We start from the raw sequence: 72,089 nt of genomic DNA, 5'->3' as shown, positions 1-72,089 counted from the left end.
TGAGGGATGATAAAGTTGTGCCGGTTTCGGTTGAGAACGTCTCGAGGAAGCGATCCCAAAGTTTGCTTGATGTGAGGATTTATAGTCCAAGCTCTCATTTGCACTAAAAGCCTGTTTGTTTCTTCTTTTTCTTGTTTTTCGATTCTAATGACATTGTGGTAATGAAGGTTGAAAAGATGAAAAGGAGCGTGAGGGCGCGGAAGAGCTCGAAGATCGCTTCGGCTAGCTGCAATGAAGACGATCATCACATTGTTAGTCCAAATGGGCAATGCACAAGCAGCTTCAGCTCTGAGGATGACTGTAATGAACCTCAAGAAATCAATGGTGGAATCACTTCTAGCTCAACCTCAAATGGAAAGCCAAGAGCCAGTAGAGGCTCAGCCACAGACCCTCAAAGCCTCTATGCCAGGGTAAGCCTCTATAAGCCTCTAAACACGTTGAATCGGGTAATTGTAATGAGAAGTACTTTTAGAACTAATAATTAAGTGTATAGCAAAATCTATCAGTAATAGTACTTTAAACTTGGATTTAAATTTTGTTAAATCTACAAATTCTTTTGGATTATACTATATATGCTAATACTTTGAGCATGATTGATATATTTACAACTGCCCCAAATCAAAAATTAGTTGGAACTCAGTCAATTGACAATCTTTTCAATTTTCCTTTAGAAAAGAAGAGAAAGAATCAATGAAAGGTTGAGAATCTTACAAAGCCTTGTCCCGAACGGCACAAAGGTAAGGCTGATTCCAAACGATCATACATATATATCGAATGATTTGAGTTTCATATCGTATCTATATGTTTACCTGACAGGTTGATATCAGTACAATGCTTGAAGAAGCAGTTCAATATGTGAAGTTTTTGCAACTTCAAATCAAGGTAATTGTTGAATTAATCATTCAGAGAGGGTTTTTTTTTTTTTAAAAAAAAAAAAAAAGAATGTTCTTAATTTTTGTGTTGAATGTAATGTGCAGTTGTTGAGTTCTGATGAGTTATGGATGTATGCACCTATTGCTTACAATGGAATGGACATTGGACTTAACTTGAAATTGATGAAGCAAGACAATGCATCACAATAGATATTAGTTAAATTGTTATTTCTTTGTTGTAGATCAATCATAAATTATAGAGATACCATTTTACAAGCTTTTCAAAATTTAACCTTTTTTGTGAAAGAAAAAGGAAGATGGTAATGGAAAGTTGAAGACTTTGATCATTCATTTTGGACTCCAAGAAGGTTTAATCATGAGAAGGAATTAATATTGTGTAATTTTTGTTCCTTCTTTTTATGCTATATTTGGAAGCCCAATTTATTTTGTTTGATCTTGAGCTTGGACAAAATATGCTGTAAAATTATTGTCATACATTACATTGGCTGAGTAATTTGACTTTCTAATGCTAATTATCCAAATTCAAAAGTTTATCATTTTTTGTTTAGACTTTTTTAAAAATTGCTTCTTTGAATTCCTTTGAGTTTCTGCTTTTTGTTTTTTCAATATTTAAAAATATTAAGATTGTTTTTTTAAAAAAAAAGTGGCAATAGTTTAAATTCATTAGGCTCCAATTGCACTAATTAAAAATTGTCTAAAAATGTTTTTTTTAGAGAAAGAGAAAATATGGGACGTAAATACAATCTAGGCCGCATTTAAGTATTGCTCTTTGCTAAGTACTTCACAATCTAAGCTTCAACTCTCATAGATCTTAGTATTCATATTTATTTCTTTTTCATTTCTCTTCCTATTTTCATATAAGATTGAAGGGTAAATGATGTCTGCAATATTTCCATGTTTTACACTTTTGTCTTAACTTGTTTTTGAACCATTCAAACTTTGAAATTATAATGGTTAGAAAATATGAATAAAATTAATATATGTTTTTTCAAAAGCGAATATTAGAAAACCACAACATTTGTGTTTATCTTTGGATAAAAACACGAACTCAATAAAAGGACGTGATTATTTGAATTACAAAAAATAATAAAAAATAAAGAGAAATTTACAATAGATGACAAATTCAAAATGTATAATTAGAGATGTACTTTCAATATATGAAAAATTGTAAATATGTCAAAATTCTTAAATTTAAATTTTCATTTATTCCGTATTCCAGTTTTGCATTTTTAACAAACCTATGTTTCTGGTATATCAATCAACTAATATACTATATTTAAAATATATCAATTGTGTATTTTTTTTTCCTTTGATCTATATACTTTTTGTATTTTTTATTTGTAGCAATATGAGTCATTACTCACTTTAACTTTTGTATTTGCTATCCTTATTTTTATTTTTTTTTATCTTTTTTGTAGATTTGTTTTCCTTTTTAAATGATGTTATTTCTTTTATTTTTAAGTACAAATGTACAAAAGGTCGGGGAGATTCAACCTAAAGCTCACTAACACTTAGAAGTATACTCAGTTTGACAATTTGACCGTGTTTGGAATAACCAGAGAAAAATTGTTTTTCAGAAAATCATTTTTTTGATATCTAGTCATTTTCAACCGTGCATCTATATCACTTAAATATCTAGTCATTTTCAACCGTGCATCTATATCAAGTGTCTATCGATAGTATCAAATGTATCGGGCATATACTAGTAGTGTATCAAGTGTATATCAATAGTGTATCGAGTGTATCAAATGCATCAGGTGGATTGAGCTTTTTTTTTTACTATTTTTGCAAAAATAATAAGTCTAGACTATGGATCTAATTTTTTAAACTTATTTTGCCAATTCTACAAGAGAGCACAAGAAAAAATATATAGAAAATTATTCCCCAATTCTTAATCTAGCATACAATTGCTCACACGCTATAGTGTTTGATGGTTGAAGATTTACATTCACAAATCATTAACATATCTTATCTTGGAAGATAATGTTCCTAACAATTTGAGTACCAAAGAAAGAACAAAATTGTCTTGAGTAAATAATTTGAATTTGTTGTGTTTTAATTAATTATTTGGTTAAAATTTCATTTTTGTCCTTATACTTTGAAGTTTATTGGATTTTAGTCCCTATACTTTCAATTGTCCAAGTTTAGTCTCTATACTTTCAATAAATCTTAAATTTAGTCCTCAATGTTAACTTATTGTTCATTTAAAAAAAAGTTATCTATAGCATTTTTACTATAAATTTTGAAAATATATTCACATATTGTATTTTCTTACATGAAATTTATTATTATTATATAATCAACTTCTGTAAAAAATAACTTTTAGAGACTAAATTTAAGATATATTGAAAATATCAGGATTAAAATTGGACAATTAAAATGATAGAGAACAAACTTCAAAAGTTTGGTCTTTCTTCTATAATGAAACTTTTTTTTAAAAAAATTGTCAATATATTTATTTTTGTTTTTTTTTTTCATTTGATTTTTTATATTGATATTGTTTTATCAATATGAAATCCTTTAAAAAGTTAAAAATAAAAATATAATAGGTTAAAAATCACTTTTAGTCTCTAAATTTTCATAAAAGTAACACAGTCCCTGAACTTTGGTTTGTAACGATTTAGTTCCTGAACTTTCAATTTTATAACAATTTAGTCTCTATTATAGAAATTATTATTAAGACTTAATGAGATTTCTTGCATAAATAAATCGATAAATTAATTATGGATTCAATATTTTAATAAAATACGAAGTCTACATATAAAATAATAAAAATTGACATCAGACTTTGATAAATTTTCTTACATTAGGAACTAAGTTGTTACAAATTTCAATGTACGAATACAAAATTATTATATACTAAAGTTTATGGACTGAATTGTTACAAAACTGAAAATACATGAACTAAATCGTTACTAACTAAAGTTTAGAGATTAAATTGTTATTTTCATAAAAGTTTAGAAAGCAAAAATATTTTTTAACCAACATTAATTTTGTTTATAAGATGGAAAATAATTGTACAAATAGTTTATTTATTTTTATTAAAAAAATTAAAAGCCATCAAAACTTCTTTTATAAAAAAAAAAAACACAATTATCAAACAATTTTTTTCTTTTCGGTTTTTGAAAAATAGAAAACTAAAAACAATTATTATTATTATTATTATTATTATTTTACTTTTAAATTTGAAACCAATTATAAAAATTCAAAATTCAAAATAAATAATCAGCTCCGTCGGTGTGCCTTGTGAGGTAGCCCCTTCCCCTTGGGTTCCAGCCCATGGGCTTTAGTGGTTACCTTATTAGATGCTGACGTGATCAGCTCCTTAGGCTTCGGCTCATGTTTTTTATTATTTTATTTTTTTTGCAAAAGAAATTTCATAGAGTAAACAAACGTACAAGCATAATCCTCATTAAGAGCAAAAGGCACTCAATTAGAGCAAGATCAAAACCAACAAGCCTCTTAATTTTCTAAACTAGAAGAAGATTTAGAAACAAAATTAATTACCACACGTGCCAAGGTGTGAACAACAAAATTAGACGAATGATTACACTTAACAAAAGAGTGAACACCATTCCGATGAACGAGAATCAATGACGCAACAACCACACTTTGATCTGTTTCTCATATATCAACAGATTACCTTCGATATACTATTTTTATAATATTAAATTCTACATATACAAAACTTACGATATGTTTAAGTTTGACTTCACAAAAAATCACTCCAAAGTAAGTTCTTAATAATTCAAAATCAATTTAATTATTTAATTTTATACTTTTAAACATGATTTTCATACCATCAATTGACTTTGAATCATTAAAAGTATGTCAGAGTGATTTTGAAAATAATAAAAATAATTCAAATCATTTTAAAATCACTCTAAAAATACATTTTTTTAAAAAAACCCAAAGTTCAAGTAGATTTGTATTTGAAATTTACCCCAAATGTATTTCTTATATAAATTGTTAACCAATAACTATAGACTTTATGAAGAAGAATTGAACTAGACTTTCATAATATTAACAGATATCTTATTCACTAAACTATGCTCTAATTGACATTTTTTGTAAGTATATTACTTTTGTTTTGATAAAGCTTAACTATCTCGATTATAATGTAAGGTGTAATTTACTACTTTTATTCGATATTCAAGCAAACTAGTGGATATAATCTTATACTCATCTCAAGAACGAGCGGAAAAATAAGAAGAAGAGGACGAGAAAATGGCACCCCAAAAAGTAACTTGGTGAAAATGCGATTAGAATCCTACCTTTAAGATGAATAGAAAAACATGAAGAAATATTTTATGTAAGTTAACAATCTCTATTGTATGAAACCTTTTGGATGAAACTAAAATCAAAATTATGAAAGTCTATACCTAAAGTGAAGAGTATCATATAGTCGTAGGAATACTGATTTTTTTTTTTTTTTTAATAATAGTACTTTCATTATGTAATATTTTCTAATCTTATCTAAGCAATTACTCTCTCTATAATAGTTATTTCTGTATTGATATTGCATAACAAATTTTATAAAATCAATTTAAGTATAGTTCATAAAACATTGAAAATGAATTATTTCTACCTACTATTTAACATACTCAATTGAAAAAAAGAAAAAATTAATAATAACACAATAGATAAATTCCAATGATTTTTTTTTAAAAAAAAATTATCAGTCAAGTCCATACTAATCACACATTAATTTAGAGAACTAACTTCACATTGATTAATCAATTTCATTTTTATATTTGAATTTTGACTTTGGGTTCTTTATTGTCACATCAAATGAGAATGTCAAGATAATATATCAACCAATAAATTAAACTGGACTCCTTCCAATAATAATAATAATAATAATAATAATAAAATTGGACAGTCAAGTGTCAACCAATAGAAAATTGCCATGATTGCAATATATAAGTCAAACCTGTCTAATTTTAAAGTCAGTTCACACAAAGGTTGTCTTTTGACAAAACAAAACATTCTAGTATTTATTCATTTGTTGCCCTAGCAATATATCATAATTAATATTAATAAGTTAATCTTCAAATTAAGAATAATATTATATATATAATTAAATGTTTTATGAAGCTCATCACCCAATCTATTTTGACCAGGAAAAAAAAGGATAAGGTAACACATACGAGAGAAACAAAAATATTATACATATATAAAAACTAATGAGAATTACAGAAAAACAAAAAGAAAACATTACTATTATAATATTAAGTATTATAATACGAAGTATTTCTAAAAATATATATATATAATACAAAGTGTTACAGATGGATTCTAGAATCAAAGGCAAAAGCGCCATAATTGGGAAAAATAGATCATTATGCCAAGAGAGTTATAACAAATAGATAAGCAACTAGCCTTAGAGGATAAAATCGACTTAAGGAATAGGGCTAATTGGACTTTGAGCCAAAATAGCCTGGAGGAGGCGGAGGCCGACCTTCTTAGTTTGATGATTGGAGCGTGTTGACTCACTTTTGGATAGGTAGGGATGTATGATGTTCTATGCTCATGATGATGCGATACTACTTCTAAATATGCATTAATTATGGATGTTCATGTAGTATGCCATGCGCTGTCACAAGTTTCCTTACGATGGAACCAAGTGTAATTCCATCGCAAGTTTCTCGGTGTGATCCGAGGTCGAACCGGGGACTGGTTTAGGTTATTGTGGTACGTTCATGATATATGCGACTAGGTTTTCAATCTTTAAAAATGTGTGTGTACAGGTATATAAATTGCAATAAAATAAAGTAAAGTAGTAAAGATGCGATAATAAAATAAAAATACAGTAAACCTAAGCTAGATGATACAAGATACAGGCTTCATGTACAAGATGCTGGGGTCAAGATTGGCTGTGAAAGTTGTGCAAAGACGTGGGATGCGGCGACAAGTATTATGAATAGAATAGAAAGAGAAAGACAAATAATATAAACAACGCAAGTTCTTTATCGCATTGAAGCTACAAATACTGTTCCGCTCTTCTCTTGGTTTACACCTCTCGGTGATCGGCCTTGCTCCCACATGTCTGTGGTGAAACAGAGACTAACGTAATGAACGCAAGCTTGCTTCCGTGTCTGGAAGTACTACTTGCTTTAGTTAACGCATTCTTCTAACCCTCTCTCGATAGATCAGAATGACATCTTCACTTCTGCTCTCACAGGTGAAGATGTTGTCTAGCATGCCTTAGCTAAACGCATTTTATATCTTTAACATAAATTAAGTACTTGGTTAATTCATATTGCTTATCGGGGAATTAAGAAAACATCATGAAAAAAGTGATTGATGGGTGAACGAAAATAGATAGAAAATGGTAAATAGAAGCTATCGAAACATTTAATATCTCTATTAAGTGTGTTGATACATGGTGTGTGAATGAAGAAATAAAGAACAGTGAAGTACAACGATAAAAGAGATAGACAGAAACAAACAAGTGCCAATGTCTTGGCACTGATTCGATGAAGATCTGCTTGCCGGATAGGATGGTTTTGATGGCAGGAAGAGCTTCCCTCTCAAGCTTGCTCCACTAGTAGTAGGGATCTTTGCACAGAGCTTTCAATCAGATGTTTGGCAGATTAGATCTGAGATTCACCTCTCGGCTTTATCTCGTCTTCTTCTCGGATTTCGTCTCTTAAACACTCAGCTCAGTCTTTTCTCTCAACAATTTTGCAGCATTGACCCCGTATCTAGTAGCATATTTTTTCCTCTAAAATCAATGGGGTATTTATAGGTGCAGATCTTTAACTACGGCCTTGTGGTCCACACTTGATCATTATGGTAATTCCGAAGATGGAGGGATATTATTTCTTCTGTTATGCAATCAGATCGTCAATTCTGCACAACCGTTAGTTGTACACGTGTCTCAATCCTCCGCTTTTGCGTTGCTCAGCTGCATCTTCTGATCATGGGTTCGCATGCGGTGTTGTTTTTATTACCGCATATGGTTGAAACACAGGTCTGGATCGACTGTCGCATTGCGCCGTCATTGCGGTAATCATCTCTTCATTGTTGATTGACGGGCGCATTGTGACAGAGATGCGTTGATTAGTTTCTCATGAGCCTTTAGCGCAAGCGGTGACTTGGTCTCCTGCAAAACAAAGTAAAATTTGGCTTGTCTTCCATCTTTATGGTGTTAGTGGGTGTAATTGCGATCATTTATAATTATTGTAATACTAGGCTTATTTTCATACAATCGGCGCATATTTGCTAACTTTTGGCCGCAATATCTAGATAATGTGGCATAAATAACTTGTATTTCTACAAGTTATCACACCCCTAAATTTAGATATATGCTTGTCCTCAAGCATATCTTCTACTAAGGCAATCATGCTCAATTCTTATCCTCTATTTTTGCGACGATTGGTTGCTCCGAATGCTGCACTTAGGCACATTACTTGACATCGCAATTTCCTTCTATCCTTGCTAATTTTTAGCAAGCCCTACTTTATTCTTCTATATGGCTAAGGACGGACAAAGGATACATGCGAGCGCAACACACCCCTCAACTCAATCCAGTTGAGTTAGGTGAGTGCAAAGCATTCTTAATTGGCTTGGGATGCGTCCATTGTCATCTTGCTTTCTTGTTGTTAATTGTTTTATTATTTTTATTTTACAATTTTCATCAGCGCAAGTGCTGTGTCTTGCAGCAATAGATTTTCCTTTATTACTCAATCATTCACCATTTAAAGTACAACGCATTGATTAAAAAAAAAGTCAGAGAATTAAAGATGAGACAAAATTAAATGTAGAGAAGTGAATGAGGAAATAAATTCATAGAGTCAAAATTGAATTAAATGAAGAATTTAAGACAACATTCAGAATTTAAAGAGACAGAAATTTAATAAAGCATTAAACATAGTATTGAGATATGGACCGAAAATTTCGTTGTTCTGGGTGACCGCAATCCACATCTCCGCAGGCGGTCAGGCTTGCCTGCTCAATGTCTTAAGGACGTTGCTCTTTCCCTGTAGATCCCGGGGCTTCTGAATTGTTGGGCAATATTCCCGGTGTTTGACTTCTTAGCTTAGAGGCCAGCTGGCCCACTTGGATCCCCAGATTCCTTATAGAAAACGCTTGTGCTTGCATCACTGCATCATTTTTATCCATATACTGCTTGACGCATCGTCTCTAACGAGCCTCCCAAGGTGTTAGACGATGATGGTTGCTGGTTCTGCGGTCTTGATTGCCCTTGATTGTGGTGAAAAAGGGGATTCCCTCTACTACCTCTTGATGGTTCACTAGCCCCCCTAGGTTGGGATTGCCTCCCCAACCGAAGTTAGGATGGCTCCTCCAGCTCGGATTATAGGTGTTGCTGAAGGGGTTGTTTTGGATAGCACACACTTGCTGAAGATTCAATGGACACCCATCAGCTCTGTGAGCCCCTCCACAATTGATGCAGTTGATTGCGGCCATTTGAGCCGGTGCAGCGGGTTGCGCTGATTGTGGGGTAATAGCTCCTTGGTTAATTGCCATTGATTGGAGGATCAAGGTCACCGTGGCCATTTGTGCGACCAACATGGTCATGTCTCCGCAGGGACAATGGCTGTTTAATTTTTCCTTCTATCGGTGCCTCAACCTCCATATCCATCGTCAATCCAGTCATCCATATTCCGTGAGATGCGATCGAGGATGAATTTGGCCTCTGTATATGTCTTATCCATAAAACCTCCTGCCGTAGAGGCATCAGCAACAGCCTGCGTTGCTCTGTTCAGGCCATTCTAAAATGTTTCCATCAAGATGCAATCGGGAATCTCGATATACGGGCAGTTTTTTACCAGTCTCCTGAATCGCACCCAGTCGGTGCTCAGGGTTTCATTCTTCTTCTGTTCAAAGTTCAACACATCCTTTCGTCGTCTTGCGTTGACAGTGGGTGGGAAGAACTTCTTCATGAACCGCTCCACCAATTGCTCCCATGAAGTGATCTCATTTGGCTCCAGTGAGTAAGCCTACCTCTTAGCCTCGTCCCTCAAGGTGTAAGGGAACAAATACAATCTTATATTTTCTAGGGTGACGGCAGGTAAGGAAAAATTGCCGCACATCTCGACAAAGCTGGTCAGATGGGCATGTGGGTCTTCACCTTCCAGACCCCCGAACTGCTCGGCATTTTGAATCATCTGCAACATGACCAGCTTAATCTCAAAGCACGCATTCTCCTCCACAGTCGACCTTGAGATTCCAGGTGAAAGATCATACAAACTAGGTGTCGCATAATTACGCATCGGGATGTTGCGGTCAGCCGCCAAGAAAACAGGATCCTGAGCCGGTCGAAAATCCCCTTGGTTTGCAACTGGCACCGTGTTATTGTTGTTGTCTGCCATGTTGGCCGCCTTTTTTCGTTAAATTCGGTTCTGACATACTCTTGCGCGAAAATTTCGCTTGATCTTAGGGTTAGCTACGAATTCCAGCTCAGCACCATGACTCATAAACCGTCAGGCTGCTCTCCACGTTGAACAGTCAGTACAATGAGATCCGTCCTGCAAAATACCAAAAACACACTCAAACAATAAACCATTAACCACGTCCCCGGCAACGGCACCATAAACTTGTTGACTCACTTTTGGATAGGTAGGGATGTATGATGTTCTATGCTCATGATGATGCGATACTACTTCTGAATATGTGTTAATTATGGATGTTCATATAGTATGTCATGCGCTGTCACAAGTTTTCTTACGATGGAACCAAGTGTAATTCCACCGCAAGTTTCTTGGTGTGATCCGAGGTCGAACACGGGGATTGGTTTAGGTTATTGTGGTATGTTCATGATATATGCGACCAGGTTTTCAATCTTTAAAAGTGTGTGTGTAGGTATATAAATTTCAATAAAATAAAGTAAAGCAGTAAAGATACGATAATAAAATAAAAATACAGTAAACCTAAGCTAGATGATACAAGATACAGGCTTCATGTACAAGATGCTGGGGTCAAAGTTAGCTGTGAAAGTTGTGCAAAGATGTGGGATGTAGTGGCAAGTCTTATGAATAGAATAGAAAGAGAAAGACAAATAATATAAACAATGCAAGTTCTTAATCGCATTGAAGCTACAAATACTGTTTTGCTCTTCTCTTGGCATACACCTCTCCGTGATCGACCGCGCTCCCACATGTCTGTGGTGAAACAGAGACTAACGTAATATCTGGATGTACTACTTGCTTTAGTTAACGCATTCTTCTAACCCTCTCTCGATAGATTAGAATGGCATCTTCACTTCTGCTCTCACAGGTGAAGATGTCGTCTAGCATGCCTTAGCTAAATGCATTTTATATCTTTAACATAAATTAAGTACTTGGTTAATTCATATTGCTTATCAGGGAATTAAGAAAACATCATGAAGAAAGTAATTGACGGGTGAACGAAAATAGACAGAAAATGGTAAATGGAAGCTATCGAAACATTTAATATCTCTATTAAGCGTTTGATACATGGTGTGTGAATGAAGAGATAAAGAACAGTGAAGTACAATGATAAAAGAGATAGAAAAAAACAAACAAGTGCCAATGTCTTGGCACTGATTCGATGAAGATCCGCTTGCTGGATAGGATGGTTTTGATGGTAGGAAGAGCTTCCTTCTCAGGATTGCTCCACCAGTAGTAGGGATCTCTACACAGAGCTTTCAATCGGGTGTTGGCAGATTAGATCTGAGATTCACCTCTCGGCCTTATCTCGTCTTCTTCCCGGATTTCATCTCTTAATCACCCAGCTCAACCTTTTCTCTCAACAATTTTGCAGCACTTATCCCGTATCCAGTAGCATATTTTTCCTCTGAAATCAATGGGGTATTTATAGGTGCAGATCTTTGACTCCGGCCTTGTGGTCCCCACTTGATCGTTATGGTAATTCCGAAGATGGAGGGATATTATTCCTCTGTTATGCAATCAAACCGTCAATTTTGCACAACCGTTAGTTGTACACGTGTCTCAATCCTCCGCTTTTGCGTTGCTCAGCTGTACTTTCGATCATGGATTCGCATGCGGAGTTGTTTTTGTTACCGCATGCGGTTGAAACACAGCTCTGGATCGACTGTCGCATTACGATGTCATTGCGGTAATCGTCTCTTCATTGTTGATTGACGAGCGCATTGTGACAGAGATGCGTTGATTAGTTTCTCATGAGCTTTTAGCACAAGCGGTGACTTGGTCTCCTGCAAAACAGAGTAAAATTCGACTTGTCTTCCATCTTTATGGTGTTAATGGGTGTAATTGGGATCATTTATAATTATTGTAATACTAGGCTAATTTTCATACAATCGACACATATTTGCTAACTTTTGGCCGCAATATCTAGATAAGGTGGCATAAATAACTTGTATTTCTACAAGTTATCAGAGCGTACTATGACCTATTTGGGACTTGGAAAGATGATGGTTTGGGTTGAAAGCCCAAACCAACCTCTTCAACCTCGGCCTCAGCCATGATGAGGTCGAGGTCAGCCTTCTCAAAAGCTTATTATGGCCTGTTTGGGCCTTGAAAAGATAATGGTTTTGGTCAAAAGCCCAAACCAACCTCCTTGACTCATCCTTGGTTGAGGTCGAGCCTTGAAATTTGATGAACAAAGCATGCCAAATGAACATCCTCACCCTTTTAGTTTGAAAGGTAACCAATCTTATTTGGGATTAGGAAGCTCATATCCTAATCCTAGTTGGACTAGGACAAACCCTATATCAAATCCCCTATAAATACACCATTATAGTTTTATATGAGATATCTAAGAATTTCTGACTTCTTCTCAACTATTCAATTCTCTTATTGACTTAGTGACTTAGGTATCGAAGTCCTATTCTTTTGTTTTGCAAATCCTCTCTTCCCCAAATTATAAATTTATCATGAATGCAAAGTAAATTGGCAAAAAGAAAATAAAAAGATGAAATAATAGAAGAAAAAAGGACAAAAACAATTTTTTTTCTTTTTTTCGACAAAAAAAAAAAACAAAAAACAAAAAAAACCATTATCTTCATGTTTCCCATTTTCCTGCGTCATGGGCTCCTTGGATAAGAAAATAAATTTGGAGATTTCGTTTTCCTTTTTTTGATTTCGCATTCTGTACTTTCCTTTTTCTTGTCAGGATGGATAAAATAATTTGAATTTTAATTTCAAAATATTTTACTAGCTTGTTACTATATATATATATGTGTGTGTGTGTAAAGTTACACATTGAAATTCTTATTCCACAATTTGATTAAATTTAATGATTTCACTTGTAATTGAAATCATGGTTTTGTAATATATATTTGAAAAAAACTCATTTATTAAAAAAGTACATTTAACTAAGACCCCAATGGCTATGAATATCAAATAAATAATGAATAATAATTTTCTTTCTTCTATTAAAAAAATTAAAATTAGAACAAAATTCCAACTTTAAATATCAATAGTTTTGGTATGTCGGCTCAGTTACATTTTAAGAACAAATTAAAAGAGACTTCTAATTTGATATTTTTATCATTATATTTGACTTTGACCTTTTTTTTTTATTTTTATTTTTGTTATCACCTCAATTTAGATGGAAATGTCAAATAATATTTAAATCACAAATCTTGAATATATTATAACATCACTAACAAAAAAAATTATATCAAACAACATAAAGTCAGCTTGTGAATGACATTCTCCAACCTCCCCTAACTTATATATATACACTTAATAAGAATATGCTCATAAACCCAAATCAAAATCATCATGTACATGATAATAACTTTATTTATCATATAAGTATATGATGTACTGTAAAGATGTTATGAATTATGGTTCAATCATAAATTTTACTAGTTATTGGAGCGTAACGTCTATTTAGTTTCTAAATTAAAAAATAAACAATAACAATAATGTTAGTATGTTTCCATTTAGTATGTGCTACTGATATCACGAGTCAAACATTAATACAATATGTTGATAAAATTAGGTTTAAATTGATTGAGATGATATATAAACAAGTAGGATAGATTGATGACAAGTCATATTAGCATTTTGGTAATAATGTTATTGGCAATGATTATAAGGAAGGTTAAAAATTAAATCTATAACGTAATCTAAAATTATTTTTGGTAATAATAGTTGACATTTCACAAACTCAAACATGAAATCAAATGATGAAGTCTGGCATCAAACCAAACATAGTTCAATTGACATATGAATGTGTGTTAGTAATCACAGGATCTATGATTCAAATTCTTCTATCCCCAATTATATTAAAACGATGAAGTCTGACTTCTCTTCTTTAATTATCATACAATAATTGGGTAGCTATTTGAATATTAATTAATTTGGATTGTTTTTTTTTTTTTTGTCCAATTTGTATAAGTGGTATGTTAGACATATTTAAATAATAATATGTTTAATTAAAGTATGGGCTATATATGTGGATTAATAATTTATCATATTGGGTTATTTTATTAGATTGGGCCCTATTATGTGATCTAATTAATTAAGACCCTAGATTCCTAATTGAGTATGGACTTAATGGGTAAAAGCCATTCCTAGTTAATTAGGGTTTAATGGGAACTCTAATTGAACTAGTATATAAAGAGACGTTAGGGCTATGGTCCCCAATATACCAAAACAATAAGCATTCAGTCTTTCTTGAATCTCATCTAGAGAGAGATCCCACTAAGGGCATTCAAAATTTTGGTTGAGGAAGATCATAGTCATCCATCATCATCTTGAAGCTATCATCAATTTTGCAATGGAATCCGGTATGTTATTCTTGACAATTTGACATGAATGATCCTAGGGTTTATCTATTCAATATAGATATAAAGAATTTATGCTAACAAGTGGTATCAAAGCATGAATTTCATGTTGGATTGTTAGTTTATGCATTTTTCATTGGCATTGTTGATTAAATTTTGGTTTCGGTAAAGAATTTAAAGAATTTTTTTTTTAAATGGTCGGCTTACTATAACAGCATTGTAAACTCATCGACGGTAGGATGGAAATCTTGGCGGTCATTTTTTTCTTTGGCAATATGTGTTCTTACAACCCGTATTCTTGTCTGAGGTATTTGGCATACTCATCACCGATTATGAATGATGTGCTAGTGGTGGATTAAAGTGAATTTTTTTTTTTTTGGTTGATTATTTTGATCGAACGTGGTTTCCTAAAGTTTTTTTCTTAGTTCTATTATTGTCAAAATTAAGAATGTTCAGTTCAACATTCTTGACAAAAGTCCACCAATGTGATGAAATCCACTGAAAAAAGTTAAAGACCGATCGAAGAAGTTAGGTCTTTAGTTGCTGCAAGTTTTACCCATCAAGATTTTCGGTTAATGATTGACTGAAGTTGTCGTTGGGCGAAGGTATCGGTCAATTACTGATTAAAGTTTTGCCGGTAGTTCTTGGTTTTAATTATCAATTTTTTTTCTTTAATTCTTAATGGATGACTTTATGAGTTCGATTTTAAATTTGATTAATAATGGAAAAGTTAATGTTGTCGCTATTTTTTTTCTTTTTCTTTTTTTTTTAACTGAAAATTTATGTTAATACTTAATTGATGAATATGAGTTTAAAAAAAAATGAATTGTGATTGATAATTTTGGACACTGGTGGTTTTTTTTTTTTTTTTTTAAGGTTAAAAAAAACTGATTGAATTTAGTGAATTTATTTTTTAATAGTTTGATAATATTGAATTTGTCAACTATTTGGATTAATTGCTGATTGAACTTCTTGTCCGCGTTTCTAAGTTTTATTGATTAATAACTTGGTGAAATTCTTGAAAAGGGTTCTTAGTTCTTGATTGATAAGTTTGTGAATTAAAATCTACAATTTGATTGTTTTTGTGATATTCATATGTTTATGTTACTTTAATTGTATTATGTGTATGTAATTATTAAGTGAATTTTGTAAAAGACTATTTGGTGTTCTTCCTCCTTTATTTTTTGTTCAATAATATTATTATATTATTGTATCTTATATTTTAGATTGAATTGGTAAAAAATAATATGTTATTATCTAGATCGTTTTAATTATGAAATATAAGATGTGCATATTCATGAATTTATGCGGATAATTATCAGCCCAAAGGAAGATAATTATTTGGCCAAATTGTGGATATGCATGTGGTAATGAGTATGTGGCAATTATAAAGATTGCTCATGTGAAAAGTAGTCGGTCCAAAGAAAGACTATTTTTTTTTACAGAGTTAATTGTCAGTACTTTGATTACTACGTTGAGAGTACCATTTACAGTTGGTGTTTTTTGCCCAAAGACTGGACATCAGTGTTGTGTGCTAGGTATCTTGTTAAAGGGGCCCACCACATATGTGAAATTATTTTGTTATGTTTTAATTGTGAGCATATGTTTTGTTGTTTATTGTTTCAGTTGGTTTTACTCAAATATCTGGAAATCTAAGTTCAATCCCTAAGTTGAATGGATCGAACTTCAAGATTTGGAAAGAAAGCCTAGAGATACTTCTTGGGTGTATGGATTTGGACCTTGCATTAAGGACCGATAAACCTACTTCTACTGAGGAATAGCCAAATATGACTAATATAGAAAAGTGAGAACGGTCAAATCGCATGTGTCTGATGATCATTAGGCACTCTATTCCGGAGTCTTTTCGGGGCTCTATCACGAAAAGTGAAAATGCCAATAAGTTTCTTACTCAAATTGAGAAATATTTTGCTAAAAATGAGAAAGGGGAAGCAAGTAGTCTTTTAACTTCTTTAACTTCTATGAGGTATAAGGGCAATGGAAACATAAGGGATTACATTATGGAAATGTCCAATCTCACAGGTAAATTAAAGACACTTGATATCGAGATAAATGAAAATTTACTCGTACATCTAATACTTATCTTTTTCCTGCACAATTCACTCAGTTTAAGATAAGCTATACTACTCAAAAGGATAAATAGAGTATTAATGAGCTTATTTCACAATGTGTGCAAGAAGAAGATAGGATTAAGAGAGAAAGGACAGAAAGTGCTCATTTGGCTATAGGCTCTCGTGATAAGAATAAAAGGAGAATTGTGGATGCTGCAGAAGGGACATCTCAGCAGAATAAAAACAAGAAACAAACTACTGAAAATCCTTGTTTTTTCTGCAAAAAGAAAGATCATTCAAGAAAGATTGTCCCAAGTACGCCACGTTGCGTGTAAAGAAGGGTAAACTTCTTACTTTAGTTTATTCTGAAGTTAATTTAGCTTCTGTACCTACAGATACTTGGTGGGTAGATTTTGGTGCTACTACTCACATAAGTATATCAATGCAGGGTTGCCTATGGAGCCGGCCGTCAAGTGATGCTGAAAGATTCATCTATGTGGGCGATGGCAAAGCAGTTCCAGTTGAAGCTATTGAAAATTTTAGATTACTTTTAAAAACTGGTTGTTATTTAGATCTGAATGAGACTTTTGTTGTACCGTCATTTAGATGGAATTTAGTTTCTATTTCCAGTTTTTTTTGTTCTTTTGGAAATAATAAAGTTAGTCTTTTTCAAGATTCTAAGCTTATTGGTACCAGTTCTTTAATTGATAAACTATATATGCTTGATTCTTTTGCTTCATTTAACAAGATCCTGTTATCTAATTCATGTGGTATAAAGCGTAAATTAAATGAGAATTCGGCTATGTTATGGTACAAGCGCTTAGGTCACATCTCTAAACAGAGAATTCAGAGACTTGTGTCAGATGGAATTCTTGATTCCCTTGATTTAAGTAATTTCAACGTTTGTGTGGAATGTATTAAGGGAAAACAGACAAACATAAGAAAATTAGGTGCCAACAGATGCTCAGACGTCTTAGAACTAATACATTCAGACATTTGTGGTCTATTCCCTACGGCCTCTTAGAATGGACAACAATATTTTATTACGTTCATAGACGACTATTCAAGATATGGGTACCTATATTTAATTCATGAGAAGTCTCAATCCTTGGACGTTTTCAAGTCTTTCAAAGCTGAAGTTGAACTTTAACTTGGAAAGAAAATTAAGGTTGTCAAATCTGATCGTGGTGGTGAATATTACGGTAGATATGATGGATCAGGTGAACAACGTCTAGGGCCCTTTACCAAATACCTAGAGAAATGTGGAATCGCCCCGCAATACACTATGCCGGGCAAACCCAGCATGAATGGTGTAGTGGAAAGACAAAATAGAACACTTAAGGATATGGTAAGAAGTATGATTAATTATTCTTCTCTACCAGAATTTCTTTGGGGTGAGGCATTAAAGACTGCAACATATATCCTTAATAGGGTACCTAGTAAAACAATAGCCAAAACCCCTTATGAGTTGTGGATAGGAAAGAAGCCTAGTATTAGGCATCTTCACATATGGGGTTGTCCAGCTGAGGCTAGGCCTTATAGGCCTAATGAAAGAAAATTGGACTCAAGAACTATTAGCTGCTATTTTGTTGGGTATTTTGAGCACTCTTGGGTTTCAAGTTTTATGATTCCACTTCTAGATCATTGTTTGAGACAGGAAATACTACATTCCTTGAGGATGTTGAGTTTGGGGGGGAAGATAACATAAGGAAAGTTGTCTTTGAAGAGGAATTGGTTTCTTTTCCTCATGTGATTATAAATGATGTTCAGGCTCCAATTCCTGACTTCATTATTGAACCAATTATAGAACAAGACAACATTGAAGTCCCCGTTGTTGAACCTAAAGTTCAAACTCAATAACCTCAAGAAGTGCCATTAAGAAGATCTACTAGAGAGAGAAGAAATGCAATTCCAGATGATTATATTGTGTTTCTTCAAGAACATCAGGATGATGTGGGCGTAATGGAAGATGATCCAATCAACTTCCAACAAGCTTTACAAAGTTCTAACTCTCAAAAGTGGATAAATGCTATGGAAGAGGAAATAAAATCCATGAAAGACAATGATGTTTGAGAACTTGTCGAACTGCCATCAGGAGTGAAACCATAGGTTGTAAATGGATATTTAAAACCAAAAGGGATTCACATGGCAATATCGAAAGATATAAGGCTCGTCTTGTTGCAAAGGATTTTACTCAAAAGGAAGGCATTGATTACGAAGAGACTTTCTCTCTAGTTTCATCGAAAGACTCTTTTAGGGTAATCATGGCACTGGTAGCTCACTTTGATTTAGAGCTACACCAGATGGATGTAAAAACTGCGTTTCTCAATGGGAACATTGATGAGACGATTTATATGGTGCAACCAGAAAACTTTGTGTCTGGTAATTCAAAGTCTATGGTGTGCAAATTAAAGAAATCCATCTACGGTCTCAAGCAAGCCTCTCGTCAATGGTATCACAAATTCCATGAAGTGATAACCTCATTTGGTTTTGAGGTGAACATTGTGGAAGATTGTGTATATCACAAGTTCAGTGGGAGTAAATCAATCTTTCTGGTGTTATATGTCGATGACATACTCATAGCTAGTAATGATGTAGGTTTATTGCATGACACTAAGAGATTTCTCAAAAGAAATTTTGAGATGAAGGATCTTGGTGATGCTTCTTTTGTATTAGGAATTGAAATACTGCGAGATCGTTCTCAAGGTATTTTGAGATTGTCACAAAAGAACTACATTGAAAAGATCTTGAGTAGATTTGGCATGAAAGATTATGCGCCAGGAGATACCCCGATTACTAAAGGTGATAAATTTCATTTAGGTCAATGCCCCAATACCACACTCGAGACTAAGGAGATGCAGAAGGTTCCCTATGCATCGGCCATTGGAAGTCTAATGTATGCTCAAGTATGTACGCGTCTAGATATTGCGTTCATAGTTGGAGTATTAGGAAGATATTTGAGTAACCCAGAGATGGATCATTGGAAAGCAGCCAAACAGGTTATGAGGTATTTACAGAGAACAAAAGATTATATGCTCACTTATCAGAGATCAGAAGTTTTGGAGATCATTGGGTATTCTGATTCTGATTATGCTGGATGTCAAGATGCTTTGCGATCCACTTCAGGCTATATCTTCATGTTGGCTGGAGGAGCTGTATCCTGGAAAAGTGTTAAACAAACACTTATGGCTTCTTCTACTATGGCTGCGGAGTTTATAGCATGTTATGAGGCATCCAATCATGGAATATGGTTGCGAAATTTTGTCACTGGGCTGCGGATAGTGGTTGGCATAGAAAGACCACTAAAATTATTTTGTGACAATAAGTCAGCTGTGATGTATTCCAACAATAATAGAAGCAATACGAAATCAAAGCATGTAGACGTGAAGTTTCTGATTGTTAAAGAAAGAGTTCAGAATGGTCAAATTTCAATAGAACACATAGGAACAAACTCTATGGTGGCAGATCCATTGACTAAAGGTTTACCACCTAAAGTTTTTCATGAGCACGTTGCTCACATGGGTGTTAGTCACTTTTCTGATTCCATGGTTTAGTGGGAGTTTATTATTGAGGATGTTCTTTGACCTTATTTTGTTTATTTTCTATATAGAATAAAGTTGATGGTTTATGTTTTATTATCTGAACTTGTTTATCATGCATGCAGTTTAGCATAAAGTTTTTTTTTTTAAGAATGATCTCATTAAGGAATTTGGACCAGTTAGAAACAGGCATGATCCAGATCACTTTGCATGTAGTTTCCACGCTATCCATCCATACTTGATCTATGGTATTGAATGTATTGGAATTGGTGATCAAGGAAGGTTTAGTTACAAGGGTAGTGACAAAAGCCGCCTTGATTCCATGCTAATACAGGAGATGGACTAGATTGAACTAAAGGGGAATTCTATTATTGAAATAACTTGTTTATGCGCGCTTAAGGTTTATATAATTTAATATATTAGGTACATAGACATAGCCTAAGTGGGAGATTGTTAGACATATTTAAATAATAATATGTCTAATTAAAGTATGGGCAATGTATGTGGATTAATAATTTATCACATTGGGTTATTTTATTAGATTGGGCCCTATTATGTGATCTAATTAATTAAGGCCCTAGATTCCTAATTGAGTATGGACTTAATGGGTAGAAGCCCATTCCTAGTTAATTAGGGTTTAATGGGAACCCTAATTGAACTAGTATATAAAGAGACCTTAGAGCTATGGTCCCCAATATATCAAAACAATAAGCACTCAATCTTTCTTGAATCCCATCTAGAGAGAGATCCCACTAAGGGCATTCGAAATTTTGGTTGAGAAAGACCATAGTCATCCATCATCTTCTTAAAGCTATCATCAATTTTGCAATGGAATCTGGTATGTTATTCTTGACAATTTGACATGAATGATCCTAAGGTTTATCTATTCAATATAGATATAAAGAATTTATGCTAACATTGTATGCATGGTTATGCATATGATACCTTGCAAAATGGAACCTTAATTGAAAAGACATTTAGGATAGAAGGAAAAAGAAGAAAATAATTCCTCTCCTTTTTTGTTAGCATATTAGCATTTATAAATTATCAATACAATGTGATATTCAAACCTTTAACTTATGTACCTTTTTTTAGTATGTGTTTTTAATCTTCTTAAATTAATACATAGTACTTCTAATGGTGAAAAATATGTATTATCAACAAACTTGACTTGACCTAGACCTGTGTTTCTTTGGGTCGAATTTGGACATAAATTTTTAAACACACTCGAACCTCCCTTTATAACATTAATAGTCATTGAGTTTTGTGTGTTTTAACAAAATTAAGTTTGTTTTCAGTCTATTTCTTAGTATAGTAAATATTTGAATTTTTAGCTAAATTCTAAAAAAGGAAAAAACAAGGGTTTAAAAACTATGACCCCTTTCGGCAATCAATTCATTTTTTGTTTTTGTTTTTCGAAAATTAAGTCTATTTCTCCTCATTTCTTACAATGATTTATATCTTTATTAAGTATAATAATGGTTGAATTCTTAGCCAAATTCTAAAAACACAAAGAAGTTGTTCGGGGTGTTGAGTTGATATAGGATATCTAGAGTTTCTATGTTTGAAGAGTTTATGTCTATAGAGTTCATATGTTTATATTTGGGGTGTAAAGTTGTTTTTTCTAAGTTCATATGTCCGTGTTTGGGAGTGCATAGTTGATATAGGATGTCAGGGGTATCTGGTGCAGTTTTTCTAACTCTAAATTAATATGTTCAAATTATCTACTTTTTTTGTTTTGAAACTTTTTTATTGAATAATTCTACCCTTGGTTTGTTTGAATAACATGTTGATTGAATTTTTATTAAGTAGATATATTTTTATAATCCATCTAGGTTTTAGTTTTGGATCTTTCCTTCTAAAAATTCCTTTTAAACAAAAGTAATTATTTTACAAATTTGATTTCTATTAATTGAATTGTGGAATTTAAACAACTATTTAAAATCATTTAATAAAGAAAAAAATAGTCATATATATATGCAGATTACCATCAAAATGCATATATAATAGGATTTCTCTGTTGATGATCATTATACTTATTGCTAAAAAAGTAAATACTAGCTTATAAAGGGGTCATATTCTTCCATCCGTTTTCAAGGTGCATAAATATATTATATATACACTATGGATTAATAGATGGCCAAGTTACATACACAAATATATATATATATATATATATATATATATATATATAATTCAAGATATCTACAACACAGCTCTAAGTCAATCAGTCTTATCCAACAAACGATAGACCCGAGCATTGATGGTTTTGTATTATTTGATTACCCTACACATTTCTCACTTGTTGGAAGAGTGTTACTTCCTTACTTTATGTGGCGTTCATGTCACGACATGCAAATCATTGGCTTACAACCAACGAAGAGTAAAAGGTTAGACCCATTTCAATGTTAGGCCCAACTTCAATCTAAACTACCATTTTTCAATTAGTTTAATAAGTATCAAGTAGGTATGTTTTTAAATATAGAAAAATAAACCAACATATTTACAAGATATAGTAAAATTTTAGAACTATCATTGATAGACGCTATAGACATTGATAGAAGGCATTTATGTCACGACATACAAATCATTGGCTTACAACCAACGAAGAGTAAAAGGTTAGACCCATTTCAATGTTAGGCCCAACTTCAATCTAAACCTACCACTTTTCAATTAGTTTAATAAGTATCAGGTAGGATTGTTTTAAAATATAGAAAAATAAACCAAAATATTTACAAGATATAACAAAATTTTAGAACTATCAATGATAAACACTAATATGATAGACACTGATAGACTTCTATCAATGTCTATCTATATCACTGATAAAAGTTGTCTATCAGCGTTTATCATTGATAGTTCTAAAATTGTGTTATATTTTGTAAATATTTTCAATTGTTTTATCATTTGAAATAATTTTCCTATAATGTATATCAATATTGCATATCATTATTCTATTATTCTATCATTCTATCATATCATAAATCTCCAAATTTCCCATATTAGATGTTGTTATGATTATTGTTTTAAAATCAATTTCTTCAAATCTAAAATTAACTACTAAGTTTCAAACTCTTTTGAAAAACACTTTAGTTAATGTAGGTGAATTAATTTTATAAATCTCCAAATTTTCCAGTTTAGAAGATTTTATGAAGGTGAATTAATTTTATAAATTTCCAACTTACCCGATTTAAAAGTGATGATTTTTTTTCTTCAATCTTTTTCTTTTTGAAAAAACATGTCCATGATGTAGGTGAACTAATTTTATAAATCTCCAAATTTTCCATATTAGACACTGTTATGATTCAATTTTTTCTTTAAAATTACCAATCTACAATTAATTACTGAGCTTCAAACATTTTTGAAAAACAATTTCCTAATTCTAGATCTGAAATAAGCTATTTGAATTAATTTTATAAATCTCCAAATTTTCCAATTCTAAATTTGAAATTAGCTATTTGAATTAGTTTTATAAATCTCCAAATTACATAAAATTTGATACAATAAAGTTGCAATAGATATAAAATGTACAACAAGATATAGTGCTTATCAAATTTCATAATCAAACTGTATACATACAAAATGTCCGACAAGATATAGTGCTTATCAACGAAAAAAAGAATTTATGAAATAAACAGCAACCCAAAATTACTGGAAAACAAATGTTGAAAACATACGTAAATAACCCAAAAAAGTACTACAAGGGGAGTGGGCCGTAAAAATTGAAATATAACATAACACGAACCTCAAACTAATGGAAGGTTGGATTAATTTGGACTACACAACAAGGACAATGAAAGAAGTCAATAAAAAATTGGGATAAATTATCATTTGATAAAAGAACTTGTTTAGAAAGAAAGGTGATACATATGTTACTTGTATGTTGTCTATGAGTGGAGAATCTAAAGGTTGCTACGTCAAATTTGATATTAAAGCTGAAACAAAAATGATGGACACGTAAGTATAACAAACCATAAGAACTAAGAGGATATAATTTTTCATACCTTAACACCTTCAACAGATGAAAGAACACAATGGTACTCTATCACTCATCAAACAGAGACAAAAGTTGGAAAATGGAGGAGAAGAAAATAAAAGAAAAAGTAAAGTTTGATGGAAACAACTCACCAAATCGAAAAAAAAAAAACCTTGGACATGGAGAACTATCGAGTTATTGAAGGTGCACGAGGAGGAGGTTACATAGGGAAGAGAATGGGAGATGGGTGGTTCAACATTTAGTAGAAGCCCAAAAAATAAGAATAAATTATGTACATATTTGACAGGTCTCAGGTTTTAATTTTATAAAGAATTTTCTACACATGAAACCTTAATAAAAGATCTATATTTCATTAATGTTCAAGTTTTTTTCTTATTTACAAAAATGTCTAATTTTCTTCAAAAAAAAATACAATAAAATTAGGGTTATGTTTTAAATAAGAAAGAGAGAAGAGTTTTAAATGAGGTGCGCTTTTTTAAGGAAAATATATTAGATCATAATATTTTTCAAATACTCACAACTTTCGATATTCTTTGATTTCTCACTCAAAACCCTCATATATAGGGATATATATGCACTATGACATACATATTATATTCGGTATATACTGTGATATATGCATTTTTTTTTTTTTTTTTTTTTTTTTTAGCTTTGGTAGAAAATTTGATATATATTGTGATACATGTATTTTTTTATTTGATATAAATGAGAGTTTTTTATTATTATTATTTAGACTTCTTGTATTATGATATATACACATTTTGATTTGTTGAGATTTTTACTACCTAAATGGTATATATGATATATATTGTGATTTATGTCAACCATTATGCCAATATATAGTTTATGTACCATGATAAGTTTCATATATTGATTTTATATTGTGATTTATGTCAAGTATTGAGTCAAACTCTAATTTATATATTGTGATATATTTAATATATTTGTTAGGATATTTTCAAATACCTAACCAATTGTTCCAAGGTATATTTAAAATAACCATGAATCCGCCAAATAAACCAACAAGTTAAAGTTGACACATGAAATCAACATAGATAGAAAATAAAATTTCATTAAATACATTTTCTTTCTCCAATTAAAAAATAATAATAAAATCTCAATAAATGTATGCATTTTCTCTCTCCTATATTAAGGGTGCTCGGTGAATATGGAATTTTTTTTTTCCAATGCTACATTCTCCTGCCAGCTGCCTACCACATTCAAAGGTATTTTAGTCTGAAATATCTATTAAATCTTATATACGAAAATATAAAAAAAAAAAAAAAAAAAAAAATTGGACATTTATGAAAATAAGTTTTGAAAAGGGATTGAATCTATAATAATCCCTTTTATAAATCATAAATAAATGAACTCAATCCATTTGATGAAATGGTTGAGTCATTTGTGTATATGCAAACAAAGTATGTGAAGTTCAATCAACAAAAAAATTCAATAAATAGTAGTAGGTGGACCATTAAATAAACAAAATAAGGAGTAATAGAAGATATTGAAAAGTACACAAAAAAAAAATTATGAGGCACAATGACAATTGCAAACCAAAAATTAAATATTCCATTGGAATTGGACGAAAATAGAACCAAAATCATGCAAGTGTAGTTCAACAAATAAAAAATAAAATAAAATAAAAGTGGGCGGGTCATTGCAATATTGAAAAGTATACACAATTTATGAGGACGACAAACATTGTAAACCAAAATTGAACATTCCATTGAAATTGGACTAAAAAAGGACCAAGTAATCAAGCAACTGTATCATCTAATACAAATTGAAAGTCATTACAATTAATGAAATTGAAAATTAAAAAAATAAAATTGCAATTTTAGAACATAAAAAAGTTGAAACATAACAAAGAATAATAAAAAAACAAGGAAACACAACAGAGAAGAAAAAAAAAAACAATGAAACATAACAGAGAGTTCAAACATACTCAAATTGATATCAAATAGAGCATAAAAGAAATTGCAATTTTATGAAAAGCAAACTAGCAACTAATACAAATTGGAAGTTAGTACAATAAATGAAATTGAAAATTTTAAAAATTTAAAAATTGCAATTTTAGAACATAAAAAAGTGAAACATAACAGAGAATAACAAAAACAATTAAATACAATAGAGAATAACAAAAACTGGGTAGAAATATAACAAGAGAGTTCAATTATACTCAAATTTCCCATCAAACTGAACATTAAAAAAATTGTAACTTTAGAAAAAGATTCAAGCATACTCAAATTGGCATCAAACATAACATTATGAAAAGTCAGAACAACATGAAATTGAGATTTTATGAAGAAAGATTCATGTAGAAAAACTCATCATTGGCCTGTTGGGATTTAGAAAACAAACCTTAGGTGGATAGTATTCTCCTCCACCGAGCGTCAATGTCTTCAAACAGTCCCCACCATGCATCCGACGATTGACAACCCAAAGAAAACTGACGATCAAAATCCAACTGTAGAATAGATTATAGGTGAAAGGAGGACCATTGAAGTGACAAGGGACTTGTTGAGCCTTTCATTGAAGTGGCGAAGGGAAAAGGGGACTGATCTGAAAATCAACAGATCTTAAGAGAAACTATGAAGATAAATTGAGAGATCTATTTCAACAAACTGACAGAGAACACATGCAGGGAAGAAATCGATGCAAATTTGGATGACCAAAAGCTTCAAAGATGGACTTGAGGAGAACAAACTAGGGTTTCAAAGTGTTGGTTGAGAGAAAGACGAGAGTCGTGAGAGACGGAGAACCGAAATCCAAATACTCGCTTTGACGCTAGGGCTTGAGATGAGAGATCTAAGAGTTTGATGATAGGATTTCGGATTTGAGGGTTTGAGACGTGTGAGGAAAGGGGAGAGAAGAGAGACGTGTGAGGGAAAAAGGTGAGATACAAAGCATTCGACCGAGTGTGTCACGATTCACAAATTAGGTGTGTTGGACATGTGAAATGGGAGAAATACAAAAAACAGGCTCTCCAAAGAGTGAGATGATATTGAATCTCATCTCAATTCATGTTTGGCCTCCAAACAAGTTCTTAAAAGTCGTCTTTTTTTTTCTTTTTTTTTTAAAGTTTGATTTCGTTTTAAAGCCATTGGTAAAAAATAGAAAATTAAGGAAGAAATTTAGAAGTAAATGTAGTGTCTGTAAACTTAATTTTCAAAAACAAAAACAAAAAAGATTACCAAACAAGATCTATATTATTAGTTTTCATAAAAAATATATAGCAAAACTATACCATAGTAGAAAATACTTGGCACATCATCAAAATTGATCTCATCCTTTGTCATTTTGGTCGTACAGTACTATTTTTCTACGGTATTGACACCGACTTTATTCTCATTTTGCTTCGAGATTATGACTCCAAGTTATTTTATGATGAGCACGATTCTCTCTACTGGTGCAAAGATGAGGCAAAAGCTTGTTTCTTCTCACATGAACAAATAGTAACAACATAATGTAATCATGGAATGAAGTTAAGTTGTTGGCAGATTTCTCAGATGCTTCAAACTAAATCCCTAGCCATACATATACCTAAAGCCTAAGTATCTTTATCTGGTAAAAAAGTTTACAACCTCAAATCATTGAGGGATTTCAATTTGCACTACTTTATTGTCTAATAATGTACATATCATAACATGGCATGAGATCCATGTCCAAAAATTCGACTATCGGCTTAAAGAGCACAACGAAGCATTCCATTTGTAAGGGCATCCTAATCCTAACCCTTGAAATGAAACGATGTTGGCCACTTTCACATGCGGTCCAAGTGGTCCCCGTGGGCGTGATTTGGCACTTCTCCTTGGCTGTCCAGGGGCATATACTGTGCCATAATTGCTCTGATCTCAGAATCCATATACGCCTGCACAAAAAAAATAAAGGGGATTATATTCGTAGCCTAACATAATGTATCGTGTCAGTATAATCTTGGACCTCTAGTCGAGGAGTGAAGATGGGTCCTGCTATATCTGGATATCCTGATCCTAGAAGTCGGGTCGCTAAGTCTTTAGAGAGGATGTTGAAAAATATCATCCCTGTCCTGTCTAATTTAATAATAGAAGCATGCTATCAAGGATGCTCTTTTCGATTGTTTTGGTTCTTTTCATTTTTGCTATTAATGAGAAATAAAGGTAAGGGAATCACATTAAACCAGAATGGACTGGAGAACTGAACTAAAGAGTTTGTTTAGGAGGATGAAATGTAATCAAGATTACTCAGGATTACAATGAAATATTAAATTCAGTGTTGGAATGGGTTCGTGAAGTGTTAAAACCGTAGAAAAGAGGATTAGGTTACGGTCGGAAGAAAATGTAATAGGGGTATCCAAACGAAAGAGAGCAGAAAGGAAATCCTTGTTCTTATATTAGAGTCGACTATACTCAGAACACGAACAGTACAATAGCTGCTAAGTTGAAAATAGCTTACCCTTAATCTGTATTTGTACACCATATATGCTCCACCAGCAGCGATAGCCAGGCCAATCAAAATAACCCAAAAGAAACTCCACGATGATTTTGCTGCACTAGCATTCTTACCTGCACAAGATGATGGCAAGACGAAAAACTGTTAAATCTTTCCAATGTTGTTGGCTATACTTCTCATTTATTACTCAAATATGCAAACTTTAAGAATTTATTGCATTCAAAAGAACCATGTGTTATGATAACGTGTATTCGATTGTATCAACTTCCAAGTGATAGCACTTGGCACACAACTGTAATTGAATCATCGATATTTATACTCACTTATGCATGTATCATGGTCCCTCATATATAAAAGATCACCACTACAACTACAGTCATAGCTTCCCCACGTATTGGTGCAGCTACATTCGGAACATTGACAAGCCTTCCTCTCCTTGCATTCATTAATATCTGTTTAGCAAAAAGGACAAACAATGTACAAGCTGAATCAGGAGACACTCTTGTAAAGAAGTTCAAAAGTTATAAACTTCAAACATGATCCATTAAGGTTTAGGGAATTAAATTCTTCCCAAATACAATCACTTTTCCAATACATGCTGTCATCAACCTCAGCATCTCAATTTGTATGTAGGATGAAAAAGAAAATCAATCCCAAATATCCCAACATTATCACTAAATCAATACTCAAACAAAAAGAATAACCTTTCTATGTGACATCGATTTTATCATATATCCAGCATCTTCATTTAATAATGATAACATGAGCTAATTGGGTCAGCTAAAAGCCTAACCAACTAGATCTTTTTCTTCTTTTTATAACTAGGGTATTGGTGACCAGAGCCCTCACTCTTTACCCTTGAAAGTTAGCTAGCAATGATGGTATTGAGCCAAAACCTTTTTAACTTTTCCTTTAAAAGGGTAACCATCAGCATCTGAATGAGAACGCACTCACTTTCTTGCAAATGGAAGATCTATAAAAATATAGGCCAGGGTTGTGAAGTAAAGAGACTAACATAGAAATAAAAGAGGCATAGTTTGTAAACTCTTTCTGTAATGACACAAGTCGAAGCTTAGAACATCAGGATTTGTATCGCTGAATTGAATTCTATCCACCACATCCATGCCCCATGGAAGGACATAACAAAAAGCGTTGCCCATCTTAGAGAATATTTCAACTTCCAAATCAGTTTATGCAATAGACGTTTTAGGGTGTTTGAACGCCAGATCAGTTTGTACAATATAGTCTAGGGAAGCTAGAATCTTCTCCATCTATGAAGGAAAAAGAAGGATTTGGTAGAGAACAACCCTGTTCTCTAGATTTCAGTAGCAGGAATTTGAAAGGTTGACAAGTTTGAACTGCTCCGACTCTCTGAAGCAAACAGCCAAGCCCCATATTTTAAAATCACAATTCTAACCAGAGATTCTACTAAATTTATTGTCCTGGCACCGGATGAAGAGCACACAAACAAAGGCTTGTCGAGTTGCCATTTATCGATAGTAAGCTCCCACAAGGCACCCGCTGCCTTCTGTGAAATGAGTTCTCTAATTCATTACGCCATAACAGTTGGCAAATTTTGGATAAGAGCTTTCAGTAAAGCTATAAGAAAACATAATCTGTGAACCACCCTGCGTGTCAAACATATTCTGTCATGACAATTTTATACCATAAGAGTATAACTTTCCCTCAATTGGTCTTGGAGTGGTATCCTTTTATAAAAAGGAAGTAGAATCTCAATCAAAACTAATTGCTATAAGAGAAGTAACCTATGTATTTTACATAAAGATTGTATGGGCCTTCTTGTTAATAGAAACTTTTGCTCAGTGATTCTTCCACTGGGAAGCTTTGAGCCTGCTCTGTTGGATCTTTTCTCTCTGTCGGATTTCAATGGAAGACTGATTGACCATGGCAGCTTCAAGGTGTCTTTCCCAGAAGATAGAGAATAAGATATTCACCTGTGAGTTCGATAGACAGAACAAGGGAAGAGTGGTCTGTTTGACAGAGACGCACTGAAACAGATCATTCTCGATCACTGGAGAGGAAGTCATTATCGTGTGGCTATGAAGCACAGACACAGATACGGTTACACAATACGGATACGATCGGATACGGCGATTCGTCAATTTCTAAAAAACTAAGATACGGATACGTCTAAGGATGCGTCATTTTTTTATATATTTTCTTAATATATATATTTTTAAAAAACGAGGATACCGATACATTGAAGTTGCATTTTTTTTTCCTTAAAAAAAATCTAGGATATAGATAAATTTAGCATACAAGTTAATAACAATAGCATAAAATAGAATACAAACACTAAAATACAATACAAAAAAAGCAACATCTAAGAAGTTAAAGTACAATAGTTAATAAAATGCAATAGAAAAGTGACTCATATGGCGAAGAAGAAGAAGAAGATTAGAGAGAGAAGTATAAAGATAAACGAAGAACTTATTGTTGAAGATATACAAATGGTTTATATTTTGGTGGACTTTGTGGGGATTCAAATGTGAAGATGGAGATTAGATGATTCTAATCTAGAGTTTGGTCTGTTATTTATTATTTTTTTTTAGTTTTGGACTCGAGTAGTGAGCTTTTTAAATAGGTTGCCTAATCTTAGATTGAGAAATATTATATGAGTTACTTGTCTTTTTTCTTTTAAAAAAAAAATACGCATAGAAATAGATACGTTAAATCGTGTGTCAGATATGTATCTGGAAAGTATCTGAAAGTATAGATACGTCAAATCGCGTGTCAGATACGTATCTGGGAAGTATCTGGAAGTATCAGTATTCGATACGTGTCTGAGATGATATTTTGCCTCATATAAAGTATCTTTGCTTCATAGTCGTATGGTTGATCGATGCGCTGGAGGAAGTCATTCAAGCACCAAGACCTAAAAAATTCTTCAGAAAGTCCTTTTGCAATGGAGGCTTCATTTGGATTCAGAAAAACAACAAACAAGAGAGGTAGCTTCCTGGAAATCACAAAGGTGTTAAACTCGGGGAAAAAAAGGAAACCTTGTGGTGTCGTCTGAGGAGGATTTCAGAGGCTGGGAGTGTTTTCAAAATTTGCTAATCGATTTCCTTAATGGAAAGGAGAACCAGGCCACTCGCACTGAAAGTAGAAAACCTGACCATTCCTACACAGCCACGATCCAGGTGAACACCTCAGCTCTTAGATGTCCCCCCACGCAAAATGTACCCTGTCCCAGAGCTTCCTTGTCTGATGATCAGAAAGGAGGTGAGGAAAATCTGCTGGGACGACAACTGATTGTCACTAAACGAGACTTCCACGATGACTGGAGTAGAATCCTGGAACTAATCCAACTCCAAACCCAACACTCCTTTATTATAAACCCTTTCCTCCCCAATAAAGCCCTTTCGAAATGCCCAAAAGCTAATTTTGCTAGACTCCTTGCCATGAATAAAGGGCGGGTTACTTTTGGCCGATTACTCTGAAAATGGAGAGATGGGACACACTTAAACACGGAAGAAAGGGAATGGTTCCTTCATATGGGGGGTGGATCAAATTTTGTAACCTCCCTTGATGGAAGGGTAGGGTATTCAAGGCGGTAGGTGACCTGTTTGGTGGTTTTGTGGACTTTGCTGATGAGAATTCAAGTCTCATTGATTGTACCGAAGCTAGTATTAAAGTTAAATGGAATTATTTCGGATTTATTCCTGCCGACTTTGTCTTGAAGTTTGGAGATGAGAATTTTTTGGTGTTATGACGTTCTAGGATGCCAACCTTTTTGTCAACCGAGCCGTCGGAATCCATGGCACTTTCACACCGGAGCAAGCAGCTTCGTTCTACGAAGAACCTGAATACCCAGACCCGAACCCAATAGGCATTTGGCGTGTTGAACGGTTTGAGGAATGCTTAACGCTTGATGTGACTAAGGCTATGAAGTTTTGTATGTCGGACTAAAAGATGCAGAAAAACCGAAATCTCCTCCAAGGCAGGTCTGAGCTTCTCGAGGAGACACCTAACAAAGAGTAGTTGGATCTGGGGCATTCTAATTCTGAAAGAGCCTCACTCGTGGGCCCAAGCCCAACCTTTTGTTCTGAAGATATTAAGAGAAAAGGAAAGGCGAAATTAAAGGATCTCTCCCTTGGACTGCATAGTGGTCCAACTACAAAAGGTATTATTATCCGTGATAGGCCCCATTCCCCTAGTGGACCAGGCCCTAAAGCCCAGAAGCGCAGAGAGATTAAATTCTCTGATAAGAATGAAGTTCACCTCTTAACAAAAGGAGTGATCCGTACCACGAAGGAAGGGAATACTTCCTCTCCAAAGTCGAAAAACGACGACTACAATCCGGAGCATTCTTCTGAAATCTCCTTCTCGAGCCCTGGAAGTTTGATTTCACAAAATCAATTCTCTCTTTTAGATGAAGATTCTTTGGAGCTTTCTACGAACTACCAGAGCGTGTCCACAAAAGTATGGATGAGGGTAGAATCAAATTGTAGCGGTTAGCAATGCGTCTCCCATTTCTGAGCAAGTGCCGGACTCGACAGAAATTGATAGTGATATAAAGCTCCAGCCCACGGCCTCTTCCCCAAAACCCTTTCCTTTGAGTAAAGAAGTGGTGGAAACACTCTTAGAACATAACTTGTGTATTCGTGCAATCTCGAGAAAGAATAACGGACAAAGAAAGGGTGGGGCCTCAAGCAGAAAACTTACCCGGGAAGTTTTCATCAGCAGTTGGGAAAAGGAAGCGGTAGCGGCCATAGATGTTACGTCTCAAGGAATTGCCATCTCTCCATGTTAACTTTGTCTTGGAATGTGAGGGGTCTCAATGCTCGCCCTAAAAGAGCTGTGTTGAAGGATTTATTGGTGAACTTCAACCCTGACATAGTCATCTTACAAAGTCCAAGGTGAGTAACATTGATAGGAAGTTAGTGAAATCCGTTTGGAGTAGTCATCATATCGGTTGATGTCCCTTGATGCCATTGGGTCCTTGGGTGGGGTCCTAATTATGTGGAACGAAGATTCGATTACCATGGCCAATTCAATTCAAGGCTAGTTCTCCCTCTCAATCCTTTGTAGAACTAATGCTGACTTTGTTGGTTGGCTTACAGGCATGTATGACCCTTCTTCCTATAGAAATAAAGACAAGTTTTGGCAGGAGCTCTCGGATCTGTATGCCCATTGCAACAACCACCAGTGTCTTGGAGGGGGCTTTAATGTGGTTAGATGGAGTAATGATAAAAGCTCAGGGATCAACTACACCAAAAGTATGAATTGTTTTAACAACCTTATTGAAGATTTTGACTTAGTTGATATTTCCTTCCGGAACGGTATCTTTTCGTGGTCTAGATCTGGACTAAGACCCACAGCTTCCAAGATAGACCATTTTCTGCTTTCTCAGCCTTGGGTCGAGTTCTTTAGAGAAGTCAAGGTTGACAGATTCTCGAGGGTTACCTCTGACCACTTCCCTATCCTACTCTCACTAGGTAACCTCCTAATGTCATTTACTCCTTAATTAATATTAATTTTCACTTGTCAAGTCTCCTACAAATTTTCAAACCCACAAGTGAAGGAAAATGTTCACTTTTTGTATCCAACATATTTAGACTATATAAACGTACAAGTAATTACAATAAATTCATTCAATCACCCTTTATCATCAATGGAAACGAAAAGAATCCTCAGGGTGATAAGTGATAACCACCTAAGCACATGGAGTAGAAATGTTTATTTCATTAACAAAAACAAACTTTCTTCAAGATTGGAAAAACAATCAAGATTTAGAAAACCATGAATGGAGCATGTCATTAATCAAAGTTTGTTTACCTTCACAAGTCTTGACACCATCACCTCTAAATCCTGGAGGACATTTACATTTAACCTCCCCATTATCCTGTTACAATAACAAGAAAATTTATAATCAACAAACCCAATGAGGAAAAAGCAACAGAAAAATGGTTGGATAACTAACCACACAAGCAGACATTGAAAGTCCATTACGACTTTCTTGCCAACAGCCACCATTATTTACGTTGCACCTTCCAGGCCCTCTAGCTACTAGCCCAAGAGAGAGAGAGAGAGAGAAGATCTATTAGGTTGTACACATTTAAAATTTGAAAACAAAATTGAATAGAAATTGAAGTTCATGACTAAACATATTTGTTGAAAAACCTAAGCTAGTGTTAAGGATAAAAAATTTATTTGTATGCATGAGAAAAATATTTTCTACTTACTAACAATATTAGCTATTATTATGTTGTGACAAACTTAACAGCTTAAAGTCCATCGCCGACAGGGTGACAATAAATTAGGGCACAAAATGGTATTTCTTGTAAGTGATTTAAGCAGTGGTCTCTGCAACTGTAATAGGTTTGCAAAGTAATAGCTACTTGTAATTTGTTACAGATGATGAACAGTTAAACGAAAAGATCCCACTGTAGAATAATGTTCTATCACCTTTCTTACAGAAAAAGAAAATGACAAAGCAGATTGTGCCTACCTTCACATATGGTGTAACCATCTCCTTTAAGCTGCACTCCATCTACCAGGGGGCACTCACAAACCCTCCCACGGTAGGTATCCTGAATGGATGCTCAAAATATTCATTGACAACAAAATCTATCAAATAACTATATAGAAACTGGATATATGGACGAATAGTTTTCTTCCTACCTTGCAAGCTGTGAGATTGGCTGCTTTATCCTGCCAACAACCACCATTATTCTCCAAGCATTCATTTGTCTCAATATCTGCAATGAATTTTAGCCCACTTGAGAGTTTTATTTTTGCCTATACTGACATATCAACAAAATCAATTTATACATGTAAAGAGAAAAGACAACTTACCACTACTCAAACAAATAGATGGTTCAGTGGCTTCCTCAAAACCTGCACATATGGCCTTAAGAACAGCACCCTTTGCCAGCTTTCCTGCATGGACAAAACTAAGCTTAGGAAACAGCCAATATTTTATCCAAGGATGGTAAGCACGAGAACAAACCTCGATACTGTCGATTATTGACCACAAGTGTTGGCAATATGGTTACATCACCTCTTGATCCCTTCCCAATCTAAACTCAATACATTTTCAAGCATGATACTGCTGTTAGTATCAAATTAATAGTTGCAAACAATGAACTTCAAACATTATTTTTTCAAAAGTAGCATGCTTCCCTCCTGAAGGAAGGCATACCTGAGCTTGTTGCTCTTCTTTGAGGACAGGATTTTCAGAATCAGCATCTGGGTCTCCCATACACTTCTCTATCGTGTCTATATCAAGCCCTGTACAAATTGTCAGACAAATATCAAGGTGGATTCACCATGATAAATGGCCAATCACGATCCTTCACAACATAAAAAATAGAAAGCACAATTCACCAACCAAGTGATTTGATTACAGAGTGAGCACATTCCTTGTTGTACTTTTTCTCCTTCATGGGACATCGAATTTGAAAATCAGTTACATAGTCCCACCAAATCCAGGGTTTTCCAGTATTATTTGCAGCTCTGAAAACACATAGCTGTCTCAGGTTTTCAATAACCACATCTTTTCCATCATATCCTGAACTAAAATCCTGCTCTGGGTCGGGAGCACAGTATCTTCCATGATTGATGCACTGTGATTTGCATTGTCTGCTTAAGGTGAATGCCTGGGGACAGAACCAAGTTATATAATGTGGCGTAAACTGAGTATACCGACGCCTCTCAAGTATCTGAGCAGCACCCTTGAAATCTTTCAAAAATTCCATCAACATGTCACATTTAAACCCACATTCATCATTACTATTAGTCCAGAGCTCATATTCCACACGATCATCAGGATGTGGAACAGCTTCTCTCCAATCAAGACTCAGGCTGACCATTTCCCCAGCATTGATTTCTTTCTTTAATTGTTCACTGAAACCCTTTCTTATAAGTGCAGATGGTATTGTTATATTTTCTACATATGTTGCCGTTGAACCATCCTCCTCTGGTGAGTCCATAGTAATTAATGGCTCATCAAGGTGGTCTGCAACAAGAACTGCAGAAGCACCTACCTTTTGGGCATTCCAAACCTTAAGAGCAAATAAACAATCTGGAAAAAGACAACAAAATAAGATATCAGACAAGTTGCTAAGATATTAAAAGGGGTTGTCACAGGGTTCACAAGAAAATCTGCAAGTTGAAAAGATAAAAGAACAAATAGTACAGCAAAAGTACATCGAAATATACATAAAATAAATAAATCAGATGTTGAGCCGATCAGTTACTTCGATGGTATGTGCAAGATTTTTTTTTTATTTTTTATTTTTTACTCAAAAAAATCCAGAATTTTGAGCAAAGAAAGAAACAAGTTACAACTAAAAAGTCTAAAAGCCTTGAGTATACCATATGCTCTAAAAAACCCAATATGCAAGAGCAATGAAAGCACAACTATAGCCCAGGTTTCTAAGAGTGATAGAAAAAAAAAAATAGAATTTTGAACACCATCTCAATCGGCCATGAGAAGCCACCAGAATGTAACCGAGCCAAAAACCAAATTCAACTTAACTAGAACTATGAAAAACAAAAACTAACCAACCATAAAGACCTCAAACCCAGGAAGTAGGTAAATCAACCAGAAGGGTGCTCTTCATAAGCGAAATCAAACCCATTCTAAATTACTTCCTAGATCAACAAAAGGGTAACTCATAATCACCAACAACAAATCAATTTTACCTTAAAACACACAAAGGAACAACAATCACAAGAACCCCAAAACAAAAGTTACCTCCACGATCGACCATAACGAATATAGGGAGAGACCCTGGCTTCGACTGGAACGAGATATGAAAATCACTGAAGTCTTTACAACCTTTCTGATTCTCCTTTGGATAAACCACCACACCAGCCAAGCTACCTCCATACTGAGGAATCCCAAAATTTCCAATGGCAGAATCGTAAGTTCCTCTGATTTTCTCAGGAGAAGTCACCCTCAAGCTGTTTTTTTCCACTACAAACCTCGCCATACAAAGGGGAACCAGAGAGAGCAACAGAAGCCATGGAAATAGAAAGAAACCCAGATTTTGATGCCCCATTAAGGAAAAATTAGTGGGTTTTGCTCAATTTCTAGATTTGATTCTAAATCTAGCAAGAAATAGAGAAGCACACACCTGAAAGCTACCCAGTTTCTTCAATTTCAGTTCATCTAAGCTTTATTATGCCATAAAGGAAAGAGGAAATATGCTTCAGCGGGTTTCGCTGAAGAGCTCTTGAAAGAAGAAGAGATGAAGTTTGAGCATTTATTTATTTTGAATTATTGTTTTTTTTATATAGCGAGGTTTACTTTAATAGTATGATTTTTTTATATATTTTTTTAAAGTTATTTATCTTAATATAATAATCTTTCTGATCCATAGTTGATTATTTTAATTAGGGTAGTTGAATTGAAATTTGGAAGTACATTATCTTTTTTTTTAAATATTAATTTTTTAATCCAATTTTTTAAAAAATAATTGTCAAACATGAAAAGTTAAAAATAATTTTGTAAAGTTATAGAAACAAATATTTATTTAAAGAAAACTGGATTTTCTTTTTTTGACACAACTAGATTTTTTTAGATGAAATGAAACGTGTTTGAATAGTTTATGTCAATTTGTCTTTTCTTTAATTTGTTTTTTTCCCTATGAATTTAAATTATTGTTTTTTTTTAAATGAAAAGATAAGGTTGAAAAAAAATGTGAAACTTGTTTTGTCTAAGACCATTTAATTCTAGCTTTTTAATTTTAAAGAACAAACAATTATTTTAACCTTTACGATTATTGACTAACTGCCAACCATTTTTTCTTCTTTTATAGAAATGTATAATCAATCTAAAGTTTAATTAATGAAATAGTTTTTTGTTTTAAGAATAATTTAGTTATGGTTAAATTATGATGTTGATATTTGAACTTTTAAATTTGTATTTATCTAATTCATAAATTTTGAGTGATTCTAAAATGGTTAAAATCATTTTTGTCATTTCCAAAAATCATTTACGAAATGCTTTTAATAATTTAAATCAATCGTATAAAAAATGTATTTCAAAGTGTAAAATTAAATATTGAATTGATTTTGAATGTCAAATATGTGTTTCAAAGTGATTTTAAATACGATAAAAGTGATTGTAATCATTTCAAAATCACTCTCAAATATGTTCATAGTGGTCTTGAACCTTCAATTTTACATCATATATAGATTTTTAAATTTTCAATTTCAAGTCTATTTAAATTACTAAACTTTAAAAATTGTCTAATAGATCCTTAAATATTCAATTTTATTTATATGATTTTTTTTAAAAAAAATGTATATATCAAGGACTTTTAAAATGCAAACTTAAGAGTTTATAAATCTCTTAAACACAAAATTTAAATTTTGAGATACACAAAATTGAAAGTTCTACCTATTAGACATTTTTAAAAATTTAAAGATTAAACTGACTCAAATATAAAGATTGAGAGACTAAACTTATAATTTGACCTTTAGCTATTCGTATATACTTGGGTTTGTTTAGACTACCTTTGAAAAAAGTGTACTTTTCATAAATGCATTTTCTTTTAAACACGAAACATTATTATTTCTAACTTAAAACGTATTTTATTTTACAAAACTAATCTCTTTTTTAAAACTTGATTTTCTAACATCTTTCTTACTCTTTTTCATATTTTAATTTGAGGGCTTTACATCATGAAAAGTCCATTTTATCCTTCATTATGGGGTCATCTACTTAAAATTGGAAAAAGTAAGAAAAATGTCACGAAATTGTTATTTCTTACCTAAAAAGGTTTTTTTTTCCTTTCAAAACTAACATCTTTTCTAAAATCTAGTTTTTCTAACATCTCTTCCGCTTTTTCAAATTTTAAGTGCAGCGCCCCACAACATGAAAATATCATTTTGTCCCTTAATAAACCTAAAAGTGGAGGCTCCAAGACTTCCTATGACTTTTGTATTTTCCAAAAGCGCATCTTCTTCTTCCTAAGAAGTTAGGGTTCAAGGAATGACGATCGAGTTCCCAAAATCTTCTTCTCTTTGATTTCTTGAAAGGTGACTTACTTTCTTCTGAGGAAGTGCGACTTGCTTTCCTCTGAGGAAGTTTGTACTCTCTCTAAAAAAATCATCATTCCTCTGTAAATAAAAAAAACTCTTCCATTTGTCTTGAGTCTTTGTTTGTGTTCATTGGAAGAAGTACCTTCCATTTTTAATTCGGATTCGATTTGTACAAAGGGACACAAGTACCTTCCATTTTCTTTCCTTGTCCATTCAATTTTGCAATCTATTGTTGGGGGAGGGGGGGTCTTCGTGTGATTTCTGGTAGGACGGTAGTGAAAAACAAAAAAAAAAAATGCTACGAATTTTAAGAAATCGAAAATGCAAGCTTTATTCAATCCACGTTTTAATTTTAAAAAATTGTAAATAAACTGTAAAATTTGTCTTTTCAAAAATGAGGAAGGATGAAAGCATTATTCTGACTTCTGACTTGGTTGTTTTCTCGTAGATTGTAGTTTGTCAAATTTTTCGTAAAAAAATTATTAAGATTTTATGGGGAAAAAAAAAAAAGACAGAGAGCCATCAGTTTGCGGTAATTTTCAACTGACCAGGAAGTTATGGCACTCTGCCTTTTTTCCCATAAAGATTGTACCAAGATTTTACGGGGAAAAAAACAAAGGGTCATGGTTTACTAATCTTTTGATAAGTACAAAGAAGTTATGGCTCTCAGTCTATTTTCTCGTAAAGTTTTTACGAAGACTTTACAGGATGGAAGACAGATAGCCATAACTTCCAGGTATTTTTTGAAAAATCCCAGAAACTGATGGCTCTATCTTTTTTCTCGTAAAGATTCTATCAAGACTTTACGGAAAATAGTCAGAGAGTCATAACTTCCTTATATTTTTTATAATTATCAGGAAGTGATGCCTCCCTATCCTTTTTCTCATAAAGTCTTAGTAGAATCTTACCAAGACCTTACGAGAAAAAAGATAGAAAGGCATCATTTCTTGGTATTTTTGACACTTATGGCTCTCTGTCTTTTTTCTTAAACAAATTCTACGACTTTACGGAACAAATGATAGAGAAGCCAAATTGTTAGCTCTTTCATTAGAATACATTTGCATTGAACCATGTATGTATTGTGGCATATATAGGTATCTGTTATGGAGCCAAAGATCTTGTCTGAAGACTACTTTAAGGCACAATTAAGTTCTTGTAGCCATCTGGCTAAGACCCTTAGGGGATTGAATCCCTCAATAGAAGCGATTTATAGCTTCTTGTTTTTTATTTGGAAGATGAAAAATTACATAATTAAAATAAGAAATGTACATATTGTGTAAGTTAAGTTAAGCATAGAATTTTAGGATTACCATGAGAGCCTTTTTTTTTTATTGAAAGAAAAAGGGAATTGAGTTTTTACGGTGGAACTCTGTGATATTTAGAGAGGTTTTTTTTAGAGAGAGAAAAGTTTTCATGATAAAACTTGTAACCCTTTGGCAAATGCAGACCCTCTGCATTTAAGGAGAGAGAGGAAAAGTGTAACTCGCCATTCTCCACTACCTCCCTACTCCACTGTAATGCATAGGAGTTAAATTAATTAATTGATTAAATTGATTAAATATCTAATATTTAATTAAACATTTGAATCATATTCAAATGCACATTTCTTTTATAACCTATAGTTTTAATATGAATCTCATTCATATTAACTTTTAACTTATAGTTTTCATATGAATCTAATTCATATTTTTTATAATTTGAATCCTATTCATATACAATGAAACTCTTATATTATATAGTTTAATTATGAATCTTGTTCAAAATTAACTTTTTGTTATAATCTATCTATATACATTATATTATTTGTATCATATACAGTTAACATATACTCCCTTGATCAATTTGAACATTTCAAATTCTTTCAAAACTTTTTGTCCTTGTTTATTCATTGTAAGCTAGCAGGGGGACCTAATGAACTTACAGATGATCCGAGATTAATTAATTAAACTCTTTAACTAATTTAATCAACATTTATTAACTATGGGGCAAACCACTACAGATCCATACCTGCACTCTTATGTACTATAGAATATGTTGCATTCATGGATACAAACATTACACTTAAGTTGATTCTTCACATGTTGTTTGTAATTACAGTTAGGTCAAATGTTCATTTTACCTTTGTAATTACCTTTTTATCATTAAGTACCACTGATCTTCTAATGAACAATTTGTTTATGGTCTAACCGTAAACCAAGTCCCTTTCGGGTCAATGAGAGGGTAGGCTCCATTGTTCAAGACCCAGAGTCAGCACTTAAGGGAACTGCTCATCTACTTACCTTAACACAGGAAGGAGTAAATTCCATCTTATGAAGTTATGTTCCCAACTCCTTATCTGGCCAAGTCCCTAAGATGGTAGGCTTGTTGAGTCGATGACTCGAGCCACTCTCACCCATACAAATCAGAGGACGTGCCTTCATAGACAAGAGTTCATAATTCATTTAGGATTAAGATCGAGTTATATATGACCATCCTATGAAATATTAATCTTGTCGATTAACAGAGTTATAGAGAGAGATTAATTATTTTGTTGTCCGGTCTTATACAAACTCATTATATAGGATACCTCTACTTACATGTCTCCACATGAACAATTTAGATTATATCGTTTGTAACATCTACAAAGTGGGTCGTATTCATAGTATTACCAGGATAAGGCACCTAACCTCATCCATTTACTATAGACTTTTTAGGTTATTACTTGAATATAATCCACTATATGTCAACTATATATAATTCAAATCTCATGCAAATAACCTTGGATTTTGTTTATTGGATTGAGTTATACAAAAATAAGACATGAAATAAAATAACAATTTTATTAATAGTAAAAATTTTGTTTATTTATTTAAAAATCACGAGTTTAGGGCATAAAACTCAATAGACCCATGTTTTCATCCTTAGGAAGTTAATTAGGGTCCAGTTAGACATGTTTAGGCAAACCATATTCGGACTCATCCTAGATAGTAACCTCTCCCTTAATGGACAGTTGATGCACCACGTCTTCTCAAAGAGGTTATGGATGATAGACTAGATGTCATTTCATTTAATATGTTTGGGGAAGTAGTGTTGTTCGATAAGGAGCAGTTTGTCTTCATCACTGGATTTTGAGTACAGACTAGAATTGTATGTAGACCTGTTAACCTTAGTAGGTTTATAAGCCTATACTTCAACAATAATCATAGAATAAAGTTGACTGAAGCTGAGACTCAATTTCTTGCATTAGACTTTAGGAGTGATGAGGATGCAATGAAGGTAACACTGAGTTGATTGAGTTGGTCATGATGAGAAGGGCGAATAAGCAGGTATTTAACTATACCATCCATGGGATTGTGGACGATTAGAAGGCCTTTTGCAACTATGACTGGAGTGATGCAATTTTCAAGAAGACCATTAGTAGTTTTAAGAGAGCTCTTACAAGTGTGATTGATCGACCGAAGCAGGAGAAGACAGTTAGATACAACCTATATGAGGTCCCATTTGCTTTACAAGTTAGTTTAACCTTTATTTTTGTAACTATTTTTTCTTCTCGATTATCTTTAATTTGTTTTCGAGATTTTCTCTTCTTACTGTTTGTAGGTGTAGGCATACAAGACGGTTTCATCTCTTACGAACCGTGTTGCTATTCGTAATAGTGAGACATCAATTCCATGTTTGTCTCAATGGGCTTGCACCTCCATCCTAATATACAAACGCATTGTACAAAGATATTGAAGGGATGAGCAAACACCCGCAGTGGAAGAGGATTGGTTCCCAATTCTATTATTTTACAGAAACATGAAAATTTAGAGGACGAAAGCTAATTATGCATTCAAAAATTTCCTCATGCATCATATAAGCAAAAAGAGAAGAAAATAGGCTTAGTCGTACATACCCTTGGAGCCACATAAATCTTCACGAATTCCTCTTCTTGGTCACGAACAGATCATACTCCTTGGATCATGAATTCACCAAAATATAGCAACCAAATCCAATCTTGGACGATATTCTTTGAAGGGTCGAGAACCAGAGGGATTTTTGTGGGCTTCTCTTAATTTTTGGAAAATGAAAGAATAATTTTTTAGAGGAATTTTCTTTTTGCAGAGAGATCGATTGAGGTTCAAGGAAAAATGTTCTGTATCATGAATAAAGAAGAAGATATAACAACTCCCTATTCCATGATCCTTTTGAGAGAAAAACCAATTTAATTTAATTAATATAATTATATAATAACTAACTTACTATATAATATATATTATGCTATATGTTATATCTGATATAACATATAACCTATAGTTTTATATTATATCAAATATAATATAACTTATAGTTTGAAATACTCTCAACAATCTATAATATTTAATATAAATCAAATTCATATTAAATTTAACCTATAGTTTTTATATGAACCAAATTCACATAATTAATATTTTAGTCATATTCAAATATTTATTTCCTCTCAAATAAAATTTTATATCAAATACATCATATTAATTATATCACATATAATTAATTCTCTCAATTAATTCAAAGATAATTCGATTCTTAATAATCCCAATTGTGCTACTGAGGAGATCTTATAGATCTATAGATTGAAGCTCCAATGATAGGTTTTAAGCGTTATTTGTTTGTGAATTTTGCATCGAGAAACTTGAGTTTTATTAAGGGATTTGGATGGGGAAGAGACTTTCTTGCAATGGTTTGAGAATTAGTGGGGTATTCAAAATGTTGGTTCTTAATGTTTATAAAGTTTAGTTGTTGGGTTCATGCTAAGTTTAGTTGTGTTCCTAAGTGGTTGGGTTCAAATGCATCAATGAAAAAGTTGATCATTGTTGTCCAGACATTGGTATATTGCTCTATCTGATAAATAGAAAATGAAGTTATAAACAGAGGTTTATGATTATTCCAAAATTTTTACTCTATCTGATCTTTTAATTATAGAATAGAATATGGAAATACTGAGTTGGATGAAATGAATTAAGATACTAGTTGCAGTTTTGATAACATTAATTGGACTTTGCATCTAACTAAATAAAAATTCAAATAGGAGAAAACTTGTGCTTTGCTCAAGGATAATTGAAATCTTGACTACAGTCAAACAAAAACATTTTAGTTATAACTCCAATGTATCAAGATATTGCAATATATATGATACCATTAAGCTTTCTCAAGTGCTTGATTCACCAGCATGTTTTATGCAATTGCCCCCATGATGACTGAATTATGCAACCGTTTATGCAAATGTTTCTACAATCCATGTGTTACGAAATCGACAATTGAATAACACAAAAAAGAAACGTAGAGATAGAGAAGATCGACACACAGATATAGGTGGTTCACTAACAGTGTGTTAGTTACATCCACGGACAGAGGGAGAACAATATTATTTGAGAGAATGTTTTCAGAAATTACATCAAAACGGCGCCTCTAGGGTTAGAGAGTTTATATAGCGTACTACTCTAAACCCTAGGGTCAAAAGCGAGACTTCCGTACTTGGTTGTTCAAAGCGCCAGCAAACAGATTCAAGACATTTCAACAACATGTTTATATCTTTCTTTTTCTCTCTATTCATTTTTTTTTAGATGAAAGGACATTTGGGGTGTTGACAAAGTTTAACTTGATGGATAAGAAGAAAATGCTTTAGAAGGATCTAATTTCTTTTATGTTTTCATCTCTATATTTTATTGATCACTTCACCATTAAATAATACAACTTCATTCATTGGGTTCCTAGAGTCTCATCATATACGAGGCATTGCATCCTCAATTAACAAAAGTATCGATGAAATTGAAGTAAAGCTTGATCAGGTTGGAAAACCTGTTGCAATTGATTTCACTACAAAAAATTGCCTACAACAAATACCATCTTTTATAAGATTGAAGCATAGCATTTAAGATTGTGCTCTCTTCTGACCAAAATCTAAATGAACTTGGATATTTCTTGCCAGTTGTTATTTTAAACAACATGGTTAAATTATGCAAGTAGTTAACTATTTGAAGAGTTGAAATTTGAAGCATATTCATGGTTGTTCCTTTGTTTTAAAGGATCAAGAGAACTATTGTTTCAATTTAGAACTTGTTACTTTAATTTTTGTCTTCAATTTGGCAGTTTTTATGAACTTATTGCTAATTTCTAAGTCTTTTAGAAACTTTCTATGTTAGTTACGGTAGCTAATTAATTCATGTTGCAATGAATTCCAAAAATTAATTTGATAGATATGTGGCTACCGCTATCTTATATATATTTTCTTTTACTTTCTTGTGTTTATTTGATTCATGTCTTATTCTAGTTACGTATATATTTTGTATCAATTAGTTATAATCAACTTGCGATGGAGATAAACAAGAGAACATTTGGATACTTGTTACATATGTTCTTTGCATCTTGATTAATTTTGCTTATGTTCTTTGCATATTTACATCTTCAACATTGGATATGTCTTACTTTGTTTGCATCTTCATTAATTTTATTATGTTCTTTGGCTACAATGAGGTTGGTGCTTTTGTTGATTTATTTAGATTAAATGACAACCTTTGTTTCATGTTTGTATTAATGGTTGAACCAGAACACAAATTGGGACCTAATTGACTATGTTATCGCATATCGTATCAGGCTTCATTTAAAAATCCTTACTTCAAAAACCACAAATTCTAGGTGTTTGCTGGTTATAATAGTTATTGCCATATTTTATCTCATTTTCTCTTCAATGTCAAGGTTTTTTATGGTACTGTTTATTAGATGATGACAATTGATAATCTAGAAGCACTACAAAGTGTTTGGGAAAGTTAGTGAAGACAAAATCTGATCAACTACCATACTGCGTAGTGTTAATGGAAGGTCGGTATATATGAAGCATAGACACAAATACAGTTATACGATACGGATACGATCAGTACGACAATTCGTCAATTTCTAAAAAACTAAGATACAGGTACGTTTAAGGATGCATCATTTTTTAAATATTTTTTTAATATATATATTTCTAAAAAAAAAGATACTGATACGTTGAAGATACATTTTTTTCTTTAAAAAAATCTAGGATATAAATAAATTTAGTATACAAGTTAATAACAATAGCACAAAATAAAATACAAATACTGAAAAGCAATACAAAAAAAAACATCTAAGATGTTGAAGTACAATAGTTAATAAAATGCAATAGGAGTGATTTATATTGCAAAGAAAAAGAAGAAAAAGATTAGAGAGAGAAGTATGAAGATAAACGAAGAACATATTGTTGAAGATATCCAAATAGTATATATTTTGGTGGACTTTGAGGAGACTCAAATGTGAAGATGAAGAATGGATGATTCTAATCTAGGGTTTGGTCTGTTATTTTTTTTTCTTTTAGTTTTGGACTCGAGTAGTGAGCCTTTTAAATAGGTTGTCTAATTTTAGATTGGGAAAGATTAGATGAGTTACTTATTATTTTTTTTTAAAAAAAGTATGTACAGATATAGATACGTCAAATCGCGTGTCAGATACATATTTGGAAAGTATCTGGAAGTATCGGTATCCGATACGTGTCTGATACTGATTTTTTACCTCACATGAAGTATCTGTGCTTCATAGGTCGGTATCTTGATAGCCTTATCCCTATTAAAATAACAAAACATGAGAACATTTTGAAAGCATGTTTAGTCAAGAGATATGGATGATTGGTAAGTTACAAGATTACTTAAACACCTACTATTGATTAAGCTACGTATTTTGTTTTCTTGAGTGCAACTGTAATTATTACAGTCGATTCCTGTTATAAACCTGCTATTACTGTTGACAAAGCAAAATAAGACAATTGTGGCTAAATAAATAGGAAAAAGTCTGTTGTAATTCAATGTTGGTAGAATCTTCAAATAAGTTCATGAAAGATGATTAGTGTCCCTACTTTGAGCTAAGTAGGAAAGAAAGTTTGGCTGTGGTTGTGTTCATGTGTTCATGTGTTCATGTTTGGCTATATTTTGTACGTTGAGGTTCATGTTAACTTGTCTTTAATTTTACAGGTTGGTGTTCAAATGCCATAATGGTTGGTGCAAAATTTGAGAACAAATTGAACTTGAGATGTTCATTCTCACAAGGTGAGTAAAATAAGCTTAAGTTATATTAACTATATTTTAAGATCCTCAAGTTCAGTTGCATGTTCAATGCCATGATTCTTTCCAGATCTTCAAGACGTTTGAATGTGTCTTCCTCTCTTATGAAGAAGTTATGTAAATGAAATCCAATATTAAAATCGGTACGGATATTTTTTTTTGCTACCTTGCATTCTAACATTTTTGCTAAACATGACATTCAACAAAAATATTGGCTTTTTTTACTCTATTAATTGGTACTGCAAATGTTGATTTTGTTGACTTGTTTATATTTGTATTTGTCCATTTTGTGTTGTTTTTGCTGGAAGGTTTTAAGAGTTGTAGATTTCTCCGATCCTTGTTTTATTTTCAACTTTATGGTTGGAGATATCTTTTGAGACTTTTTGGTGCCTCACTTTTTAAGAAAGATAAAGTGTAGACCCGACTATAGTATTTTACTATGTTATAGCTAGTAAATGATAATATCATACTTAGTGAATTTTGTATTTTGTGATCTAATCTGTGTTGTTGGATTACATTTAGTGAATACTTATCTTGTATTGTTTGTGTAACTTATTTATTTTATGAAATTAATGAATTATTTTGTAGTGCAAAACGGTTATGAAATTTCAATTATGAATGGAAGTTGTAGTTAATGTGTCATGGAAATATTTCATTTGTGTGGATTTAGCTAAAAATGGGTAATTGAAATAAATTTTATCAAAATTTAATTAACTGAAATGATATTTGGACAATACTTCTAGCATCAACAGTGAATTATATGAAAAAAAATATTATTCTTGAGAAAAAAAAATACCTTTTTATAGTAATGAGTAAAAGCTATAACAAAAATTAGATACCAAAATGGAAATGCTATCAAAATGCTATTAAAATAATTATAGCATAAGATTAGAGCTATAAATACTATATTATAATGCTAAAAAATGATATTATAAGTTAAAAGATAACATATTATTTTAGCTATATAAACATATTATAACTTTTAAAAAAAAAGCGCTATAAATTGTTTTTATAGCAACTTATATAAAAAAAATGTTTGAATATGATTCAAATATTAATTATATGAATATGGAACTTTGATCTATAGGTCCATAAGGTCTCCTCGTTAGCTCAACTAGGACTGATGGGAATCAAATTAATTTTGTTGTGATTTGAATTATTCAAATAAATTAAAGGGAATTAATTGTATATGATACAGTTAAATAATATACATTAATACATTATATAATATATGTTGATACATTTTTATGAAAGAAATAAATGTTTGAATATGATTCAAATATTAATTATATGAATATGTTCATATAAAAACTATGTGTTAAAATTTAATGTGAATATAATTCATATTAAATTTATAAGAAAAATAAATATTTGAATATGATTCAAATATTGATTACGTGAATATGATTCACATAGAAACTATATGTTAAAACTAATATGAATATGATTCATATTAAATTTATATAGCCTGATGAGAGGTGTCGTTACTTGAATGTGATTCAAATATTAAATTATATTGATGTGATTTATATATAATCTATAGGTTATATTATATGTGATATAACATATAGTTTAATATTGATATATATTAAGTTAGTTAATATACGTATTTATTAAAAAAATCAAATTTTGAATTTGAATGTATTAAAAATAAAGGGGAGGGAACTCACCCCTTATTCTCTCCCAAAAACATACACAACAAATTAGTAGAGAGAGAAACTCTCCTCTGGTTCTTCTTCTCTCTATGATTTTTACAGAGAAGAATTTTTTTTCCTCTAAAACATCTCTTCTTCTTCCTTCACTCTAAGATTGAGTGCAAGCCCACAACTTTGCACGATTCTTGGCCTAGAGAATAACGAGGAGATCCTTTGGTGGTGTCTGGTTCTGTTTATTGAGTTCGTGGGTGCCGTGTTCGTGAGATTGAGAGAAAACGACTCGAATTGGAGAGGAATGTGAAAAATTGGTCTTTAACTATGAGTGATTTCTTAATCCCTCTTTTCCATTTTCATTGTAGTAGCATGGTTGAATTAATAATCTTTATCAATGATTTTCGTTACTCTATATTTTGTATGTTCTGTAAAATAAATTTAGAGATTGTTGCATCCAATTGCTTCCACTACGGGGAATTCCAATCCCTTCAAGTCCAATGATGTAATCTTGGATTCAACTGATATCTACTAACTATCCTCCTGTATAGCAAATGTCAGATCTAGTACATTGAAGGATCTCATACTGAAGAGTTTCATGAGCGTGTTCGGATCGTTCCGATCTCACAGTGACCGAAATACAACATTATACATTCAACATATAGTTATGCATTACATAAGTGATCGTTTAGCAAAACACCAGCTCGCTCTCTCGAATTTTTTGGGCGATTGAACGACGGGGAATTCAAAATGAAAAAATTTTCATTTTAATTATCAGCATGCTATGAACAAGAAAATAATAAGGGAAAGAGTTACATACCAGTTGAAGACGTTCTTCACACTTTGGAACTCCAACACAGCAGAAACCTCCACGCGATCTACCAACACTCAGCAGCAGCGTCGATAACAGTAGCACGAACAACGCACGAACACAAATGCCGCGCGGACGACACCACCACTAAAGAGCCCCTGGTATTCTCGGAGTGAAAACCCAAAGGGTGGTCTTTGGTGAATTTGGTAGAGGAAGGAGGAAACACGAATTGTGTAGGCGATAAGCAAGTGGGAGGGAAAAAGGCGCTATCGCATAGCACGTTGCTTATCATTTAGGAGAAGCTACACGATCGTGTAGGATTTACTAAACAATCGTTTAGGAAAAGGTATATGATCATTTAGCTAAATCGGCACACTATACGATCGTTTAGAGAAGCTATGTGATCGTGTAGTCGACAGTGTGCGATTGTTTAGGCGCGAGGTAGACGATCGTTTAGGCGGAGAGGACTATCGTATAGGCTTTCATTTTACGTAAGCGATCATTTAGATTTTCACCAACGTGCGCTCGATTACTTTTGGACAATCTCGATGGGCTCTTGAACTCACCATTAAAAAATGAAACCATTTCATTTTTATTTCATCGGTTACAATAACCGACTCATTCTCACTAACCCACGCCCAAACGTGGAAATTGGCTTAATTATCATATAATTAACCAATTAATTAATTAATAATATGATCATATTATATTTTTATCTTATAGTTTGATATCACATGTCTACTATAGTATTTTCTCCTCTACTTGATATAAATCATATTTATTATCTAATTTCCTCCAAAATAATGTATCTCATACATTTAGCCAATTATATCATATATAATTAACCAGTCCAATTATATCATATATAATCGAACTTCATCTTGTCAATTTGAACATTTCAAATTAACCCAAATACTAGTTCTCAACTTTATCTAAGCTACCCAGGGGACTTAATAGACCTGTGGCTCGAAGCTCCAACGGTTCGTGAATAGCTGACTAAACTCTTTAGCCACGAGATCCACCATCTGTTAACTGTCAGACATTCCACTAAAGACTAACAGCTGAACTCTTCTTACTACAGATATATTTCTATGTCCATCGGATATAACCAATCATGAGTACGATGACCCTTCACAGATGCTCGTAAGTACAGCTGGGCCAAATTACCGTTATGCCCCTATAGTTACATCTCACTCCTTAAGTACCACTGATACCTCTAATGAACAATACAATATAGTCCAACTATATGTGAACACCTCTCGGGCCAAGAGAAGATGTGTGGCGCCATATCGTTCAAGCCCCAGAATCAGTCCTTAAGGGAGCTATCTATCTACTTACCCTTGCCTCGGGGAATGAGTGAATTTCATCTTGTGTAGATGAGTTCCCAGCTCCCAAATCAGACGAATCCCCAAAATGGTAGGTTTGAATCGGCGAACTGGCCACTCGAACTGATACAAATCAAAGAACCACCCTCAATCGCAGGAGCTCCCAACTCACTCAGGATTGAGGTCATGTTACCTATGGTCATCCCAGTGAAGTGAAGCCTCTGTTATGAACGGTGTTATATAACGAGACGTTAACACTTTATGGTCAGGTCTTATACAAACTCTTTGTATAGGACGCCCCCGCTCGTATGTCCCCAACACGAATGATCAGGATCAGACCATCTGTGACAAGTCACAACACTTGTGACCATTCCATAAAGCGGGTCGCGTCCGTAGCGTTACCAGGAAAAGATTCCCCTCCTATATCCATATACTACAGACCATTTTAGTTATCACTCAAGACATGATCCACTTGTATGTCACCACATATATGCTTGAGTCACATACAGTAATCAGGGATTTTATGTCTATTGGTTTGTGGTAAAGAAAATAAAACAAGTAACTGAGCAAAAATTCAAGATGTGAAGTAAATATCATATATTAACAACACAAATGTTCTTACAAACTGTTTATAAACTACAGGACACGAGACTTTAGGACATCAACCCCAAAAATCTCCCACTTGTCCTAAAGCGAAGTGGGGTGTACAAAAAACTAGTACAAAACAATAAACTAGGGCATAAAAGCCCAACTTAGGGCGACAGGCAGTGGGTTAATAGATGCCTTCCCTTTTCCCTTACCACCCTTCTTCTTCTTCCTCTTTGCAGAGTTAGAAGTAGAAGGTGCAGACTTCGTTCCTGAGGTCGAACCTCTATGGAATATCCTGGAGGATGAAGTAACATTTGCCTCACCCTTCTGCCTCCCTTACTGTTCAGTAAAGATTGGTATGTCTGCAACTCGTTGAGGAGAGTTGTAAGGTTATATTTCACTTTTTTAAGAATCACATTACTAACAAAGTAAAGGAAGCTCTCCAGTAAAGAATGTAGGATTATGCTAACCTGGCTGCCCTCATCGATGGTAAACCCATTCAACTACCCCACATTAAAGTGGACCATCATGTTTAGCACATGTTCACAAATAGAGGTGCCTTCTTCCATTTTGGAGTTGAATATGTATTTAAGAGCCTTCATCATAAGCTATTCAGACGGTTGTCCAAACATCCCCCACAGGGACTCCATGCTCTCACGCGCTAAGACAATAGGCTCATGTTTCTTGGCTAAGACTTCAGAAAGACTTGCTAAGATGTAGGCTCGGGTCTTCTCATTCGCCCTTGTCCATCACTCGTATGCCTCCCGAACATTTCGAGTGGAATTCGGAGCTAGAATAGAAGGACAAGCCTTCGTGAGAGCGAACATGAGATCCTCGATGATCAGGATCGTTGTGATCATATGTTTCCATGTTGCGAAATTATCACCAGTAAGTTTTTCGGCGCTTAGCAATGCTAACGTGGCTGTTGCCATTTTGAAAATGTTGCTGAAAATACGAACAAAACTTTATTAGATTTTGCTAAACCACTTTTAAACCAATTAGTATTGCAAAACAGTTTCAAGTACCCTAAGTTATAGACTTCTATTTTGCAATGATGCTCTAGTGAGGCAGGACAAACGCCACTGGTGGGGTGATCAGTTGCCTCTTCGTTGGGATGGGAAATTTTTAACCATTAGGCAGAACCAACTCTTGGAACTGAACCTAACAGCCACAATTTTTCGGTCCAGAATCGTTAACCTTTAATATTCTGCGTAAGTGTAACCCCTCGCTTTAGGTGCCAGAGTCCCGCCCTAATGAGCCCACCGTAGGGAAGAAGCAGATTAGGACAAGAGACTAAGTTACTTTATCCTCTTAGAAGAGATCAAATAAAGAAACGCGCAAAACTGCCATCCTTTAGAGGGACACTCCCAGGGTGCCTCGAGGCGATGCACAGTAACTTTATTAAACCTAATGAGGGAGACTGAGGGATATGCTGTCGCACTTTCTGCTCCCACTTACTATGAACACTCTCTCCATACACCTTGATATTTACCTACCCAAACACCATCCATTGGGGGGACATGCCAAAGGTGCCACGAGGCCGAGGATAAATCTCACGGTGTGAACTATTTAGGAGAAACGCGAAAGGTTTAAGTGAAGTATCTTATACCCCAAGTACCTCCCATTGAATGTTCTACTTAGGGATTCATTAACCTAGACAATTCGACTACTGATTTTAGTCTAAGTCGTCTTTTTAAACTCTGCTCATAAACAACATTTGTCTATGAAATATGAACAAGTTCAAGTAGTCACATTTAAACACTTTAATGGACTGTCCTTAACTTGCATGTATGCCTCAAATCTATCTAATTCACCTTTCCAGGTAAGTTCCCAGGTAAGGGTATTACGTTTTTGTCAACTTAAATACCCCAACCTAGATAAAACCCGCCTTAGACAAAAGGTCCCTTATAGATAGATTTGCTACACTTTAACCTTTTATTAGCCAATTTAATCCTATTAAATTGATTAAAAGATTAAAGCCTTAAGGTTGTTAATCGTATTAGAACCGTGATCTTAGGTCTAGGTGATCCAAGTTTTAAACACTTTACAACTATGAATTAAACCTAAGTGAGCATGCATGTCTTTCTTATTTCTTTTAGTTCTAATTTCTCTTTAACTTTTAAAAAGAAACTACTAAAATCATGCGTACAACGATTTTATAACATTTATAAAATAACCTATGTGTCATGCTTCATGTAATGTTCGGTCATTACTATATATAACTTTTATATAACGCGTAACAACCAAGCAAACATGCTATCATTCACCCTTATACTATAACAATTATAATATAAAGATGATTGTTAGAAATAATTTATGGACGCGTTTTGTTTTATTTTATTTTTATCATTTAAGGACGAATGGGTTTGAACATGAAATCATGCGTTAGACATAACTGATGCGTTTGCTCCCATGCGTCTGAGGTCATGCATCAGAATGATGCTGCATTAATCTTAGCATGCAATAATCGCGCGTTCCTATCACAAGTTTTCTTACGCTTGCGCCAAGTATAACACAAACGCAAGTTTCTTGGGTAATCCGAGGTCGAACACGGGGACTTGTCACTCAATAATATTTGTGAGGTGATGCGTTTGAGGCGATAAATAAGAATAACAATAAAGTGAAGAAGGTTTAAAAGATTTTACACAGTACTCCTACTCTTAACTAAACAGATTGAGCAATAGAAGACTTTCAATGAGAATAGGTAGAGACATAACAACCATTAACGCATAGTAATGTTTACTATCTTAAATCGCCTGAGTAATCCCAGCTCGTTGCACTAACGCATCACACCTCTGGGTGGTCAGCCGCATGACTATATCTCTATAGTACATGGTTGCGTCGATCATAAGATTGTGCCTATCTCTAGGAACAATACGAACCTTGCTTAGTGCATTCCATCCCTTACATTCTCAGGCAGTTAGACGCGGCTAGTTAACTTATAGACAAGCAATGCAACATCCCATAGACAGGCACTACCACAGCCTTTCACCAAGCAAAGAGGATTAATTCACTATACTCGCATAACGCACAACTCTTGGTGGATTGATACATGTGTCCTATCTTTAGGCTACACAATTAAGCATGCGATTGACTTTGATAAATAAACACTAAAGATAAACTATTATAGAGATGAAGATGATGAAGAAGACGGTAATGAAGGAGTTAAGATTTGCATTGATCACAAAATATCTTAATATCTCAAGCTAAAATGTAATACAATACAGAGATTAGAATGGAGATGAAGGACTCTACGTCAAGGCTGCCTGTGGTGACATGGTTGAATGGTGGAGATGTCTCTCTCGAGCTCTATCTCCGGTGAATGCTCTGATCGTCACTTGGTCTGGGTTGTAGAGATGAAGAATTCTCACTGGAAATCTCTTTCAAGCTCTCATCTGTGATCTCAAACTTCTGCCTTAAGGCAGAAGCTCGAATGTCTCAAAATGAAGGTCTCAAGTTCTATTTATAGAACTTGGACGCCGACAACTATAATGATGGAGGTATGGCTCACTACTTCTTTTGTCGCAGTATGGGCGTTGTCACATTGCCTTATCTTGTTGATACTCCCAAGGTATGCGTTCGAGCTGAATTTAGCTGAAGTTATCAACGCGTTATACCCATCTTGCAAACTTTTATTATGGCTGTCAGTCCGTGGCCGCAATCTCTATTTGTTCACTGCGTTCTCCATGCGTTGGACGCATGGGGTTACTACAACTTCCATGCGTTGGATGCATGGGGTTTAGGTGCATCTTTTGCAGTCGCCTAGCTTCAGCGTATGCATTTGTCTTTGATTTCTTATTACAAACGCATGCGTTTGATTCCTACGATAGCTACAAAAATAGACACTTTGGCACATAATAAAATATTGGGTCAGTGAGGTTTTAGGTGCTTATCGACACAAAACTCAAATTTTCACAAATTCTAAGTATTATTACTGCGTTTTCTACCTGTTAGCCCTCATAATTCTAAATAAAAGGCTTATAATAACTGGCATTTCTACCAGTTATCAATGATGCATGTGAATGTTTTTTATGCATGCATAAATATAACTCTTATATTATATGATGCATGAGCATGCTCTTACATAATTAAATCTTGTTTCTCTGAATTATAACAATTACAATAAAGAGATGATGCATGACCATTGCATAATCTAAGGTGGGATTTACTATATGTGCATACCATATGACATATAAAAACATACATCGCATGTAATAAATAAAGAATTAATGGACTGGGATGAGCCTTTACAAAAATCGAAATGAAAAAATCCTATCTATTACATTTTTCATCGAGCAAACCGGTTCACAGGTGAATCGAGTCTTGAACAGCTAGAAGGTCTTCATCGTGTAGTAAACTCCAGTAGGTAGACGATCGTTCTGTGCGCACTATACAATAGAAGCATAAGTAGACAATTGCATAGACGATGACGAGGCTGTGAAGCCTGATCGTCCATGTGATCGTGTAGTGCGGTGACAGGTAAACGATTTACCTTGCATTACTAAGCGATCGTTTAGTCAGTTACTAAGTGGTGAAGCTTGCTGACCTAAACGATTGTCTAGCGCGCGCGTATTAAACGATACTCAGCGATCGCATACCCAATCATCAACATAATACGATCAACTCTTGATCATATACCCCATCATTTAAACAATGCGTTTAATAGCAATTGCGTACTCCTTCATCTTTACGATGTGATCAACAACGATTGCATAGAACATCTTCTGCACGATGCGATTAACCCTAGATCGCCTTCTTCCTCGAAGAACCACAACGCTTGCCTAGATCGCATACCACTCTCATGCAATGCTTGCACAGATTTGCTTCTTCGAACGACTCAACTTATCAAACGAACTTTGAATATAGACTCGATAACGATTATTACTGCCCAATAACGCAGAGGCCTTTACAAACAACCGCAAATGTAAAAGGATTTAAATCAAACCAAGTCTAATCATCCCAAAAACATCCATTAATCCGCACATCCACAACAAGTTTAACCATTAAACAGTTCTAGAAATGCACACACCGTGAATGTATATGTCATTTCGTTGCAACAGATGAAATCGGAGTATCAGAACCTGGCTCTGATACCAATTGAAGGATCTCATACTGAAGAGTTCCATGAGCGTGTTCAGATTGCTCCGATCTCACAATGATCGAAATACAACATTATACACTCAACATACAGTTATGCATTACGTAAGCGATCGTTTAGCAAAACACCAGTGCGCTCGTGTAGGATTTACTAAATGATAATTTAGAAAAAGGTATACGATCGTTTAGCTAAAGTGGCACACTATACGATCGTTTAGAGAAGCTATGTGATCGTGTAGTCGACAGTGTGCGATCGTTTAGGTGCGAGGTAGACGATCGTTTAGCTGAAGAGGACTATCGTATAGGTTCTCGTTTTACGTAAGAGATCGTTTAAATTTTCACCAACGTGCGTTCGATTTTTTTGGACGATTTTGACGGGCTCTTGAACTCATCATTCAAAAATGAAACCATTTCATTTTTATTTCATCGGTTACAATAACTGGCTCATTCCCACTAACCCATGTCCAAACGTGAAAATTAGCTTAATTATCATATAATTAACCAATTAATTAATTAATTAATATAATCATATTATATTTTTATCCTATAGTTGGATATCATATATCTACTATAGTATTTTCTCCTTTACTTGATATAAATCTTATTTATATCTATTTTCCTCCAAAATAATGTATCTCATACATTTAGCCAATTATATCATATATAATTAACCAGTCCAATTATATCATATATAATCGAACTTCTCTTGTCAATTTGAACATTTCAAATTAACCCAAATACTAGTTCTCAACTTTATTCAAGCTACCCAGGGGACCTAATGGACCTGTGGCTCGAAGCTCCAAGGTCCGTGAATAGCTGACTAAACTCTTGAGCCACGAGATCCACCATCCGTTAATTGTTAAGTATTCCACTAAAGACCAATAGCTGAACTCTTCTTACCACATATATATTTCTGTGTCCATCGAATATAGCCAATCATGAGTACGATGACCCTTCACAAATGCTCGTAAGTACAGCTGGGCCAAATTACCGTTATGCCCCTGTAGTTACATCTCACTTCTTAAGTACCACTAATTCCTCTAATGAACAATACAACATAGTCCAACTATGTGTGAACACCTTTCGGACCAAGAGAAGGTGTATAGCGTCACATCGTTCAAGCCCCAGAATCAGTCTTTAAGGGAGCTATCTATCTACTTACCCTTACCTCGGGGAAGGAGTGAATTCCATCTTGTGTAGCTGAGTTCTCAGCTCCCAAATCAGACAAATCCCCAAAATGGTAGGTCTGAATTGGCAAACTGGCAACTCGCACCCATACAAATAAAAGGACCACCCTCAATGGAAGAGGTTCTCAACACACTCAGGATTGAGGTCATGTTACCTATGGTCATCCTAGTGAAGTGAAGTCTCTGTCATGAACGGTATTATATAATGAGACGTTAACACTTCGTGGTCAGGTCTTATACAAACTCTTTGTATAGGACGCCCTCGTTCGCATGTCCCCAACACGAATGATCAGGATCAGACCATTTGTGACAAGTCACAACACTTGTGACCATTCCACAAAGCGGGCCACATCTGTAGCGTTATCAGGAAAAGGTTTCCCTCCTATATCCATATACTACAGACTATTTTGGTTATCACTCAAGACATGATCCATTTATATGTCACCACATACATGCTTGAGTCACATACAGATAACTAGGGATTTAATGTTTATTGGTTTGTGGTAAAGCAAATAAAATAAGTAACTGAGCAAAAATTAAAGATGTGAAGTAAATATCATCTATTAACAACACAACCGTTCGTACAAACTGTTTACAAACTACAGGACACGAGACTTTAGGGTATCAACCCCAACATATATAACATCACATACACTAAGCTACCAACAACTTATGCATAAGGGATCCGTCTTATCTCTTCAACTTCTTGAGGTGTCTTAGGACACTGTTCCTTAGACAAAGTTACTCCATGCCTTAAAGGTAGCAAACCTCTTTTGGATTTTTCATCAAATACTTGAAAAGCATCTTTTCAATGTATAATGCCTAACACAAGGTCAACATTTTGTTCTTTTGATCCCCAAAGATCTGAATGCCCAGAACAAACTGCACTCCTCCCAAATATTTCATTTTAAATTGGGTCGCCAGTTAATGTTTAATCTCACTCAATAGGCCTTCATCATTCCTAATGAGTAGGATATCATCTACGTACAATACTAGGAAAGCTACTGAACTGTTGATGATTTTCTTGTAAACACAAGACTCATCAACATTTTGATCAGAGCCATAAGATTTGATCGTTGTATCAAATTTTATATTCTAAGATCGAGAAGCTTGTTTCAATCCATAAATGGATCAATTAAGCTTGGAAATCTTTTGCTCTTGACTTTGGGTTATGAATCCCTCAGGTTTCTTCATATAGACGGTCTCCTCAAGATTGCCATTCAGAAAGGCAGTTTTAACGTCCATTTGTCAAATCTCATAACCATAATATGAGGTAATGGATAAAAGTATCTAGATAGACTTCAACATGGTAATAGGCAAGAAAGTCTCCTCATAGTCAACTCCCTTAACCTAGGTATAACCTTTGCCATAAGTCTAGCTTTAAAGGTTTACACCTTACCATCAACACTCTGTTTCCTCTTGTAGATCAATTTACAACTTATAGGTTTTACCCAATCAAGTTGATCTACAAGATCCCAAACTAAATTGAAGTTTATAGACTCCATTTCAAGATCCATAGCTTTGATCCATTCATCCTTGCCAACATCCTCCATTGCCTTCTCATAGGATAATGGATCCTCAACATTGCCATCAATAATGACGACTAGGTTTTCTGTCAAATCCATATAACAAACAGGTGAGTTCGCAACCCTCCCGCTACGTCGAGGCTCCCTCAACGGTTGAAGTGGATATGACCTACTAGATGAACCAACATCAATAACTTGTTGATGTACATGGATCTTTAACAACTTTTGTTGAAAGTTCAGTAGTTTCGGCGGAAAGTTTAGTTAACACTATTATACTGCGTGGTTTATGCTTCTTAATGTGGTTTTCTTCTAAAAATGTAGCGCTTTTAGACATAAATACTTTATTATCTTTAGGATCGTAGAAGTAATCAACTCTTGTTCCTTTGGAGTAACCTATAAATATGCACAATTTTGAACGAGGTTCCAACTTCTTAGGATTAGCTTCAAGCACATGTGTTGGGTAGATCTAGATCTTGAAATGGCGCAAACAACCTTTACAATTATTCCATAACTCCAAAGGTGTTCCAATAACACTTTTGGATGGAACACAATTCAAAATATAGGTTGCAATCTGTACTGCATAACCCCAAAGTGAGTCAGGTAAGGAAGCGTAACTCATCATAGACCGAACTATGTCCAACAAGGTTTGATTTCTCCTTTCTAATACACCATTCTATTGAAGTGTACTAGGTGCTGGGAGTTAGGATACAATTCCATGTTCTATCAAATAGTTTTGAAATTTCAAATTTATATACTCTTCACCTCGATTAGATATAAATGTTTTGATTGTTTTACTTAATGTATTTTCAACTTCAGTCTTGTACTCCTTGAACTTTTCAAGGGCTTTAGACTTCTGTTGCATTAAATAAATGTACCCATACCTTGAACAATCACTAGTGAAAGTGATAAAATATTCAAACCCTTCTCTCGCCTTAACATTCATAGGACCACAGAGGTCTGAATGTACAAGTTTTAAGGACTCTTTGACTCTGTCACCTTTTCCAAAGATCTCTTAGTCATTTTTCCTTTAAGGCATAACTCACATACAAGTAAATAATTTTCTTCTAACTCACTTGGAAGTCCATTCTTAACCAATCTCTCAATCCTATTGACATTTATATGATCTAATCTTAGGTGCCAAAGATGGGCATTTTCTTTAGGAGAAATTTTCCATCTTTTATTTTGAGTTACTGTAGTTTTAAATAGTTCAGTATTAAGGATGGTCTTTGTTGCTAACGGCCTTAGCAAATAAAGGTTATCTTCCAACTTAACAGAACAAATCTCAACTCTATTTGTATAAATAAACGCTATATTTATAGAAGAAATTTATAAAGTAGTTTTATTCAATCAAACACTTTATAGAAATTAAGTTTCTTTTCAAATCAGGAACAACATATACATTTTCCAATAAAATATACGGTTTTTGTAAAGTAAGCCTGAGTCCCTCCACTGCCTTCGCTGAAACGACATGTCCAGTTCCAACACACATCGCCATCTCACCAGTTGTTAGCTACTGCTAGGAATCAATTCCCTGAAATGAAAAACAAACGTGATTAATGGCGCCTAAATCTATTATCCAAGTTGAATCATCATTCTCTACTAAGCAAGTTTCCAATACAAATAAATCATATTTACCATCGCTTAGCCTTTTTCTTCTCCGCCAAGTATTTAGGATAATTCCTCTTCTAATGTCCCTACTGGTTGCAATGGATATCTTCCCTTTGCAGCCTTGGTCTTCTTGCCCTTTTGGATAGTACCTGGTGGGTTAGGCTTCCCCTGGCCTCCCTTATTCTTCTTCAACTTTTTGGTGCCGGAAGAGGAAGGTACAAACAAGGTTCTAGAGGTCGAACCTCGGTGGAACTTCTTTGAGGACGAGACAACATTTGCCTCACCCTTCTGTTTCTTGACTCTCATTAAGGCTTGGTAAGTCTATAGCTCATTGAGCAAGATGGTCATGTTGTAGTCAATCTTGTTCATAATAACATTGCTACGAAACTGTAGGAAACTTTCAGGTAAAGTTTCCAAGATGACATTAACTTGAATGGCTTCATCAATGACAGACCCATTTATCTCCACCACATTAAAGTGGACCATCATGTTCAGAACATGTTCTTGAACAGAGACCCCCTTTGGTATGCGGGCATTAAAGATGTACTTGAGCACATCATGCATGAGCTGAGTGGATGGTTGTCCAAATATTCCCCTCAGAGACTCCATGATCTTAAGGGCAGTGAGCATGGGCTCATGCTTCTTGGCCAAGACCTTAGATAGGCTTGCCAAGATGTATGCTCAGGCCTTTTCATTTACCCAGACCCATCGCTCATACGTCTCATGAACATTTCGGGTGGTATTAGCAGGTGGGACTGAAGGATACTTCTCAACCAGGATAAATCGCAAGTCATCGATGATTAGAACTATATTGATAGTATTTTTCCACGTAACGTAGTTATCGTCGTTAAGTTTATCAGCGACAAGCATGTTTAAAGTAGCGGATTCCATTTTTTAATATTGCTAAAACATAAAATTTATCTAAATTAGATACATAAGCATTACCCATTTTGAACAGCCAATCAATTTAGTTTTCATTTACCCAGACCCATCGCTCATACGTCTCATGAACATTTCGGGTGGTATTAGCAGGTGGGACTGAAGGATACTCCTCAACCAGGATAAATCGCAAGTCATCGATGATTAGAACTGTATTGATAGTGTTTTTCCACGTAAGGTAGTTATCGTCGTTAAGTTTATCAGCGACAAGCATGTTTAAAGTAGCGGATTCCATTTTTTAATATTGCTAAAACATAAAATTTATCTAAATTAGATACATAAGCATTACCCATTTTGAACAGCCAATCAATTTAGCAAATTGATTTAATGCCTTGTATATGACATTTATTTTGCAATGATGCTTCAGTGGGGCAAGGTAAAAACCACCGTAAGGTGAACAGTTACCCCTTCATTGAGTTGAGACTATCTTAATCAATAATTACACCAAAATAACTCTTGTTCCTGAAAGAGTTAAACAACAAGCAGTGGAAGTATCAAGGATCCATAGGCATTCTAATTCAGTTTTCAGAACATACCTTTGATGAACTCTCCAAGAAAACGTTTGTACAGTTGTTGTCTTCACTTGATATCACCGTGAACAACCTCAGACTTCCCTACTATGCTCTTGGAGCTTTAGGTAGAGTTGTGGGACTCAAGAACAACTTGAAGATATGAAGAAGCAAGAGGAGCTCACAACAGCCGATTGAAGAAGACAGTTTCTTCTTCACAGAATTTTTTCTCTCAAAATTCTACATTCCTTTCTCTCCAACAACTTCAATCTTCTTTATATATATTAGGTGAACATGCAACAAGATGGAGTGCATGGTTGCAGCTCATTCTTGGAGAATCAAAGTAGAGAGGATAATGGCTTTTGTGTGAGTATAAAGATGATGGCAATGGAGAAAATTCATTTTCCATTTTGTGCAACCATGCAAAACGTTTTTCCATTTTCTTTTAAAACAAAAAATGATTTTAAATCATTTTAATTCAAAAAATGATTTTCTTAAATTAATTTCATAAATTAATTTAAAATATTAATTTAATATCAAATATTAAATTAATTTTTGCACAATAATCATCTTCATATATTTAAATCATATTTAAATATATATTCTTTTGTTTCGTTTAATTTGAACGTTTCAAATTAATTTCTTAAGCTATCCTAAAGCTTATCCATTTACGAACTAGTAGGGGGAACTCGTGGGCCTACAGATCATGGGATCCAACGATTCGAGATTAATCGGCTAAACTCATTAGTCCGATCTAACCCCCATTCGTTAACTAATGGGACACTCCACTATAGCCCATTGTTGAACTCCCCTCACTGTAGATATATTATGTCCATTTAATAACCATAATCAATAAGTCGATTCTTCACAGGTTGTTCGTAATCACAGCTAAGTCAAAAATACTATTTTATCCCTGTGACTACATCTTGTTCCTTAAGTTCCTACTGATCCTCTAATGAACCATGCTGATTCATAATCTCTATGAATCAAATCCTTTCTCTATCATGAGAAGGCGGGGCCCCGTTTTTTCAAGACCTAGAGTCAATACTTAAGAGAACAACCTATCTACTAACCCTAAATAGGGTAGAAGTGAATTCCATCTTGCAAAGCTATGTCTCTAACTATTCATCCGGTCTTATCCCCAAAATGGTAAGCTTATTGAGCAGTGCTGTTGGACTACTCTCACCGTTTGCAGATCAAAGGATAATATCGAACAAATAGGAGTTCATAACTAGTTCAGGATTAAGATCGAGTTAACTTAGGTTATATAATAAATGAAATAGTCAGTTTTAACAGTAAACGATCGTTATAAAGAAAAGTGACTATTTTCGTGGTCCAGTCTATATGTAAACTCATTGCATATGATGCCCCAACTCTCATGTCTCAACATGAACGATTTGTGGATCACACCGTTTGTAGCACCTTAGAACTTCTTGTAACAACTACATAGTGGGCCACATCCAATAGTATTACTAGGATGTGATACCCAATTTCATCTATATACTTATTAGACCATTTAGGCTATATACTGTCAACTTGATCCTGTTTATGTCACTACATAAAGTTACAGCATTTAGACTATAGCCAAGGATGCGTTTATTGGATTTTCATAATAAGATGCAAAATCAACAAGTCATTTTTATTGATAAAATAAAATGTTTAACACGAACTTTGAGTCCTAGAATATTCCCAACTATAGGGAAAACGCGATTTTTGGTCCATAAAACCGAGTTCTAAAACATTCCTATAATTATTAGTCACCATTGTTTGGTCCATAAAATTGTTAACTAGCATAATATTTTTCTTGTAAGTGCAACCCCTCATTTTAGACTCTAGAGTTCCGCCCCAATGAGCCAACCATAGGGAAAAACCGATTGAGGCAAAAACTAAAGCAATCCTATATATTTATTGAGTTTGAGTAAAAATTCATGTAAATGCCATCCGTAGGGAGACATAAGCAAAGGTGTCTCGAGGTCGAGCATGAAAGTTTACTACAAACTAATGAGAGAGATCGTGGGATGTGTTGATACACGTCCTACTCCCACTTACTATCAACACTCTCTTCATTCACCTTGATATTGACCTATACAAACACCATCCATAGGGGGACATAAAGAAAGGTGTCTCGAGGCTGAGTATAGGTCTCACGATGTGAACTTTTAGGGAGAAATATAATAGGATAAATGAAGTATCACATACCCCATTTTCCTCCACTGAGTATTTTATCTAGGGTTAATTAACTTAGAAAATTACGGCTAATTATTTTATAAAGTGATTGCTAACTTTGACCAATCTAACATTTACTTTGGATAGTTAAACAATATTTATTATTGTTCATTAAATGCTTTAATAAACTCTAATCAATTAATGCATGTTTGTGACAAATCTATCTAATTCAACTTCCAGGTCAGTTTCTAGGTAGGGGTGTTCCATTTTCACCAACTTAAATATAGATAGAATTGTCCTTAGACAAAGGTCCCTTATAGATACATTTTTTTATAAATTTGATCTTGTATACAAAACCAATTTTAATCCTATTAAACTGATTAAAAGATTAAACTTATTTCTAATCTCATTAGAAATATTGTGATCATAGGTCTATTGTGAATCAAATGTTAAACTATTTTAAAAAAATGATTTTAACCTATGTTAGCATGCAACTCTTTATTATAGATTTTAATTTCTAATTTCATTTATTTATAACAATTATAAAAAATAAATTAAACAAATTAAAACCTAAGATTGCATCTAATGACATACTTTGTAAAATTATAATATTTATAAAATACCTAAACTAGTGTCATGCTAGATGCAATCTCATTTTCATTACTTAACATACATAACGTTTATATACTAAAGTAAGAAAAATATTAACAACATACATTCATACATACTAGTTATATATTATAACCATTATATTATAAATGATGCATGGTAATGTTATTAATGCATGCATTTATATATTATAACTCTTACATTATATGATGCATGAGCATGCTATTAATTAAATCATGCAACTATATTATAGCATTTATGATATTCATGATGTAGGAATAATGCATAACCTATGGTGAGATTTACTCTATATGACATACATTATGACACATATTATAAAATAAATCATACATCTAATGCATAATCTAAAAAAAATAAAAAAATAAAAAAAATAAATACATTTTGGACTAGGATTATATTAATTTAATTAATTTAAAACTAATTATTACATTAATAATTAAAGAAAATAAGTTGTTGAACTGCCTAGGAAAGAGCCAAATCGCCTGCAAACCGAACCGTGAACCACGAACCACTGGCGAATTGGCTCCAATGCGTGCGTCCTTCACGTCTCGGAATGTCGCGACGTTGTACCTAGTGTTGCGACACTATGAAACTCCTTTCCGTCACCGCATCGGAGCATCGCAATGCTAGGGTACAACGCCACGACACTATTATACAGAAAGATTTTGTACAACTCGTTTCTACTCCAATTCTCCTTTGTTTTGGCCTCGAAACCTCCAGATCTTTGCTAGAAACAACCACGAACGAATGAAACTTAACAAATTACAGACTCGATTGCAATTACGCCCAAAAACAAAAGGGCCCTTACATACCAAATTATAAAAGTAAAACGGTAAACTAAAGCCAATCTCGATGAAAACATCCAAAATGAGTAATCAATACATTCATCACATAAATGAATAGAAAAACAAAAATCCTACCATAACTCTGAATTAATTTCGAAAATGATTAAAAATGGGACTAAAAAGCGTCTACTCTAATACTAATTGAAGGGATGAACAAACACCCGTAGCGGAAGGGGATCAGTTCCCAATTCAATTATTTTACAGAAACATGAAAATTCAGAGGAAAGAAATTGATTATGCATTCAAAAATTATAACATGTATCATATAAGAGAAAAGAGAAGAAAATAGGGCTAGTCGTGCTTACCCTTGAAGCCACAATATCTTCATGAAATCTTCTTGGTCATGGATAGATCGTACTCCTTGGATCACGAACTCACCAAAATACAATAACCCAAATCTAATATTGGACAGTACCACAAGTGACCTCGATATTCTCTGAAGGGTTGAGAACCAGAGGGAGTTTTGTGGGCTTCTCTTAATTTTTAGGAGAGGGAAGAATAATTTTTTACATGAATTTTCTTTTTGCAAAGAAATTGATTGGGGTCCAAGGAAAAACATTATGTATCATGAATAAAGAAGACGATACAACAACTCCATTATAACTCCCTCCCTTTAAAAATCAAATTTAATATTAAATTAAAAACCATTTTAAATTTAATTAATATAATTATATAATTACTTACTATATAATATATATTATACTATATGTTATATTAATATAACATATAACCTATAGTTTTTATTATATCAAATATAATTTAACCTACCATTTGAAATTCTCTCAATAATCTATATTATTTAATATAAATCAAACTCATATTAAATTTAACCTATAGTTTTTATATGAGTCAAATTCATATAATTAATATTTGAATCATGTTCAAATATTTATTTTCCCTCAAATAAAACTTTATATTATAATTTATCAAATACATTATATTAATTATATCACATACAATTAATTTCCTCAATTAGTTTAAACTATTCAAATTAATTCAAAGTTAATTTGATTCTCAATAATTTCAGTTGGGTTATTCAGGGGACCTTATGGATCTATAGATTGAAGCTCCAATGGTACTTGGTTAATTTAAACTCTTTAATTAAATGACCCAACTTCCATTAACTGCTGGTCACTCCACTAAAGACCGACAACTGCACTTTTTATACTATATATATTTCTATGTCCATTGGATATAAGTAATCAACGGTGCGATGACCCTTCACAAATTGCTCGTAATTATAGCTTGACCAAAACTACTATTTTACCCCTATAGTTACATCTAACTCCTTAAGTACTACTGATCCCTCTAGTGAACAATAAGTCATAGTCCAACTATGACCAAAGCCCTCTCAGGATAGGAGAGGGTGTAGTCTACATTGTTCAAGCTCCAGAATCAGCCTTAAAGGAGTAATTTCTCTACTTACTCTAACTATGAAGAATGAGTGAATTCCTTCTTGTGTAGTTATATTCCTAACTCCACAATCAGACGAATCCCCAAAATGGTAGGCAATATTGAGTCGACGAAACTGGTCACTCTCACCCATGTAGATCAAAGGACCATCTTCATAGACAGAAGTTCACAACTCACTCAGGATTCAGGTCAAGTCACTTATGGTCATTCTGTCGAAATGTAAGTCTCTTCTATCAATGGTGTTATATAGTGAGACTATTCATTTCGTGGTGCGGTCTTATACAAACTTTTTGTATAGAACACCCCACATGTCTCCACATGAATGATCAAGATTAGATCATTGTAGAACTTCACAATAATTGTAACAACTACAAAGTAGGTCGTATACGTAGTATCACTAGGATAAGGTACCCAACCTTATCCATCTACTGCATACCATTTAGGTTATCACTTAAAAACGATTCGCCTATATATCTCCACATACATGTTTAAGTTATAGAAGATAACCTTGAATCTTAGTTTATTGATTTTGTAGGTTAATACTACTAAATGTCAAATAAAATGTCCTAGATTTTATTAGATAAATAAATTGTTTGTACATTACAATTACAAACTACATGACTCACAAGATTTAAAGCATCAACCCCAACAATATTCAAGTCACAATAGGTAATCCAGTAAATTTGCTTTTATTTGTCATTCAGAGTTTGGTGTTACCTTTTCCTTATGAATTTGGTGTTTTCGTTTTATATATGGCTCTTTCAGGCACATACCAGAGTTATAGTGCGACTGGTACCGAGTGCTGAAGAAATAGCTTACATGGAGCACACAGTTTATGCACATGAGGCAATTGTCCTCTCACTTGACCCAACTAATGTTCGAGCACCCGCACAAGAATGTGGCCCGTTGGCCATTGTGGAGCCGCAACAGTTACCTGATCATGACAATGAGGACCGGGATGGTGTTGGCCATCATTACAAGGAACTCGTGGGGACGTTGATTCTTATGCACATAGTGATGCTAATCTTCAACACAGTGACGTTGATTCTTATGCACACAGTGATGCTAATCTTCAACACAGTGGAGACACTGGCTCGAATTCTACAAAGGATGACATCAATGGATCGATTTGATATTGATGTGAGGTTTGAGTTCGATGTCTTGAAATCTGAGTTCATCGATGTGAAACGGGGCCTCAATATTATAATAAGATATCTCAGACAACTAATGAAGTTATGATTTGTGAGTTTCTCTATTTCTTGCGTCCATAAATGTTTTATATGCTCACTTTCAGACACCTAAAAGGTAGAGTAGGACATTAGTGATTAAATGAAGCTAAAACGATTCAAAACAAAGCTAAATTACATCAATCGAAAAGAAGTGAAAAATGACCCTTTTGCCCCTGCAAGCATGGCGTCACACACTCTATGGCGCAATGTTCGGTGCTGTAGGATAGAATACCCCAATTTCATGCAAAACACACAAAGTTGTGGTGCTCCAAAGTTGATCCGTGTGAATTTTCTATTAGTGTCACGACACTGCATCCTAGCGTTGCGGTGCTGTCCCGATATTATATAAACAATTTTAGCCACTAGGTGAAAATAATCTGCAATCTCAGCCAAATTTTCACATTTTTTTTCTCCCTTTTCTTCTATATTTTGAGTTCTTGGATGTATTCAAACAAATTTGGGATGTCCATAACATTCATGATGGGCTAATGTAACGTTCTCTAGCTTTAGGCGTAGAGTAGTTTTTCCCATTTTGTATAATTGTGAGGTTTAGATTGTTTAACATCAATTTCTTGTATTGTCATTTGATTCACTCTCAGATTATGAATGATTTTGATTGTATTTCTGCTTGAGGATATATGATCAATAGTTAAGATTAAATTTGCAATAATTGACATTAAATTACATGTTAATCCAGTGTAGCAATGAGTTAGATTAGCATGTAAGTTGTGAATTGATATCAATAAACATTAATTAATTGACTTAAGGAAGAATTATATTGAATGAGTAATTAGGTGTTTCTTATTAGGAATTCATCTTAGTAGATTCTTTAACCTTAATATGGTCAGCCAACCAGTTAGGATGTGTTTCATCTAATTAAATCGGTTAATTCGATAATTAGGACTGTCACCTAGCTTTCCTAATTGAGTTGATTAGGGTTAGATAATATAGGAATTATCTGATGGACCTATAATCAAGTATCAAAATTAGGGAAATAACTCAAAAGCCTAGGCTAGATAGTTTGATTATTTGAATTCAACCTCTCTTTAATTTTTCTACCATTTATTTTTTGTGCAATTGAGCAAACCAATTCAACCCCCTTGGGTTAACTCAGACTTTAAATTGTACAATTGAGCAATTCTTCAATTTTCTGTGTTCGATCCGTGCTGCTACTACTACAAAATCTTATAGAAACGAAAAATTTATTTGGTCCAAAATTAGGGGACGAATTTTGCACGACCAAAGTTGTGGAAGAAGAGCTTGAAAATGATAGCCCCCCAACAGCTTATCTCATGATGTTGGTGGCCCATCTGGAGCTGGAGGAGACACTAACATTGAACAATCCAGAGGAGGCACTATAGAAGATGAGGACTTGTCTCTCTTTACACGGTGTGGTTCATGTTGAAACAATTCATAGTCTTGAGATCTCGCACATGGATTAGTCGGTGGCAAGAATGTTACATTGGAGAAATCATAGAACATCAGTGCCAACAATGTCATATAAATGGAATCACAAGGTGTCAGTGCCATAGAACCTAAGGATCCTCTAAAAGCCAGTTCTCGAGGCAAAGACAAATTGGATGGATCACAGGTGAGTGAACCTTTAACTCATTTACTCGTTGAAGAATGTATGTTTACGTTAATATACATTCTTTTAATGTCAGGACGTACACATTGTTGATGACGACGATGAGATCACGAGGAAGACCAGTCATAGTCGCAAGCACAACGTCCCCTTTGCTTCAGTTATGGAGACTGTAAAGGTCAGTATTTTACAAGTTTCATATAAATACGGTTCTATGAACATTATACTGTTGCTTAATATTAGAAGCATGACACGCAGGGTACCTCTACGATAAGTCCTGCCATGGAAAAAAATACACAAGGCAAGCAAAACAACACTGAAAGCCATCGAGGCAATGTGGGAAGTCAACCGAGAACAACGGGTGCCATGGAAACTTTGCAGTCCTTACATAGCTTCTGATCATAAGTCAAAGAAGGCCATGGGATAGAAAAATATGACCTGATGGTCCTCATCCCGAAACAACCCGAGAAATACACGTACTCATGGATCAATAAACCCTTGGTAACCTTGACCAACTCATTGCGAAGGTGTGTCCTGTCGATGAAAGGGAAGGATTGGTGGATAAAGCTACTTCGTCCAATTGGGTTTATGGATGATGAGGTAACCGATCGAACTTCTACTTTATTTTCTCTATGTTTTTGAAATGATTGAGTTCGTCGGTTTAGAGTTTAGGTGGTAGTACTTTTTTGTATTGTTCGTGAAACATTTTTACTATACGCAGATTATTCATATTCCTACAATACAATGGTAATATCGATTCACCTCTTATGTCACTATCAAACTCATGGAAACGTAAAAATATCGATTAACATATCAACATGTCGATGAAAATTTAATACTATGATTTCAACTAAAAAAAGGTTTTAATGTTAGAAAAGAATAATGCACAATCATACACATGGATAATATACATGTCCTTTCTAGGCTAAAACAGTCATGATAATGTTTAGCCATAATCTTTTCTTTTAGGCTACATTAATATATATATATATATATATATATATATTGACCATTAAATTTTGAAAATAAAAATTGTTCTCATTCTTTTCTCCTTCTAGAAATTCTTCCTCTGAAGTTCATATGCGATCCTCTTTCCTTCTTCGAGAAAACAAATATATCTTTGATATACATGATATAATTGTTCAAATATGTGCAACGTTACATATTCTTCAACGTTCTTGCAATGCCTACAGTTAAACTCCAAAAGAAGTTTAACTAATCTCAACCCACCCCACACAACATTCAAACTTCATAAATCTCTAC

At 33.7% G+C, this 72,089-nt stretch overlaps 2 protein-coding genes across 3 annotated transcripts in view; one reads left to right on the top strand and one right to left on the bottom strand.

Moving 5' to 3' along the window:
* Window positions 1-1,373, top strand: part of LOC120089711 (uncharacterized) — a 1,939-nt gene extending 566 nt beyond the window's left edge. The window contains exons 1-5 of the mRNA XM_039047078.2: window positions 1-71; window positions 168-410; window positions 672-737; window positions 817-882; window positions 978-1,373. The exon at window positions 1-71 is cut by the window's left edge and continues 566 nt beyond it. Coding sequence (XP_038903006.2) covers window positions 1-71; window positions 168-410; window positions 672-737; window positions 817-882; window positions 978-1,082 — 551 coding nt within the window. The 3' untranslated portion in view covers window positions 1,083-1,373. The remainder of the gene's footprint in view (window positions 72-167; window positions 411-671; window positions 738-816; window positions 883-977) is intronic.
* Window positions 1,374-27,624: 26,251 nt separating this feature from the next.
* On the bottom strand, window positions 27,625-38,172 carry LOC120090326 (vacuolar-sorting receptor 4-like). 2 transcript variants are annotated; one of them, XM_039047905.2, is made up of 12 exons: window positions 37,360-38,172; window positions 35,992-36,684; window positions 35,803-35,891; window positions 35,611-35,680; window positions 35,457-35,540; window positions 35,283-35,359; window positions 35,110-35,191; window positions 34,582-34,664; window positions 34,437-34,503; window positions 28,961-29,089; window positions 28,641-28,750; window positions 27,625-28,077 (listed from the first exon to the last, which is right to left on the bottom strand). In XM_039047905.2, the coding sequence occupies exons 1-12, from the start codon at window positions 37,664-37,666 to the stop codon at window positions 27,970-27,972; spliced, it is 1,899 nt and encodes a 632-aa protein (XP_038903833.2). In that variant the 5' UTR covers window positions 37,667-38,172; the 3' UTR covers window positions 27,625-27,969. The 2 variants fall into 2 exon arrangements, with proteins under 2 accessions (XP_038903833.2, XP_038903832.2); XM_039047904.2 differs by having other exon boundaries at window positions 34,582-34,667; window positions 37,360-37,905.
* Window positions 38,173-72,089: the final 33,917 nt, after the last annotated feature.

Source organism: Benincasa hispida, chromosome 11, assembly GCF_027475165.1.
Source record: "Benincasa hispida cultivar pf3 chromosome 11, pf3_genome.v1.1, whole genome shotgun sequence".
Classification (NCBI taxonomy): Eukaryota; Viridiplantae; Streptophyta; class Magnoliopsida; order Cucurbitales; family Cucurbitaceae; genus Benincasa; species Benincasa hispida.
The sequence above is the reverse complement of the archived record's forward strand: the minus strand, read 5'-3'. Positions and strand labels throughout refer to the sequence as shown.

What these genes read in the sequence shown, in the direction of transcription:
- LOC120090326 (XM_039047904.2), bottom strand. Translation starts at nt 37,666, where the DNA reads ATGGGGCATCAAAATCTGGGTTTCTTTCTATTTCCATGGCTTCTGTTG. An exon ending in GGACCATGATACATGCATAA is followed by an intron (nt 28,751 to 28,960) that starts GTGAGTATAAAT and finishes CATCTTGTGCAG; the next exon opens with GTAAGAATGCTAGTGCAGCA. An exon ending in TGTACAAATACAGATTAAGG is followed by an intron (nt 28,078 to 28,640) that starts GTAAGCTATTTT and finishes TTTTTTGTGCAG; the next exon opens with GCGTATATGGATTCTGAGAT.